This window comes from Melitaea cinxia, chromosome 2 (genome assembly GCF_905220565.1).
Source record: "Melitaea cinxia chromosome 2, ilMelCinx1.1, whole genome shotgun sequence".
Classification (NCBI taxonomy): domain Eukaryota; kingdom Metazoa; phylum Arthropoda; class Insecta; order Lepidoptera; family Nymphalidae; genus Melitaea; species Melitaea cinxia.
In genome coordinates this window covers 5,532,230-5,601,189 of record NC_059395.1, presented here as the reverse complement: position 1 = coordinate 5,601,189, position 68,960 = coordinate 5,532,230, and the positions used below count along the sequence as shown (strand labels likewise).

The 68,960-nt window shown below is 33.5% G+C and overlaps 1 protein-coding gene across 1 annotated transcript; it reads right to left on the bottom strand.

Annotated features, from left to right (window-relative positions):
- Positions 1 to 36,335: 36,335 nt before the first annotated feature.
- LOC123658920 (protein hunchback) lies at positions 36,336 to 56,934 on the bottom strand. The gene is made up of 4 exons (XM_045594213.1): positions 56,680 to 56,934; positions 41,231 to 41,318; positions 38,291 to 38,373; positions 36,336 to 38,087 (listed from the first exon to the last, which is right to left on the bottom strand). Exons 1-4 carry the CDS (start codon positions 56,932 to 56,934, stop codon positions 36,336 to 36,338), a joined length of 2,178 nt encoding a protein of 725 aa, XP_045450169.1.
- Between the last annotated feature and the right edge of the window lie 12,026 nt (positions 56,935 to 68,960).

Below are 68,960 nucleotides of genomic sequence, written 5' to 3'. Positions count from 1 at the left end.
ATCAAATATTACTTAAAAATAAGTCAACAGATCGCTACAAGACAAGGACCAGTTTTCGATTAAAACAAGAATCATCAAAATTGAAACACTCAGTGAAAATTTATGCGGTATACGTCACGCTTCAGTTTGTAATATCCCACTGCAGGGCATAGGTCTCTTTTCCCATGGAGGAGAAGGATCAGAGCTTAATCCAATCACTCCAAGCGGTGTTTAGGCGCCGCCGAAACGGCATACGCACCATTACACCAGAGCTGTTATACAGCTACAGTACGCGTAGGTCGACAAAAATATAGTCACGTAACATTATTACATATAACTGGAAAAGTAGTTATGAGGTCTCAATTTAATTTAGATGGGACCTCATGACATACACCACCTGTCGATTTAAAAAAAATCATCGAAATCGTTTCACCCAGTCGAAACTTCTGCGGTAATATACATTAAAAAAGAATAGAATTGGGAAACTTTTCCATCTTTGGAAGTCGGTTAAAAAGATTGATATTGAGTAAATATTGTATTAAATATTTATAATCCTAGAATATCTGTTAATACTTTTCGATATGAAAGTAAGATGAAAATGTTTAAGTTCGGTCATGTCATGTATTAATAGGATTTTCTGATAAATATAACACAAGAAGCCCTAAGCTAAAGAAACCCTGTACATCTATCTCCCTTACTTTCCGACCACATAGGCATTAAACACAATCATATTTCATAAACAGCCACTAGTTATTAATAAATTCCCTCGAATAAACCCATACATTCATTGATAATATAAAATTCAATGTTTTTTGCCACTTCCTTGTGCCATAAAGGTACTTCCTATTATATAAATTTGATACGATATTTTATAGATTCATTGTAAGCACGCGCCAGGGCTCGCGCTTACATTTTGTTCTTTTTTTTAAGACCGTCCATTCCCCCTAAGAGGCTGTGGGGTGGGGCGAGCGAGGGACCGCAGGGGGACGGCCCCTAAAAAGTTATGTATTTTTTCTCCTCTTTTTTCCCATCGACGTGATGAAACGGCTAGCGATATTGATCCAGCCTGCGTACGTTCGCTCATTTTATCGTTCGTGGATTTTGTCATCTTCATCATTTTAATATCGACTTTAGATTATTATCTAAAAATTTTTGTGGTTGGAAATTTGTTTCATATCAATATCTTTAGCATAAATTTAATGGATATGTTCTTTATTATTTTGATAATAACATAGTGTTGAAAGAAAACTGCCGACGGCTAACGATTATCTTGTTTCAAAAATATTTAAAAATGAGTTAAATTATAATTCAACATTAGTGTATACTACTATTAATACGAACTATTCGCGCATACGGAAATTGAGTAAAAAATGTTTTTATAAACACAAAAATTAGTCGCTGTTATGCATTATGTTTTTTACTTAATTGTCTGATAACATTTATATTATATATTATTATCCTTTGAATAAATACAGTTCTTCGAATTGTTTCTACAAAAAATACCTTTAAAAATAAGTATAAATGTTTAATTGTGTATTTTTTACTTATAACTGATTGTTCTCGTAATTCAAATAAAAATAAAAATAAAAAATTTCAACGTTTTTTTTTATGTTTTCGTACTATGATATAGAAGAATAAATAATGTTTTATATAACATTTTAGTTTTAAGGTCATTCGATATTGTTTGTTTTATCCGTACGCAGGTGTGTGGAGCTCGTCCATCCCTTTATGTAGAGTATGGGACAAGCTGCTTCGTGGATACTATTGAGTGGGCACCCATCACGCACATTGTGTGCGTATACAGGATGACATGCAAACTAAACAGTTATTTACAATATTTTATTCATAAATTATTTAAACATTAGATATATATGAGTATACAAATTGTCTTTTTATTTTATTTATATACACAGTTTAGTGACCTTGGTTGGTATCTTAATGGCCGTGTTTAGGTAACAGCCGACTAATACTATATATATACACATTTAATAAACATAATTATACAAGTACACATATGGCAACATCGAAGCTTGTATACAAAAATAAATAAATAAATATCTTAAAACCACACGCCACCATACCTACACTAGACCACTAGATGGTGCTGAGAGTAACTTGAATCTCAGTGATTTTACTTTCCGCTGGTTGTAATTACCTTTCATTATTTTTGTTATCCTTCAGTAAACTCGAGACGTGGAACTCGTTCTCGTAAATAACACGATATTTCAAATTTTCTATTTTGTAAACTCAGTGACACAAAGATGAAAAACAAAAGAGGAAGAAACAGATGAATTTCGGTTTTCGAAACGCAAATACATGAGTAAGTAGCTGTATAAATTTGAATTTGGAGTTCTTAACCAAAGAGGAAATATTTAAGATCTAACTTGCCAGTACGACAAAACGCCAATTTCATGTGTAAGGACCTAATATGAAAGTACGATATGAAATTATAACGCCCAAACTCTGGGCATGAATCGAAGCCTCAACTGAAGCTATTGGAGCTGAAACTGAAAGCAGCGTTTTTGCTAAGTTAACTAGAGGTCTAGTTAATTTATACCTTCGTTATAATATAGCTTGAAACTTTGTTAAGTAACCACAAATTAATTTATTAATGTTATGTAAACTGAAGTAGGTAGTAGATATAGTTTGACATGGTCGAGAATCCAACCTTAATAAGGAGATATCTTAAATGGTGTAAAATTCATTATTTGTATATTTACTTTTCACGTATGTTTACAAGTACGTACAAGGTTTTTATGTACGCTTTATTAATTAGCTTTGTTTTCGGATTAGTTTAAGATTTTAGTTGATAAAGATGTGTGGACGGACTTACGCTGTACAAAACACAAGACACAGTGTAAGACACAGTTTATATATTACTAGCTGTGCCCGCGGCTTCGCCCGCGTTGAAATTAGTGTGTCACAAAGTTTTGCCGGCAAACTTCCAGTGAAACTCTCATCAAAATCGGCTTAGCCGTTCCGTAGACCTTCCTCTTGCCAATGGTGGAGCCCTCTACAATGGTGAAACCGCATGAAAATCCGTTCAGTAAATTTTGAGCGAATCGATCACATACACTTTTGGGGACTTTGTTTATAATACACTAACTGTTGCCCGCGATTACGTCCTCGTGGTTATGAAGATATGCATTACTATTAAGATATTTAACGCAAATTATTTTTTTATTTCAGTCACTTGAAATGCTTATCAAAGTGAGTAACTTTTTTAAAGGCACAATTTAGTATAATTTAATAGTTATTTTTATAAAACCTCTCTATACACCATATTTTTGGTTTTATTTTCAGGTTGTATATGTTTCATACAAACTATCAACCCCAATTAAACCCCCTAAGCGATGGAATATCGTAAAATCCGTTCTTAGCGGATGTCTGCTAACTATAATCTACATCCCTGCCAAACTTTATCTTTGTCCAACCTGGATGGATAGACCATCCAGCGGTTTTTGAGTTCTCGTGATGAGTCAGTGACCTTTCTCTTTTATATATATAGATTACGATGCATTATTTGGACACCTCCTCACCATCTATAGAGCATATATTTTAAATGTCAAGTCTCTTACTTCAAGAACATAAGACTTTCATACAAACTTCCAACCCCCGTTTTATTCCCTTAGGAGTCGGTTTTCGTAAAATCAGTTCTTAGCGGATGTTTACGCCCTATAAGGAACCTACTTGCCAAATTTCAAGTTTTTAGCTGTTATAGTTTCGGAGATTTCGTAATGAGGGAGTCAACCTACCATTCCCCGTTTTAACCCCAAAAAGGAGTTGACTTCTAAAGATACATTATTTGGACACCTTCTCACTATCTAAAGAGCGTACATTTTAAATTTCAAATCTCTTACTTCAAAAACATAGGACTTTCATACAAACTTCCAACCCCCTTTTTCCCCCTTAGGGGTCGAATTTCGTAAAACCCATTCTTAGCGAATGTTTACGCCCCAAAAGGAGCCTATCTGCCAAATTTCAAGTTTGTAGCTATTATAGTTTCGGAGATTTCGCGATGAGTGAGTCAGCCTACCATCCCCCGTTTTAAACCCCAAAAGGGAGTTAATTTCTAAAGATACATTATTTGGACACCTTTTTACCATCTATAGAGCCTACATTTTAAATTTCAAGTATCTTACTTCAAAAACATAGGACTTTCATACAAACTTCCAACCCCCGTTTTACCCCCTTAGGGGTCGAGTTTCGTAAAATCCGTTCTTAGCGGATACCTACGTCTTATAAGGAACCTACCTGCCAAATTTCAAGTTTGTAGGTGTAATAGTTTCGGAGATTTCGTGATGAGTGAGTGACCTTTCGCTTTTATATATATTATAGATTTTCAAAAGAGTAACTGCGGAGTTTCTTGCCGATTCTTCTCTGCAGAATTTACATTCCGAATCGGTGGTAGTTTTACTTATACAAAAACTAGCTGACTCGGCAAACGTTGTCTCGCCGCTAATCGCTATTTAAAAATAGGGGTTGGGTGTAGAAGGATGAAAATTTAGGGATGTATGTATTTTTTATCATCATAATGAAATAAAAAATAAAAATTAAGGGTGGACTACCCTGAACATTTAGGGAGATGAAAAATAGATGTTTTTCGATTCTCAGACCTACTCAATATGCACACAAAATTTCATGAGAATCGGTCAAGCGGTTTCGAAGGAGTTTAACTACAAACACCGCGACACGAGAATTTTATATATTAGATAATAAATACTTTAAAATATTAATTTGTAAAATGACGATTCGAAAGTGCTCTTAGGGCCTATTTGAATAAAGTTAATTTTGATTTTGAATTTGATTATTATAAGCATTGTTTTGGCATATCAGTTATCTATAATATAAAAATGAGTCGCTGAATGTGTTGCTAAGCGCAAAACTCGAGAACGGTTGGACCGATTTCGCTAATTCTTTTTTTAAAATATTCCTTGAAGGACGAGGATGGTTCTTACGGAGAGAAAAGTTCTAAAAAAAATTTGAGTTTCCTGTAAAAGTCTAAAAACAACAATTTTTTATACTCCCATACAAAAGATTTGTGATAATACTTAAAAGTCAATTTGAACTTTAATACCATACGATAAAGTTTGTGTTAGGCGATTCGAAGTTCGCCGGGTCAGCTAGTTATTTATAATTATTATTCGTACCTACTGTCAGTATACTCGTAAGTTTATTACTGAACTGCCTAACTTAGTCAAGTATAATGTAAATTTCAAAAAGTGAGTTTCAAATGAGTTAGTGTATATTGTACTTCTTTATAAAGTTATAAGATTACTTTTTTTTGTTATCTCTATATAATTTAAGTGTGTTACGTAATTTGATTTTTTCTACGTGTTTATGTAATAATATATAGGGTTAGATATAATGCTTAGTTTAAGACTTGCGACTTAGTTTAAGTTTGATCTATACCGGACTAATATATAAATCTTATACTTATCAGGGAACATAAAAATAAATACACGGACTTCATACAAGCCACAGCTTAATTTGCAGTAAATATTACAATCACCCTATGTGTCCGTTTTATATATAAAAATTTCTACGGTAAACGGGCGATTTAGTGATTTTTTTTCACGATGGCCGGCATTCACGGACTCAATACCATCACTTTGGGGTCACTTTTTGAAGATTATTCCGTATTGTTGAACGGAGTCGAAAAATTGTTACAAAGAACTTAAGCCCTGTTGACTGACCGAGTAGTTTTTGTGCAAAATAACGTCGGGTACATTACACATCTTGATTTTATGTGAAGAATTATTTGAAATACGGTATATCGTTACTTCTGATATGAATCTCGGTAATGAAAATATCTGTGACGGCACGTGAAATGCGATTTTAAGGAGTGATCACTCAATTGAGTCAAAATTATTTGATTTTGCCACGTGTCTAGCAGATGTGTTTTATAACTGTGCAAAAATTGCGAGTTAAAATAGTAATAGAGAATGAACTGCGGAATAAATAAGAAAATAAGACACTTTTTATAATAACTGATGATAAAGATTTAAGGAGTACTTAATCCTATTTTTGCTTTCAATATAAAACAATAACGGATTTTTATATGTCAAGTGTTCAGTTTTACACGTCAGTTCAAATTTACAAGCCAAATGGTTTTTTATATCATTACATAGTATAAAACAAAGTCGCTTCCCGTTGTTTGTATGCTTAGATCTTTAAAACTACGCAACGAATTTCGATGTGATTTTCTTTAGTTAATAGAGTGATTCCAGAATCCAGAGGAAGGTTTATATGTATAATACATGCATAATATAGTAGAGGATCACTGATAGTTTTAGAGGTTTCTAATGTGATGTCATAGATAAAAACATTTTTTTGCGCTTACATTACAAATATTTATCTTATATTTAGTATCAGCATTACACCCGTGTGGACCCGGGGCGGATCACTACTTATACATAAATGGTAATTACAAAGAATGAAAGTAGTTTTAAGATTTTATAATATACTGGGTAATTTTTCGCTGTGTACGGCATTAAGAATATAGCCACCCATATATATAGCCAAGAGGCGACTAAGGGATAACACAGTTCCACTACCACCTTGGAACCTAAAAATCCTACCGATGGCGGGATAACCATTCAACTGCTAGCTTTGAAATACACAGGCTGAAGACGGGCGGGTTTTGCTGGACGGCGTCGGTGCGGTCGCTAATACAACTAAAAATATCACAATACAAATGTAAATATTCTTTATTGTATTCTAAAAGCACAAAAAGCACTAAGCTTAGATAATAGGATAAAACATTAATGAGGTTTATCTATATTAATTTAATATTAAAAGCGAGTGTGCTTTTGACCACACGACTGAAGTAAAACTTCTTTAGCAATAGGCCTGCGCAATAGGCCCGCACTGTGTGTTAGAAATATGAAATGTAACTAACTGGCTAAGATAGAAAGAAAATGTATGCTCGCACCTTTTTTGCTCCGTTCGCCTCGGCTGATAACACTTTTCGTAACGCTCTCGTCACACTTTCACCAGCTTACTCCTCAAGGCAAATAAAGAAGTTTTACTTCAAAAATATATGGAGCGGAGTGATGATAGTCCTCAGTGAAGCGGCGTGATAGATTAAGCTCTGTCCCTTCTCCTACATAGAGAAAGAAGCCTATGCCCAGCAGTGAGATGTTACGAGATGAATCGGTCAATATGGTTTGGATCGGATCTAAGGTCAATGTTCACGGTTAAAAAAGACCAGAATAAGTGTTTCAAAAGTTACTTATAAGTGCTAAGATAACAGACAAATAATATTACTTTCAAATGATTGTACATTTTTATGGTAAGCTTAGAGAAATGCGTTGTATTTGACAGCTGGGTTAACGCCGGTAAAGCGCTTGCGATGCTTCTGGTGTTTTAATCATTCATAGGCTACGGGAACGGCTAACCATCAGACGGTCCAAAGGCTTGTTTGAGATCTTTAGGGCCTGTTTCGCCAGTTTTGGATAGCGCTATTTAACGGATGACGATACCCAAACAGATAGAAAGTTTTTGATGTAAGCTTTTTTATATACGAGATATTTATATTTATTAATTAAAGAAAACAGTCGTATGGCCTATTTTACCTCCCGCTGTTAAAGTCTAATCCTAAGTTTATTCAGAACTGGTGAAACTGGTCCTTAGCGGTATATAAAGAAATGTAATTTTAAACTCCTTGTGAAATTTTAAAATCTATTAATATAGTCTTTGTATAAAGCTCACACATTTCTCGCTTTGTTTTAATTTGTTCAATTTGAGTTGATGTCTATCAATTGTAATTAACAACGAAAGCTATTCTAATTGGTTTTATTTATATTTTGTAGTGTCATTTAGAATTTAATGAATACATACGTGTACTGTGTGGCTACGGTACTAAAGAATTTAGCCACCCCCTCTCTTCCCGTGGGTGTCGTAAGAGGCGACTAAGGGATATCACAGTTTCACTACCACCTTGGAACTTAAAAAGCCGACCGGTGGCGGGATAACCATCCAACTGCTGGCTTTGAAATACACAGACCGAAGACGGGCAGCAGCGTCTTCGGTGCGACAAAGCCAGTACTGCGGTCACCAACCCGCCTGCCTAGCGTGGTGACTATGGGCAAAACACATGAGTTCACGTTATTTTTGGCGAAAACTTGTGGAGGCCTATGTCCAGCAGTGGACTGTATAGGCTGTAATGATGAATACATACGAGTACTTAGATATTGTTTAGAGTTACATGTTATAGAATGTGATATATAGCTGTTGCCCGCGACTTCTCTCGTAAATCTATTCAAAGGGAGTCTTCCGTTATGCGGGATATAAAAGCCTTGTTATTTTGTAGACTATACACTTTCTGTGCTAAATTTGATCCAGAATTTCGAAATTTTAATTTGTAACATTTTCATTAAACATTTGTTTTAAAAAATTAGGAGTTAAAAAGCGAGCGTAGGTACTTGACACATTGAAATATAGATGGCGCTGTACAAAAACCTGTAAATTATTATAATTAAATCAATTTTATCCATGACCCAAATATGGCGCTTATTTTACAAATATTTTTAATCAAAGTAATTATTAATATTCATTTTAACCCACTACAAAATATATATATTACAAATTTGCAAAGATATTTTAATATTTGTTTATACGTCAGCTGTGTGGCTACGGAAATAAAGAATAAGCTACCCCCCCTCTTTTCCCGTGGGTGTCGTATGAGGCGACTAAGGGATAACACAGTTCCACTACCACTTTGGAATTTATAAAGCCGACCGATGGCGGGATAACCACCCAACTGCTGGCTTTGAAATACACAAGCCGAAGACGGGCAACAAGCGTCTTCGGTACGACAAAGCCAGCCCTACGGTCACCAACCCGCCTGCCCAGCGTGGTGACTATGGGCAACACACATGAGTTCACGCCATCTTTTGGCGCGAACTTATGGAGGCCTATGTCCAACAGTGGACTGCGATAGGCTGAAGTGATTATACGGCAGACAAGACAAAGAGCAACATTAACATTTTATTGAATAATGGTAAAAACAGGTCAATCATTAAACAAAAGGGAATAAAACATGTTTTAGTAAATTTAAATTAGTTTTTTAATAGCTAAAGTGAACAATGAGAAACCCTAAATCTGTTTTCTTTATATTTTAATATTCTATTTACCTTACCCGGGACAAGCTGGCTGTAAGTTTTTGTTTGCCTAGCGTCGCCTTGACCAACATTAATCCATCCAACGTTAGTCTATCTTCAAGTATTTTTCATGATAATCGTCCAAACAACATGTCCATATACATACGGTAAAATGTATCGACGATTTTTCGTTTTCGGTTAAATATTATAGCATTCTTAATAAGAATGCTCTTAAATCATTTTTCAGATTTATATTTTTCGGCTTAGTTTTGTCTAAAACTAACCTTTACATTTTAGGTGAATCATTTTTAAATCTTTTTATGTATAGAGATTCTGAATTGTTGAAATGACATAACTTACATAGTTTACTGCAGGGTTTCCCAAACTTATTTTGTCTACTGCCTACTTAGAGAATAAATTATTTTAAAGTTGAGCTTTGGGCAATCTTTTAATGAATATTAGTTGATGTTCACAAGTAATAGTCGAGAGTCCTTATAGATTGAATGACAAATCGCCCCCCAAGCCTCTACACAACGCCACCATTTTTTTCTAGGTGTCTCATTCCCTTTAGTACTGCAGCGCCCACAAGGGGGCGTTATCGCCCACTTTGGGAAACACTGGTTTACTGTATTTAAACCAAAAGACGCGAATCTTATTAGTCTCTATCTACTGAACGAATGACCGTGTTACGTTGGCCCTAATTTTGAACCCTATTGAATTCCGATAGATGGCGTTATTTAATTCGTTTATTTACTATTTGATATGGTATTAATCTTTATCTTAGACTAGTAAGCCTTTTTTGTGCCTATTTAAACAGTGGATCTGAAGCAGTAAACGCCAGTCGTACGTCGAAGCTGACGCACACACTATTTTTTCAGATAATAAACAAGAATAAATGAATCTCAGTTTTGTTTAAATTATTTTGACATCAAACGTAGCATTAATACCTAATTAGAGCTGCGTGCATATATTTTTCACACCGTTAATTTTTATTGACAAGTTCGCGGTCAAGTAAATTATCTACGTAAGTATACCTGCGTGCCTAGTTTGCACCCTATTTTATCCAAAGAATATCTAATAATCATTTTTATGTGTTTAAATAAAAAAGTGCATAAAAAGAACCCTAAGGTTAAAGTTACGCGGAGATAATTCGATATCTCTTTTTATGAGGGGACTTTTTATGTCAAGGTGATGATATGTGCAATAAAAATGCGGCGTTTTTTTTTGGTAGATTTTTATAGAGGATGAAAAAAAGCTTACTCATTTACTATTTATATAATTAACTTTTTATAGCAACAATTGACAATTTTACATATTACTAGTGAAATCTAAATATAAATTAAGCATTTTTATTAAAATTAAAAAGTTTTTCTGTAGTTTTTTTTAAATTACGACTAAGATTGTACAAGTAAGTTTAGTAGTCTTTATTGTAATTGTAATTAATTTTGATTTATGATTATTTAATTAATTTACAATAAAATAAAGATATTCAAAACTGAAATTAGCTTTTTAGTTTCTATCGTTTATTTGTGTCCATGAACGTAATTATTTAATCCAAAACCTAAATTAGAAATTTTTAAAAAAAATTGTTGCTTCAAATAATAAAAAAAAAAGCCAATCAAAATATTGATAGACCGCAAAATACAAAAAATCACGTGTAACACGTGAACCACAAAAAGGGCACATAAAAAAGTCAAGTAGTGTTATTACATTAGGGGGAAAATTTAAAAACGCTGAACAATTAGCGGTTTTTTGACGGACGCGTGCGTGTTTTTACGAAGGGCGTGTAATGTCAAGCGTGCTTCCGGCATTAGAACTGCTTTAAGTTTTCAACTAGGGTCTTTTTTATTAGCGACCTCTTTTTATCGTAGTTTTTTTTCGGATTAGTTAATATTTTATTGAATATTAAATTACGAATGTAATTTATAAAAGCTTAGTTTTTTTTTAATGGTGACGAATAATTATAATATTTTTATCTTTATTTGTATGTGTTGGTGTGAGGATTTATTTAATACAAAATTTCAATAGTAATTTGTCTTTAAGAAATAAGAAACTTAGTTTCCTTTTTAATGAGGAATAATAATAATAATGACTCTTTAGTCTTTTTGGTGTGAAAGGATCATTAGGTTAGACGGTGGGGGTCGATTCCCGCTTGGACTGGATTTTTGTGTTTTTAATGTGCCTGTTTGTTCTTGGCTTCGTCCTTGTAAGTCTCCCACCGTGTTTAAAAAACAAGAGAACGATCAATCTTCTTAGTATTATTTGTCAATCCTCAGTGGAAAAAGCATTAGAGGCCAATTTCTAGCCCTTGTTCTATACGAATAAGACTATTTTGTCCTGCGCCAGGGCTGTTTCAGTTCAGTTTAGTAATTTGTAGAGATATAGGACTGAAAATAGTTGTAGCCAATTTTCATAGAAACCCAAAGTAATAATAATAATACACTTTATCGTACACTAAAAACAGAAATGATACATAGCAAAGAAAGAAAAATATTAACAATATATTCATTAGGTACAAAGGGCGGCCTTATATGCGCTCCAAGTATTATGCATGTGAAATATTTTATTTTATATGATAATTAAAGGTTATAAATCTAGAAACTGTACGAAATGGCAAAAAAAAAATACTTTATTCTATATGAATTCGTAACGCAGTTCGCACGCAGGATTAATAAACTTTTAACTGCAATTTTTTCCTAATTACATCTTAAAATATTTTTTCGTAGGCTTCGAAATTTAAAAATTATGTAAAATATATTTTTTTTTCAATTAGTCATAAAGTTGCGGTAGGATGAACGTTCTTAAGACCGTTACTTTCTACGAGTCACAGTGGTCCTAACTAAACAAAGTTGACTGTCCATTAATCAATTTTAAAGCTTTCTTTCGCAAAACTATTCAACCCTTTTTTATCATGTATATCGTTTGTCTCGGTTACATTTAGAACAATTCTATTGTCTTTTGTTTAAGACTTTTTACGATGCCCGCCGAAGCTTTGTTGCGTCAAAGCACATTTGCATATTGTATGTAACACTGCATTTTTATTGTACTAATAGATTTTTTAAATATCATTCACAGTCATAAAATGCAAATCGATGTTAACTCTTTTGCTTTTGTATTTCACTAAAAAAATTTAACATCCTGCTATTTTACGATTTGTCATGTTTTCTGTAAATGCATTTTTTGTTTAAAAAAATAGTTTTAAATATTCGTCTTCTTGATCTTTATGAGTTTACTTTTGTATGTATAGCTAAGTAAATAGATTTAGGGGCAGATTCGCCGGTTGAGAATGAAGTACATAACTTACGAATAGACTTTAACAGCAGGAGGTAGTGGGTGTTATCCTCAATTAATAAACTATACCTTCTAGATTCATATTTGCGAATATAAATATCTCACAAATATAATGAAATTCGATGGTAAAAAAATATGACAAAAACTTTTATCTGTTGAATACACATCAGTCACATTGCGTTACCGACAACTGGTGAAACAGGCCCTTTATGATAATAATTTTTAATTGTTGTTAATGTTACAATATGTGATTTTAATGTTTTCTGTAAAGATATTTTTTGTTTTATATTAATTTTATGAATACGTATATAAAGTTAAAAGCGAAAGTTATTAAAATCGATACTAATATTATATTAATCACTTCAGACTTAACGGCCATCACTAGCATTACCTCCTGTTTGTTCGAGTGTCGAGATCAAGTACACAGTAACGAGCCTAGTCCACAAACAAGCGTACAGTTCACATGATGGTAAGCGAGTACCCTATCTTATAGACACCACCAACACCATATGCATCGCAAGCATGTTGCCGGCCCTACCCCCAATCCCCCCCAGGAGCTCTGGTAACCTTACTCATCACAGGAACACAGTACCGCAAAAAACACAAAACCGAGTTGAAAAAAGTATTATTTAGCTGTGATCTTTTGTAAGGTCGAGGTACTTCCCCAGTCGGGCTGCTCCAGATTTTGAGCAGGATATGTCCTAAACAAATCAAAAATCGACCGTTCCAGCGGGGATCGAACCTGTATTCCGACTTACAGTGTCGGTGCTTTAGCCAATTAAGCTATGGAACGATGTAACCGCTAGATCGAAATTTTTTGATATCTTGATTTTATATTCGGTCTAAGCGACCGTGGCGCCGTCTATAGTTATATGATATGGCCAATAAAGGCTTAAGTTACTCCGACTTTTTTAACATTTATTATTATATTTCAACCCATATACATAAAACTTTTATAAATCATACACCAAAAGTTTTCTTAGGTATCAAATTATCTATTGGTGAAAACTGTAAGATCGCCTTTGAAATTTTTTTCTTGTTTTTGTTGTTTATAAATAAATAAATATCTAGTTATAATTACGACTCGTCCATCCGCTCTAGATTAGGTAGAACATAGGATACGTTACAATGTATAAGATTCATAGAAATAAGCAAGAGACGCAAACTCAGCGTCTGGTCGGCCCACCCTGACATCCGCTGGGCACAAGACTGTAGTAGTTAAGACAGAGATATTAAAACCTCCAAATCGGTTACATGTCTTTCATTTTTTTATTTAAATTAAGTTAGTTAATAGTAAATTAATATAAATTGTTTCCAAACGCTCCGAAACCAAAAGTGGCGCAGCCGGTGAGGATTCTCTTATAGACTCCGTAGTTTTCGTGTTTTTCGACGTCGAAATTCGTCTACAAAAATTACGCGAATATTCTACGTGAGCAGAGATCCTTCGAACCAAATAAATATTCTTTTGTGTCTCGAGAAGCAAAGAAGACAGAATATGGGAGTAGCGGTCATTTGGTGAGTCAATCTTTTCGCCAATCCTTGTTCCCGTAATCCTCCTATATTTTTCATATAAGTTATTAAGTTATTGTTATTCTTGAGATCAAACCTTGCTCATTATAACGTTGTGAAATTGATATCTCCGTATGAAATTATTCGGTCTTATCTTTCTTAGAATAGGAATATAGAGTAGTAAGGAACATAGATACTTCATTAAATTAAATATTAAAGTTCGAATTGTATTAAAGAAATTAAATAATATTAAATTTTTATAATATTAATGTTAGCATATTTCATTTTATAGAATTAAATTTTGAATTGAATTAAATAAAAATTAATTAATAAATTGTTATAACATTAGGTTTATGATATTTTTTTTAAGAAAATAAAATTGAAATTGAATGAAATAAATTAAATTAATAAAATTTTATTATATTAAAGTGTTATGATATTTTATTTAAGAGAATAAAATTAAAATTGAATTGAATAAATCAAATTAATAAATTGTTATAATATTAAAGTGTTATGATATTTCATTTAAGAAAATAAAATGTAAAATTGAATTAAATAAATTAAATTAATAAACTGTTATAATATTAAAGTATTATGATACATAATTTTATAAAATTAAATTTTGAATTGAATTAAAATTAATTAAATAATATTAAATTGTTATATAATTACATATAATAAGTTTAAATTTATATTAAAAGTTTAAATTTTAATAAATACTTAAATGATTTTACAATACATTATTTTATAAATTTACAAATTATATTTTACAATTTTTGTTTAATTTCTAAATTTGATTTTTATTATCATTTTATTTTATTGTGTGTTTTTATTGTATGAGTGATTTTTTTTTTCTCTTTTGAAAGTGTTTTATATTTAAGACAGTTGCATCCTCTGATCATTTCATTACTCTATAATCATGACAACCACAGCCGTATCACTAATACCAAAAGAAATTTTAGATCTAATTCCGCTATATAGTGGTGATAAAAGACAGTTAAATCTTTATTTACAAAGATGTCAATACGTGATTGAACGTTATAATGGTAACGAGGAACAAAATCTTTACGTTTTTCATGCTTTAACGAGTAGACTAAGAGATGATGCAGCTGCGCTTTTATCTGAACGAGAGGACATTGTAACATGGTCCACTTTAAAAACTCTGTTAATCCAACATTTTGGAGACCCTCGCAGTGAAGAGTGCATTAATATTGAGTTAGAATCTTTAAAAATTAATCCAGGTGAAACCTTTCTCGAATTTTGTAATAGAATACAAGGTGTTCGTTCATTATTAATGTCGAAGGTCAATTCAATCCATGATCCAGATTTAAAACTTGCGAAGTCGGTTATTTATAATAATACAGCTTTAAATGTGTTTTTATATAACCTCCCGGAAAATATGGTGCGTATAGTTAGGCTTAAATCACCCACAACTTTAGAAGCAGCCTTAAGTATTGTTCTCGAGGAAATAAACTTCTTAGAGCAATATAAAATGCGTAATCGTATACATGGTAATAGCCAAATTATGGGTTCAAGGCCATCAATGACACAACAATTTGATCACAAGCCCAGCTTACCTTTTTATCCTAAATTCAATTTCAATAATTCTCAAAAGACACCTCAAATTCAGGGTCAAGGTCAACTACCAAGGCCATCGTTCGGTTATAGACCTCAGTTAGGTTTCCAATCGCAGGAATTGGGGTACAGACCGTCGCAACAATTTGGGTACAGACCTTCGAAACAATTTGGATACAGGTCTCCGCAACAATTTGGATACAGGCCTCCGCAAGAACTTGGATACAGATCTCCGCAACATTTTGGATACAAACCTCCACAGCAATTCGGGTATAAGCCCCCACAACAACTAGGGTACGAACTCCCTCAGCAATTCGGCTACAAGCCACCACAACCTCAACAACAAACCAATGATGTATCTATGAGGACAGCTCAGCCAAAAATGCAACAAGAATTTAATTTAAATAAATTAACCATGACTAACTATGAAAAGAATTTTCCCTGTGATGAACATTATTATTACGACAATGAATGTTCAAATGATATCAATTACAGTTATGATGCTGATGCTCTGTCTAGGATAAAAATTAACGCCTTAAATTCAGATGAAGAAAATCAGTCACAACTAGTTAATGTTGATCAAAGCCTAGATTGCGGTGATTTACCAACAATCACTATATCAAATTTAAGTCAAACAGCAACAGCTAGTTCTGTAGAAATTCCTAATGAAAATGTAAATGAAAATGTAAATGAAAATGGCTATCCTGTGCGATCAGAGTCTAGTAGATCGGAAACGATTCATTCAGACTTGAATCCAGGGCTATCTGGAATACCAATTTTGAATGAGGCCATAGACACCAAACCTAACCAGATTTTAGTTTTTCCATGGCTCAAAAACGATATGCAAGTAACAGATCTATTGCGTGATAAACAGAAGGTCTTACAAGTTTTCTTACCAACAGGCAAACCTAAGTTAATAAAAGAATTTTTAAAACCCATTAAACCTGTTCTGCAGCTGACAAAAACCCAGGATGCCCCGTTTCAGGAAATGGTTAAGGAACATGCAAAACGGATCAGAGTATTGTTAACGGATAAGATGGTAGCAAAAAGGAAAAGGGTTAGGAAAAAGAGAAGTGATGAAGCTAACATTGAGTTTCCTGAAGGAGAAATTGTTTTTGCAAAGGACGTTAACAAGCGTAAAGGCAAAGATAAACCAAGATATGTGAAAGCAAGAGTTATAGGACGTGCCGAGGGAAATATCTTACCCCTAAAAGTTGGAGACAGAAACACCAAAACTCCTATTAACGTTAAACGTCCTCCACAGGTTCTGCTGCACCATGGTAAAGGAAGGGAAAGCAAACATTCAAACCGACCACTGGACTATAGTTAAGCTTGTAAGATTAGAACAAACTAGTAATGATTTAAATCACATTTTCATAAATTACCAACAAATGTGTGGGATAATTGATTTGAATGCATCATACTCTTAAGAACTAACAAGCACTAAGATCCATAGACTTTTTACGCGATATAACAATAGAAAAATACAGACAACTAGTACCATAGAAACGTTCTAAGAGAGGTTTTATAAATCCTTTTGGTTCCGTAATAAAAATAATAATAATTACTAATCTGGATCATAATGATGCGGTTAAATACGATGAACTTATCTCAAATCTAAATACCTAACAACCAAATTATTATTTCAAAGAAACTGACAACAGTCTCTAAAATGTTTGATCGTTTTATTAATATAACTGAAAGATGTATCTGTGAAGCAGAATAATTGAATTTTTGTAACTTATCTTACGGAACTATTTATTGTATTTACAAGCAACTTTCGTACTATATTTGTTAGACTAAGTGAGATGGAAATAGCATTAGTATTAAGTCTCTATATTACATCAACCAATTATAGATAACTCCGATTATAATTATTTTAAGATTATTCATTACCAATATTTCATGAACCACAAAACAAATCTGTAACCATTATTCCCAAATATCCTTACCTTTTGGCGAAAGGAATAAAGTACTTACCGCTTGTAAAACCGTACTGTTCATTGTCGACCAGCGACCAATACCTATGCACCAACGAGCTCTAATAGAATCAAATGTCGCTAAGAAGATCCGAATTAAAAATGCATATGACTCTATCTAGTGCAAGAGTACTCAACATGAAAGGAATAAGTTTAGATGAAGTGAAATATATGGCCTTTTCGTTGAAACATAGTGCAGTGATTAAAAGTGTTTTGAATGATAAGAAAGACAATAACTTCAGTGAAATTTTAGGATATGTTACATTAGTTCTAGTAATTTTAAGTCTTTTGTTTTTTTTATTTTATATAATATGGCTCAAATCGCCAAAATGTTTATCATTTAAGCAAAATCATCGGAATGAATCTCAAATCGATCCTTCCGATAATTTTCCTCTTAGGGATGGAGGAGTTATAATTACGACTCGTCCATCCGCTCTAGATTAGGTAGAACATAGGATACGTTACAATGTATAAGATTCATAGAAATAAGCAAGAGACGCAAACTCAGCGTCTGGTCGGCCCACCCTGACATCCGCTGGGCACAAGACTGTAGTAGTTAAGACAGAGATATTAAAACCTCCAAATCGGTTACATGTCTTTCATTTTTTTATTTAAATTAAGTTAGTTAATAGTAAATTAATATAAATTGTTTCCAAACGCTCCGAAACCAAAAGTATCTACAACACACACGGTTGTCTGTTCCTACGGTAAGCAACTTAATGCTTGTGTTGTAGGTAACAGCCGACTGGTATAGCTACATTTTTTTTCGATAAACATGCATACAAATAATACATAAATAAATAAATAAATATATATATTTTACACCCAGACTCAGGGTGGGAATCGAACCCAAAACCCCCAGAGCAGAAAGCAGGGTCACTACAAACTGCGCCAACGGGCTAGTCAGTAGTTTATTTTAGTTTCTTTTTCTGGTATGCAAATATTATTATTATTAGGTAATCTTTTTATTTAGGGCACTTAAAATGTCACTTTATATTTGCGTCAAAAAATCCCTTTGAAATTAGGTCGCATTGTTATTTAAGAGAATAAAGAAAGAACAAAGAGATGTATACGGAAAGCTAATCACTACATAGTATAAAACAAAGTCGCTTTCTCTGTCCCTGCATATGTATGTACGCTTAAATCTTTAAAACTACGCAACGGATTTTGATGCGGTTCTTTTTAATAGATAGATTGATTCAAGAGGAACGTTTATATGTATTATAACATCCATTAAATAGTGGAGAAATACTGTTATTTTTGAGTTTTCTAATGTTATGTCGTAAATAATTATTTTTTTTTTTTCGCTTAAATTGCAAACGCAGGCTGAACCCTACCAGATTTATCAAAATAATGTACTAAGTATTGTACACATTGAAAAGGTCTACAGAAAACTCCGCGATGGTATATACCTATCTCTTATGGATATCCCACAATAACATTTTTTTGTCATTTACTTTTTACGACAAATAATGGCTAATTTTCGAAGCGATTTTAACCAATACAGTATTAATCCTTATCCAATTAAATACCTTAAATATATTTTTTATTTAATATAGATCTATATGGCCCTTTACAGCAAATGATTTAAATGAATATTTTCGAAGATATTACAGATTTAAAAATCGCGGTACGTAGCGTTTGCGGCGGTTCCGGCCGGCTTTTACTCTAAGTTAACGCGTGCGGGTCACGGGCAGTAATGAATAAATCAAAACTACTGGATCGATTTTAATCATTTTTTCAGTGAATGACATAGGCTATAATTATATTTTATACCCGTGCGAAGCCGGAGCGGGTCGCTAGTTTGCTAATAAAAGTAAAAAGTTTTGCAGGGTTATCAGGTAAAAAAGAGGTTTACATTTAAAAAGAAACCGTGACATTTACTTTTATATTGTTTGTTACACATTCACACATTTATTTATTTTCAAAATAAATATGGTAAAGTGAATGATTTCTGAGTTAATTGTAAATGAAAAAGGAGCGAGAATAGGATTTAATTTTAAACAAATGTGAGTAGTGATCGAGGTTGTTGCTACAGTAAATATCAGTGGCTCTAGCGGTAGCGGGTACGGGTAGCGGGTACCGCACACTTGCAAATTGTTGTGATCTGGGCTTGTGGTGTGTGTTTATTGAAATGAAATAAAAACATTTGTTTCGCCATAAAGTGATTAGACACATTAAATGAAAGTCAAAAACTAATCTACACACAATTCATCATCATGAGGATTTGAGGAGTTTTATTATAATGTATTTCCTTTATTATCTCCAATCCCGAATACACAAGATTTAAATGCAATATTTCATTTACAGAAATAAATAAAATTGGAGTGTCTGTTTGTAACATTAAAATAGCCGCTTTTTACTAAACGCATATGGATGTATACATGATGTAGGCTGAAATGATGATGATGATATTTTTTACAATTTTTGTCTATCTGTCTGTCTGTTTGTTCCGGCTAATCTCTGAAACGGCTAGAGCGATTTTGACGTAGTAGATGACGTAGTAAGGACTTTCTTAGACTACGTTTATTTTAGAAATTTATTTATTTTGTAACTCGGCGAACTGAACTATAACTTTACTTTTCAAATTCCACGCGGACTGTGTAACAATTTTTGTGTATTTCCTTCTTAGTGTTCCAATCTCGAATTGACAGTATTAAAAAATGTCCTATTAACTACGTACAAGACTAATAAAATATACTTTTATCTTAAACATTGAAAAATATTTACTTAAAGGGCTGCGCGTAAGGAGTCACGTCTCAAAAGGGCAAATAAGTGATTGTTTTAGGGGAACTTATTACGACAATACATATATTTGTACATTTCATATTTGTTTTGTTAATGTTTGTAACCCAAATAAATTAAATAAATACCTGATAGTAGCATACGTTACATTTATTTGTCAGTAGATAGCACACTCGTATTTTTGCTACCGAATGAAATTTCTTTTGTTACATATGCATAAAGTGTATAGGGTAAGGTTCGTAAGGACAAGGTACCTACTTCGCTAAAAGGATTACATTTGGATGCATTTTTTTAACAACTCATCATAATCTGACAAAGAAATTGCAATGTAACGACAAAAGATTTATTCGAACGTCAAAAATCTATGGCGATTTTTTTTCTCGATCAGTGGAATAACATTCGAAATGGCATGCATGTGGCTATAAGGGACACAGTATGCAGGTAGGGTATTCGCGTTTTTGCATTTCCTTTCCACGCTTTTTACAATAAAAACTTTCTTTTAAATAAATAATCCCGACATCGCTTGACAGGGATTCATCTTAAAATAATAATTACTCTATGGACAGCTTTTTTTGTAATATTATTTTATTTTAAAACGATACATATTGGAAAGGGATATTTTTTGCAACAAGATTTTATCCTTTATTATAAAATATAACGGTACATTGTACGGCTTAAAGTAATGTAAGATAACATTCTTTATTATTTAAAAGCATTCTTATATATATATTAGTTTTGAAGAGAATAATCGTACATTTTTTAGATTTATACATAGCTCTACATAAACATTCCTTGTTTCTATTTACTGAAGCAACGGATAATATTATTTAGTACAGAGGGTGGTATACAAAATGTTGATGTATGCATCAGAGGAGGGTGGAATGGATGAGAGGAAGGCCATAAATTTGGCCAGCCTCATTTGAATTTCCAATTCTCGTATTTATTTACGATTCAGAATCTTGATTTTGTGGGAACGAAACCAAAGTAATGATACATCTATTATTCTCTATTTATATTCTAACTTTAAGTCAATATTTTTGTATTAATTTACTGTAGGAAGTTATTTACACATTACATTTATATATTATAATTTAAATTACAATAACAATAGGTAGGTGCCGTGAGGTAGTACGGTAAAAAACTTAAGTGTTTAGATGCAGCTTTGTAGGTTGAAAATATGTACATTTTTAATAATGCCTAAGACAGATTTATTTGTTTAATCTAAAAAACAAACGCGGAACACGTGTCTTTGAATAATAGAGTGACATCTGTGATGCGAGATTAAGCAAGTGTCGCATTCGCTTCTAAGAACCGACGAAATTGATTTTTATCCCAATAATATCCTACGTTTCCACGCATTTTTAGGATTAACGCGAGGTTTTTGTTCGCTTTTTTTGTCAAGAATAACATATTTTTGTATATAGAAGTTTTATTACGGTTTTGTTAAATGTAGCTCTATCATCAACACCGAATCTATTTTGAATAATATTTTAAGTTATTTAAAGTTAAACGAAAATAATAAAGAATCGGTCAAATCGTTTCTTTTAATTAATTATTTTTTAGATTGTAATGTATAATTATTATTATTAGTAGGTTAATAAACGTAAGGAAAACGATTATTTATCTTAAACTTTGTGTTTACATATTATATAATATACGTATACTCATTTTTAGCTTGTTTCGATATTTGAAAAATAGATTTGAACAAAAATAGGACAAAGAACAATTTATCGGCATTTGATTTTTATCGGAGTAATTGTAAATGGATAAATAGAGTTACCCACGATTTGGATACTTTCCAGGAGTTTGGTTGTTAACGGTTGACAGTTTTAAAGGTACAGAAATTATTATTTAGTAAACATTTTAAAGTGTTTTACTAAGCAAAGCTACATCCATCCTAGGAGCAAAGTACAGTACTGAAATACATATAGATTAAATAATTATTTAAATTATATTATCTGTTTCTATTGTCTGATTAATTTCTAGAATTTTTTATATATATTTTTATCTTCCTTGATATTTACTAATTTCAAATCTGGCTTCCTTTGAAACCACTTCAATCATAGTATCATTTAACAAGGTCCGTTTTCTCTAGAAAAAATACTGTGCTCTATGAGTGGTCATCAAACAACAGCTGCTTTCGAAAAAAGGAGAAAAAAAATAACGCATGTGAAGTTTCGAAGCGTGCCGCCCTTGTCCCGCCTCTTAGTACGTTTTTACTCAAATTTAACTTTTTACTTTAATGCTTTACATTTCGGGTACGTGGTCATCGAACCATATGCTCAAGCGGTTTACCGCGCAGGTTCTATTAACAATCTTAGAAAAAAATATATAAAACGCTAGAAAATCATTCGTGCAATACTTAAAGTGGTAACCTTGTATTTTTGCTAATAGCTCTTAGTCTGAAAACGTAAAAAGGAAAAAAAGGTAAAACAAAAAATTTATTTTTTAAAACTTAAAACTTACAGTTATAGTTTTAAACTTACAGTATTCGTTATTTATTCAAAAATGGAATCAAAAAAGTATGTGTGTACTTATGTACGCACGTCAGAAGTTATACTTCATTGACTAGCTAACTTCACGTTGCTAGCTTCTTCTTCGTTGACTAGCTAACATCAGGGTGTCAGTTTTTTTGACGGTATCGTAAGAGTTTACTCTCATCATTTTTCCCTAATGCGCCAAAACAAGTGTAACTTCAAAAACAAAAATAGATAATTAAGGAAAAACATTGTAGGTTTTATGAAAATAGTTTAAATTGTTTGTGTCAGTTGATATTTTTAAAAATAATAAAGCATTTTCAAGTTTACTATCACAAATTAAACATCATGTTTATATATTGTTGTCAAAAGAACTGGGTATTAAACTTAAACGTGATTTAAGACACGGACGTTCAAGTAAATGTGACAAAGAAAGTAAAACCATTACAACACTACTAACATAAATATAAGTTTTTCAATTGTTTTCTGTTTTTCTACTAACAATTTTTATGGAACCAAGTTTCCGAAATAGTTTATATTTATCTAATAGCTGTGCCCGCGACTTCGTCTGCGTGGGGTTAAAAAAAAGTTATTGTTCAGTTCGGAAAGTTATAAAATAAATAAATTTCTAAAATAAAAGTAGCCTAAGCTACTCCTTATTTCTCAGTTATCTGCCATTCAAAGTCCCGTGAAAATGGGTCCAGCGTTTAGAGATTAGTTGGAACAAACAGACAGACAGACAAAAATTGTAAAAAATGTTATTTTGGTATATTAGGTACCGTGTACGTGTACATCCATATGCATTTAGTAAAAAGCGATTGTTTTAATATTACAAACAGACACTCCTATTTTATTTATTTGTATTTTTTTATTGATTTGAAACGGTAGAGACTATGAGAAGTAATGTGCTAGGTATGTCTGACCAAAAAGTATCGATATAAAGTAAAAATTCCATTCAATATAAAAAAAAACTTTAAAAAATTTGATTGATTATAGAATCTTTTTAAAACGATGCTTTATTGTGGGTGGGTGTGTGTGAAGAATCACAAATTAACGATCGTTTGTAGTAGCGCTATAGATACCTTTGAAAACAGGCGCCGGCCTGCTATCGACGATTTATGATACAAATCTTAATTTTTGTTTTCTATCGACTGGATAATTTTCATTTTTTACGCATCGTTTTTTCGTCTTTGGAATTACTTTATTAAATTATATTTGAATTTAATATTACATAAAGTAACTAGATGTTTAGTTTTTCATATTTTATTAATGTTATATATTTACTCTATCTTATATATTTGAAATATATTTAAAATTATAAAAATAGTACGTTCCGGTGGCAGGTTGAGGTCCAGGACGCCGATAGCCAAAGCTGAGGAACCTACTCACAATGCTGGCTGTTTACCCATTATTAAATAACATAAAATATATATATTTGACTTAAACTTGCTCACAAATGTAACAGATTTCCTATATAAAATAATTTTCTATTCTCCTATTCCAGTTAATAATTTACACTGTACGTATAATGTATAATAATTTTAAAAGTATTCACAATATGATATATCTTTAAGTGGGTTGCCATTTTTTGACTAAGCATTACAAATGCATTGTGCGTTAAAAACGTTCGGTAAGCAGGTCTCGGTAAAAAATTTTTTGTGATACAAAGACACCTGCATCAGCACGAACTGTGGAAAAAACATCTTTTCATCCATTCATACACCGATTTATAGGTTTACTTTGTGTATGTAGAACAGAATAGTGGAGCCGCTATTATCGGTGAGATGAAAATTTTTATGAAATAAATAAGTGACGCTAAATATTTGAATTAAGGCAGGGTAAATTAGGAAATATCCTGTGTTTCTGTCATGAGTAAGGTGACCGGAGCTCCTGTGGTTTAGGATTGGCAATGCACTTGCTATGATTTTCGTGTTGGAGGCGTCTATAAATAAGCTACGGTAATCGCTTACTGTCAGGTGAGCTTTACGATTGTTTGCCGACCTAGTAGTATAAAAATAAATTAAAGAATAACAATAAATATTCATTACACAAAATAAAGGTCTACGGTACACGATAATATGTTCCTGGTAGGAGTTAATGCCTGTGTCTCAGGTAACAGATGATTGATGTGCAAATCGAAAAAAACCGAGAACGGCTTGATCAATTTTAGACGCATTTGTTTCCTAAGGTTTTAAAGATATAGAAAAAAAAAACACAAATATCCATTCCAACCGGAAATCGAGCCCGCGACAACCGGTGTATAGGCGTCTACACGCACCAGTACGCCAGTAGTTAGGTACTTGACGAAACTACAACTGACTTTGTATTGCAGATTTTTTTTTGTATTATTTATTTTCCCACAGAAAATGACAAGAATAAAAAAATGTAAAAAATAATAATAAAAAATAATATAATCACGCCTCTTTCCCGTAGGGGTAGGCAGAGACCACTTCTTTCCACTTGCTATGATCCTTACATACTTCTTTCGCTTCGTCCACTTTCCTTATTCCCTTCATACATGCTCTTTATTATTATTATTATTTTAATTTTTAAATAAAAAAATGTAGAAAAGTTATAAAAGTAAACAATTAGTTGATAAGTATACCACAACGTACTGATCAAAATAAAAAAAGGAAACCGCAATTGATATCGATTTCCGTTCCCAGATTCGTATTACATTTTTGGAACGAAGTTCCTTATGGCAGGCTTGACATTTGGCTGGGCGTTCGAACTGAAAAAAATGTGATACTAAAACCGTAAGAAAAATATATAACGGAAGTGACTAATATCAGTCACACGACTGTATAATATGACGTTTGTAAAACTAAAATATTACTAGTAAACTTTTTTTTAAATTTCGCTTCAGCCTGTTATACTCCACTACCGGGCATAGCTTAATCCATCACGCTGCTCCAATGCGGGTTGGCGGATATATTCCCTACTATGAGTAACGATCGCTATCAGGTGTACATGATAACAACCGGGACCGACGGCTTAACGTGCTCTCCGACGCACGGTGGGGAGACCCATTAAGACTGCACAAACACCCAGACCACGGCAAACACCTGTATGGTCAATACAAATGTTTGTCATGTGCGGGGATCGAAACCGCAGCCGCCAGCGCAACAGGTACAATCCATAGATGTGACCGCTGCGCTTTTGTATGTGATTTTTTAAATTATTTATGTAATTTTATACTGTCGACAAAAATAAATAAAGACACGTTTTTTTATTTCACTTAATAGTTTGAATTATTATTATTATTATATTTTGTTTGATTTATTTTATTTTACGGTATTTGTTATTTTCTAAAATACTAAATTTCCTAAATACTCTAAATCAAGAACTAAAAAATATATATAAAATTTAATAATTTTTTTTCAAATTGTTTTGCTTCTATACTATCCGAAGGAACTTCGTTCCTACCTGGTGTCCCATGACACCACATAATTTTTCATATATCTTCTTTATTAGCAAAAATTAGCAATTTTTTAATATGTTTTCAAAATATATAATACTCAATACTTTATTCTTCAAGATTTTTAACTATATCTTTTTGAAAATTGTAAATAAAAAAGTTGAATTTTCTCATTAGTTAAAACGGTTAACATTACTTCACGTAAAACAATTTATTTGCGCGAATAACACAATTAATTCTTACATAATATTAAAGTCTGACTATCGAAATATTAAATAAAATTAATAAAGTAGCCTATTTCTACCATTGGTAAAACTGATTTATGATATGCCTTTGTTTAGCCATATTCCACTGTGCGTCGCCAGAGTAGCCAACATTGAATAAAATAATACTAATACTTTTATTTTAGACAAGGTCCATAAAATGGAAAAGCGAAATTGAATGAATAGATAAACATATCTATTTAATTAAATAGCAACATTATGACCTAACCTAACTTTGCTTTTAATTTTTTATGTAAAACAAAAAATATATATTTAATAGTTTTAGAACGAATGTTCACCTCCATTCGTTTTTCGAATTCAAAAATTGAACTACATTCTTTGTAAGAATTTTTTGGTTATCCACGAAACTGCAATATCCGTCGGATTTAGGTCAGGCGAAATTGGTTGTTTAGGACAATCGGCTATGTATTCAAATTTATTTTAGGAAACGTCATTAATTAACTATGTATTTGTCTCAAATATGTAGATCTTTCAAACACTAGAAAAATTAAATACCCTCGCGATTTAAAATGGTCTATGTGTTATTTTAGATTTCCAGCTATCTACGTATCAAGTTTCATTACAATCATATTAGTAGTTTTTGCGTGAAAAAGCAACAAACAGCCTACGATCCTTAACAAACTTTCGTATATATTAATTTTGATAGGATGAAAAAAAAATGAATGGATATTTTCATAAATTTATGTTTTAATAACACGAATTATCAAAAATGGCCTGCAATAAATAAAATTCAAAAATCTCTTTTGATATTTAATTTAAAACTAGTACTATAATAAAATTATAATAGTTTTAAAATTTAAATTAAATTGAATTAAAACATAAAACGTAAATTAAATTAAGACGTAACATTTACTAAATTCAGTATTTTCTAAAATATATTTAATTTTGTTAGATAACAGAAAACAAATATAGTTATGTATTTTTTATTCATGTAGCTCTAAATATATGTATGTACATTTAAGTCCGTTCTTTTGTTAAATTTTAATTACAGGACTAATCGAAACTACTAATAATATAAAATAAATAAAATAATTTTTTGATTTACGGGTCATCCATGAAATACTTGAGGCTTAAGGGGGGAGGGGGGTAAATCACGAAATATCGTAAAGAGATGGAGGGCGGAGGTAATGAGATATCATGTGTATTAATTTTTCCTTGAATAGGAGATTCCTAAAATGAAAAACAATCAAAAAACATCCTATAACAGCGATATCTTTCTGGAAATTAGTATCTTAGTTTAAGTTTTCAAAATTTAGTCAGATTATACCTGTATTTAAAGATAATTTTAATAAAAAATATTTTTAAAAATTTAAAAAAGTCATACAACACTTTAAACAAAAATTAAAGCAAGATTAGATTTTTCCATCCGATTAATTATTTATAACCCCAAAATTTGCATTTTTAAATTGTAATGGATTTCATAAATACGAAAAAGTAGTAGAAAAAAAAAAAACAATGAATTTATTTTAGCATTGAAACGTTTAGCCTTGAGAAAATTATACGAAACGACACTGAGTTCTTTATTTTTTGTATACTAGTTAAACTATGTTTTAGCTTCTAATCACTGTAAAGAGTTACGCAATCGTACTAAGGCAAAATGTCGATATATAGTCAAACATATATTTGTTCTATTAATATAACGTGTCTACATTATTATAAAAATAGAACAATAGAGGTTAAAATATCTTTTTAAGACTAGTGGTTGCCCGGAGGTCGAAATTCGACCAAACACAAAAAAAAAAAAAAAAAAAATTAAAGGAAACCAAAAAACTATGAAAATAAAGAAGCTTTTTAAAATTTTTCATTTGACTACAGACTTTGACAATCAACAAAAGATAATAATATGCGTGTGTGTGTCAAATACATTGTTGTGTGTGTAATGTTTATTTTATTGATTTAATATATTTTTATACCTAATTAAAAAAATATTAGCATTCTGCACTCCTTCTCTATATAAACTATAAGTGTGCGAAATTTCATAATCTTGCACCCACGCAATTATCGTAAAAAGAGGTACAAAGTTTTTGCTTCACGTTTTAATATATAGATGAAATTAAAAAAAAATTAAGAGCTGTTTTAAACAATATCAAATATATATGATTTATACCGCAATTATAATTTATTAGTAAATAAACAGTTCTTAAGTTGTGCTACATAAATATGTATAACATATTCAAAATTTCGAATTGTTTTTTAATTTGAATATCAACTTTAAAATCAGCATTTAAACAACAACAATCATCTTGCAAACAAATTATTTATTTATTTATGGACTTACGTTTATATACTTTATCAAAAAACAAAAAAATAAATTGTAGCTATTATTTGCAGTATTTTGTCTTACACGACTCTACATTTTTGTCGTATGCGTGTGTGATTCGAAATATTTTTAAGCAATGGAGATTTGACAAGACCTAATGAATATTCATACGAAGTTTTTACCCGTAACGGTGACATAAAATTGTATTGTTCGTTAAAAAATAGACACTCCATAACAATCATGTTTTGTAACAAAAGATCGAATTTACATGTATTTTTTTATTGTCTTCGAAGAGTTCCTCTAATACCGTTCATTTGTTTAGTGTACCAAATTATTTTCAAATTCAACTTTAGTATTTTCATAAAAGAAAAAACTATTGTTTCCTAAAATAAGTTTTAATAAAGATTTAAGTGTTATCCGTCGCGATCTCTGTCAAAGAAATACTTAAATTTATTATAACTAATTATAACAAAGAACTGCGGTTCTTTTATCAAGGTCTAATTATAATGATATTATTATTGTACACTACCTAATGTTTTATAGCTAAACTAAGAAACTAAAAAATGAAATTTAATTATTAACTTTTTGTCGTTACTTCACAACGAATACATTTTTTTGTGGTTTAAAATTAAATGAATTTATAAAACAGTAAAGGTTACATATCTGTTGAGTGTTTTTAGTATTTAAGTTTTACGAGTATAAAATAGGTTAAGAATTTTAATGCTGTCAAACAAAAATATAATTTACAAGCGATCAATTAGGTAAATCTTTTTTAAATCATATCTGATATCATAAATCACAGTGTTGGCGGTTGTTGAATTACTAAAACCTAAATGATAATAATCAATGTAAGATATTAATACATTTGTATATAATGTCCAATTACTATATTGTTTTTTTTTTCTTTTATCAAAGTAATCAGTTAATTGTTGTAATCTTTATTTCATTTATCTCTTACTTAAATTATCTAAATTTAATATTCTTAGAAAGCCTATCTCAGCAAACAACTCCAGAAGGAAGGAGTAAGATCTGTTAGCAGAGGTACCTAATGTTTCCCAAGGGAGTTGCTGGATCTCCTACTGGGCGCGTCTCTAGATGGCGGATAGGTGTCGTATGCGAGTGGTGAAATCTTGCGTTTGGACCAAAACGAGCAGAGGGACGGGGCGGGTGGGTTTGCTCATCCGCCCTGTAGCGCAAGAGTGCGGTGTACCGGCCGGGTTGTACTGGCTCCCTCGAGCTTGCTCGGTTGTCCGATGCAACTCGGCAGATCTGTTGCGTGACGGCCGAGCTGTGCTGGCTCCCCGGAGCTTGTTCGGTTGCTCAGTCGGATCCGGTGTTGGAGGTCGGACGGGCTTAGCCTCCAACGCCATTGCACAAGGATGTTGAAGGTGGGATTGGACTGCCTGGCTTGGAGGTGGGACACCCCTGGACCTTGTGTTCCTATTCTGCAGACGGTAGACTGGTCCGGTTGAGCGTCCCTTAAGTGGGGTGGCCGGCTGAGGGTCGGGGACCTACGGCTGGCTTGAGAACCCACACGTCGGGACGGGTGGTCTTGCGGGTGCCACCGCTTTAGGTGCCGGGGCCCGGATGTTTTCATTCAGGCCAACCGCCGGGGCGAGGTGGTGCATGCTAACGCGATCCCACCTCCACCACTCTGGCGGAGGTCTACTCACACGTCGTGGTTTTTAGTCAGTAAGAGTCTTCTTCTTAAAATGGCTTTCAATAGTGCCAAACGGTCACAGATGATTTCGCCAATGTCACGTAGAATGGAGAATACACGAAGGAGATTGATCGGTGCGTTCGAGATTACAGACAGTAAGAGTCTGCACACCACTTCGGTGGCCCGCGCCGAAGGGTGATGAGGATTTTCCACACAAAAAAAAGTAACTTATGCTTAGTACGGAATAAAGTTTGAAAAGTACTTAAAGTACTTTTCAGTCGACTTCAACAAAAGCAGGAGTTTCTCAATTCGACTTTTTTGTTTGTATGTGTTTTACCTCATAACTTTTTACCGGTTGTACCGATTTTGATAATCCTTCCTATAACCGAAAGCTGGTGCTTGTTTTGTGTTCTCATTTAAATTTTATCGACATATAATGCTTTTTAACCTTTATGAATCGATTTTGATAATTCTTTTTTTTTTGGAAAGGAGATATTCCAGGTGTGGTACCACGAAAAGGAAACCAGGATCTGATGATGGAATCCTAGAGAAATCGAGCGAAATTCTCGAAAATCGTAGTGACGACTAGTGCGCTTGTTATTTTTTTTCGTCTACTTACGTCGTATTACTTAATTCAAGTCGGTTTTTTTTCGTTTGCGAGCAAACACATTTATAAATTAAAGAATCATTTTATAGTCCATTATTACAACACTTTAGGCAAAAATATGTGAAATAGACAAATATAGATTTACTACATCGAAAACAAATTAGAATTGGTAATTAGGAACCAATTGTTAATTTAGTTTAAAAAAACTATTCAAGCTGCGTAAATACGAACATTTTTAGACGTGAAGTTGCAAATTATTTTTTACAGACAATAGTCGTGTTATTTTTTATAAATTCTGGTATTCTTTGCGTTTAAATTACTTGCGTCACTTGAAAAATAATTTAAAAAATAAAACACATCCATTATTCGATGGCTGAATATTGTTAAAATGTTTTAAGTAATATGACCGTTGGCGCCCAGTTTGGTGGCCCTGTTTTTTGTTCTGAGGGTTGTTGGTTTGATTACCACCCCGAGTCTAGGAGTAATATATGTATTTATTTATATATGTAGTTTTCATATGTATGTATATCTCTATATATATAAAAGCGAAAGGTCATTCATCACGAAATCTCCGAAACTATAACACGTACAAACTTGAAATTTGGCAGGTAGGCTCCTTATAAGACGTAGGCATCCGCTAAGAACGGATTTTACGAAGCTCGATCCTTAAGGGGGTAAAACGGGGGTTAGAAGTTTGTATGAAAGTCCTATGTTTTTGAAGTAAGAGACTTGAAATTTAAAATGTATGCTCTATAAATGGTGAGAAGGTGTCTCAATAATGTTTCTTTAGAAATCCATTTCTTTTTGGGGTTAAAACGGCGAATGGTAGGTTGACTGACTCATCACGAAATCCCCGAAATTATAACAGTTACAAACTTAAAATTTGGCAAGTAGGTTCCTTATAGGGTGTAAACATCCGCTGAGAACGGATTTTACGAAACTCGACCCCTAAGGGGGTAAAACGGGGGTTAGAAGTTTGTATGAAAGTCCTATGTTTTTGAAGTAAGAGACTTGAAATTTAAAATGTATGCTCTATAAATGGTGAGAAGGTGTCTCAATAATGTTTCTTTAGAAATCCATTTCTTTTTGGGGTTAAAACGGGGGATGGTAGTTTGACTTACTCATCACGAAATCTCCGAGGCTATAACACTTACAAGCTTGAAATTTGGCAGATAGGCTCCTTATTGAACGTACTATGTTTTTGAAGTAAGAGACTTGAAATTTAAAATGTATGCTCTATAGATGATGAGGAGGTGTCCAAATAATGCATCGTAATCTATATATATAAAAGAAAAATATCACTCATCACGAGAACTCAATAACCACTGGATGGTCCATCCATCCACGATGGACAAATATGAAATTTGGCAGGGAGGTAGATTATAGTTAGTAGACGTCTGTTAAGAACGGATTTTGTGATATTCCACCGTTAAGGGAGTTTAATTGGGGTTAATAGTTTGTATGAAACATATACAGCAGCTATAAGTTCGCCTGATAGGTTATTCGCCTGATAGGCATTTATACTGCAGCGTGAAAATAAAACTAAAAATGTGGTCTATAGAGAGGTGTTATAAAAATAACTATTAAATTATACTAAATTGCCACCTTTTAAAATGTTACTCAGTGTGATAAGCATTTCAAGTGACTGAAATAAAAAAATAATTTGCGTTAAACATCTTAATATTAATGCGTATCTTCATAACCACGCTAACGTAGTCGCGGGCGACAGTTAGTGTATTATAAAACAAAGTCCCCAAAAGAATATGTGACCCATTCCTTCAAAATCTACTGAACGGATTTTCACGCCGTTTCACCAATGGAGAGAGGGCTTCAAGAGAAAGGTTTACGGAACGGCTAAGCCGATTTTGATGATAGTTTCACTGTCAGTTTGCCGGGAAAACTTTGTGACACACTGATTACTACGCGGGCGAAGCCGCGGGCACAGCTAGTTGTATATATGTATATTGAAAAAAAAATAGCTGTACCGGTCGGCTGTTACACAGGTATTGGGTTGCTTACTTTAGGAATAGATGGCCGTGTGCGGTGTGTTGTAGATATTAAAAAAAATAAAAATAAATAAATTTATATAAATAAAACGGAACTGATGTTTTAATAATGATTTGTGATTTATTGAATACAGATTACAAAAGGTTACAAATAGAAATTGCTTTAAAAATTTATAGAATATGTTCAAACACTTCTATCTTTAAATAAGTATGATACAAGCATAGATGAAGTAAAAAAAAGTAGATAATGCGCGGCCTTTGTTGTTAGTGAAGCCACAAAACTCGGCTCCTTCAAGTAAACACACGCGCTCACGCACACATATGCATCAAACTACGCTCATTTTCGTTAGTATCTCACGAGACCTCGTACAGTAACTTTGCCTATAAAATGCCGTTCTTTTGTAATTACATGGTGCAAAAACAATACCAAAGTGAACAAAAAGTCTGAAGAAATATCGTTTCACACGTAAATACATACAAAACTTTATATTTTTGTTATTCCAAAATAATATTGAGGTTATTCGGAACTTATAATTTCTATGCCCCGAAATGACGTACCGAAGGAGTGTTACCAGTAATTTTTATTTCCAATAGCCCAAAATGCGGGTAAGTAAATTGTAGGCAATCATAGAAAAATAATTAAGTAGAAAGTGGATATCATTATTGTGTTTTTTTTTATCGTGTGATTTTATATTTTACCTAAATTGAAGTCAATATGAATTTTTAACTCGTTTTTGTCTGTTTAAATTTGTGAATTAACTACTCATATTTTACTACTAAATATCATGATTTTAGGTTTCCAACGAATATTTTAATAGGAGATAGAATAGGTAGCTGCTGTGCGACTGAGCTGAAATGAACTACAACGACAGCCATCCTCATCTTGTGTGGTTTGTTCCAACCATTTTGGTAAAGCTGACATGTACGGTACAAAACGTGGACTTCGCAGAGTACCATCACGTATATACTACTACTTACTACTAGGTATTTTAATGTTGAATTTTTTGTTCTAGGACCTACCGGATGAGTCTTAAATTAGTCGTTAATCAAGATTCAATCTTTGATACACCTAGAAAACATAAACAAAGAAAAGTTAAAAAAACAGGAACTTTATTTAAAAAAAATGTAAAAAAATTAAATCATTACAGCAAAGAGTTAGACGTCTTTAAAACAGGAACTTGCCCTTCAGAGGAATCATCAATTACTTAAAAACGCAATTTTCATTGACACAGATTTATATAATTCATTAAATCAAAACATTGCAGCAATAGATTTATTTAACAATTTGAAGCAAAAAAGGAGTAAATATATTTAAAACTATAAACAGATTTTTATTTTCGCATACCCATTTTACCAATATTAAATTAATTGTTTTTAATCCCATTTAATAAAATTTTCAGGGACTTTTTTTAAAAAGTGTCAACACTTCACTCACTCACACATATTTAAAAAAGTGGCTTTACTTTTTTGTTCTAATCGCGTTATCTATTCTTTTTACTTGATCTATGGATACAAGATGATGCTTTACAGAACTTAACTTTAAAAAGTTATTAAGAATAATTACACAATCAAAACAACTACAACTTAAGATAACAATGCCGTGAGCATTAATAAATAAATATTGTAATCAATCTCATTTTTTTTATAAATAAGTTTTTAGGAACTATACTTAACTAATTTACATTTATAGGTAACTTTACCGTTTCTTGACAAATTTACATCATATATCTATATAATATATTTATATAAAAGTGAAATCATGTTTCCTCATCAATTTTTCCTTGCCGTTACTTAAAGTTGACAAATTTCACTTATATTTTTTAAAGTACTTTTATTACATGTTAAAAAAACTAGCACAAAAAAATATGAAACATTCCATAACGAAAAAAAAACAAAAATTTAATTAAAATGATTTTTAGCTTACTAACTTTTTTACTTACTACATACTAATTACGAAGTTATTTATGAAATACGGTAGTGACTTGTACATTTGTTTTGTACTTATTAAATTACAGTCTTACAATCTTATTGGTCATGATATATAAGTATGTATGTACATTCAAACTTATTATGTACTTAGTTATACATAATATATTTAAGGTCGGTTTCACTGTATGTGGATACAATTTATCTTGCAAATAAATTACGAATCTGCTGTGTAGTCACACCATTTTTGGCGCGAACTTGTGAAGGCCTATGTCCAGCAGTGGACTGCTATAGGCTGAAATGATGATGATGATGAGATAGTTAAAAATTAATATCAGACACTTTTATCAGTAGGATACCGTTATCTGTCAAGTAACGTTATTCACAATCGGTGAAATATGCCCTTAATTGAACAAATACAAAGCTTATGCTCTATCTGCGTATTATAACAAGCTACAACTTTTGCCTTTACAGGCTGCGAATAAAAAACTTGAAATATAAATATGAATTAGATACTGAAAAGAAAAATATATCATAAGTTTTTATCCATTGGATACCGTTATGCATCAGATAACTTTATTTATTTATACTTTATTGTACACCACAAGTACATTTTAAACATTAAAAACATATTTGAAGATAGTTACAGACTGTTAAGCACAATGGGCGGAGTTATGGCTATTTTAGCCATTTCATCCAGACAACCCAAACTTTACCAGCAGCAGTTTTACTTACAATATCACTAGCTGTAGGAACAACAAGCTACCGTTACTCGTACCTATACCTATATAATTTGGTTAAAATTGTATTACTTAACTAACATCGTATCAATCATAAAAAAAAAATAACCATGATGGTAAGCGGTAAAACTTGACTAGCTTAGTTCTATGCAATTGCATATTTGTACATTATATGCATAATTAAATGCAAATGTAAAATTAATAAACACGTTCATTTAAACGTGACTTACCGCGATTATTATTTTGAGATTCCCAATCTTTCAGTGATATTATTCGTCTCGGTAATGGGATGATTGAATTGGATTTGTCGGTTAAGTTGTGTATTTCATGCAAGATATTAATTATTTTATAATAAAATATAGTTTTTTCAAAAGAGTAATTGCGGAGTTTCTTTCTTCTCTTCAGAATTAACATTTCGATCAATTAATTAAAACTACTATAATTTTAATTTAATAAATAAATAAATATCTTATAACATACCGATCCATACGCTCGTCTGTCCTGTTAGGTAAGAGCCGACCGATGATATAGCTAAATACTTTTTTTTGATAAATATACATAGAAATATTACATATATAAATAGAAATATTACATTAAGACTTATTATTATCATAATTTGTACAATGAGGAATGAGGAAAAGTGCTTTTCGAAAAGTAATTTTTGATTTTGATGATTATTGGGAATATTATAATAATAATCGTGGTAAGTCACATTTAATCGAAAGTGTTAATAATGACCGTTAAAGCTTAACTTATGTACATTGAAATACACTTCTTATGAGTGTTGGACGCGACCGAGATGAATAAAGAATGCTACCCGATCAGCGCTTCTCTCCCCACACTTGTTACACATAAATGCGTCCTTGTACCCATGAAAACCCATATGGATTGTGTGCATAGTTAGGTCTCCGAACGTTATATCGCAGTATTGGCAATGGTATGAAGTGCTGGTGGATGAGGTAGGGGATTCAGGTGACGCCTCCGACTCTCCGTCAAACTTATCCACTTCTGTTTTGGAATTTTCATGTTGTAGTTTTAATTCTGCTGGCTGTAACTTAAAGGCTTTACCTTTCCTACGACTCTTCGAAGCTGTTGTCGGAGTGACAGGTTCCGGTCGCTCATTGGGTGGAGGCGAGCATGCTTCATTCGTTTTATTATTTCTTAAGTCCAAAGCGTCGTTCGTTATTGGTGGAGTTGTGCTGAGCGGAGCAATTGGTGAATGAGGAAAGCTGTTAGGCGATTTTAGAGGTGGTGTTGCATTTAAGTTAGTTTCCCCACAGGAGAGGCGGGTTTGTAATATCGACTGTGGTATGGGATTCGGATGATGTTCAATAGTTTTTGGTGTTTCTTCCGTTGCTCTATTTTCATAATTATTATTCGGTGGAAACAAGAACGTATGTGGTAAAAGTGGAGGTAAATATGGGATATTTACAGGGAAATGATTTCCAAAGAGGGCGTGAGAAGTCGGCGGCGCTTGTAGCTTGTTATTATTGGCCATCATTTGTTCATCATATACTTTTGAAACGGATTTCTGTTTCGGTCCTCGGCGAGTACCGTAGACGTCAATTATTGGCAGGGGGTTCGGAGTACCGTCCATGTTTAATACCATAGCTGGATTGTGTTTATATTTGCGTAAGTGCAGTTTTAGCGAGTGACAGTACTTTGTGGCATAATTACAATCGGCACAACGGTACTGGTATACGTTGGAATGTGACTTTAGGTGAGAGTTCAACATCGATTTATTAACGCACGAGTAGGAACACTGAGAACACTGAAAGGGTTTAGATCCCAAATGGTTCCTCATATGATATTCGAGATGGTGCTTGTATTCAGTTACAAAAGGACACTTCCTACACGAGAGCATTTTTTCGGGTTTGATGTGGGCTCTTGAATGTTCCCAGAAACTAAGTTTTGTGACAGCAACGAATTCACACTGCTTACAGCGAAATGTCTTTACTTTACCGTGAGAATTAACAGCGGGCACACGTAGGCCTGGCTCATCATCAAATTCTTCATCTAGACCAGATCCGTCTTCACCACTTCCCCCATCACCGTCGGCTTTTGTTTGGTTTGCATCTAAACCTGAATCATCAAATCGTTCAAAGACTCGCTTTTGATCAGCGTCGGGGGAAGCTGGAGTCCTAGGAGATGATTTTGGCGATGAAACGTCTGCGCGGGCTATAGGCGTCGAAACGTGGGCTGGTGGTACCAGAGCACGTGGTGAACATGAAGTATATGCAGATCGATCAAATTCTTCACCACCTTTGCTCTCAAATCTAGGATGTGTTAGTAAGTTGTAAGGTAGGTTGTTGCGATACGACTTTAAATGTATATCTAGATTAGCTTTGGCTTTAAGAGACATAGTATCATAATAGTTCACAGAACTCAGTAGATCGTTTGCAATGTTTGGCGAATTCTCGTTTGAATCCTTACTTGAACATGAAGGCGAAGCACTGTGGAAACCTTCTGAATAGAAACCGCTGGCTTGTTCTTTGGAAAAGTTTCCCTCTTCGACCGGTTCCGTTTTCTATACAAAGTAATAAATGGTTTCTATTAATACTTTTTGTAAATTATAATTTGCTTTTTAGGTGAAAAATAGCACTCTAATCAGAATCGCTGCTCTTTGATATCAGTTATCGGTATTTTAAAACTATAATATTGTTCAATTTTTGTATTTAACTTTAGCTATATAAATAATAGTTTGTGTTAGGACTATTGGGTGTTACTTACTATTGGTTGCTGGCCCAGGGCTCCCCAGGGCTGCGTGTTTGTCGCGGGCGGCATGTCGGCGGGCACGGGTAGATTTAACATACCTATTATTAAAAGTGTGTTAATTAAAACACATAACTCACATACGAGTAAAAGAAAATTTAAAATATTATTTTTACTATTAAAATATTCGTTACATCATAATTTATGTTTACTTATGCCTACCGAATTAATTTAAGTAATTCGCAGAAAAATTTTGCTAGCGCGGCAAATCGTTAAAAAAACATAATTTGGTCACGTAGTAATATTGCGTTGTTGTAGTCGTTTTAAAATTAAATAATAATTAGCATCGTGTTTTATTCTCAAAGGTTCCGACAGCTATTAAGACTAATTATTGTGTTTTGTTTTTAAAACTTGCTAATTACGGCGTTTGTTTGAGGATTTTTTAATTTCTTTTTGTCGTTAATAGAATACCACTATTTTATTTGTTATAATTATAAAATAATTCCATCATGATGTTTTATAAAATATTTAACTCTTAAAAATGCTCAATAATGTAAGTACCTATTTACTATGTACAATAAAGTAGATGAAGGTAAATAAATAAAATATAATGAATTATTTTTAAACATTCGGATATCATTAATGTTTTTTTTAAATATACAACCATATAAAACAACCGTAAACAGAAGTTACCGTAAAAAAAAAAACAGAAAATTAATATCATAATACATAAACATACAAATCATTAATGTACAAACTAGGTTAGTTAAAGTTGAACCTAATCGCACAAAATATAAATTATTTATGGTAAAAACATATTATAATATGTCTACATCCTATTCATAATTCGTATAAGTATAATATTATAAAACATATAAACAAAAAAGATTTGAAAAATGTAGGTAGCTCAATTTACCTTTCTAATACTATCAGCGAACTTGCTGAACACAACACGATGCTTAACATCAATGTTTTGCACAACTTCACTTGAGTTTCTATCACAGTAGACAACATTAAAAATTATTTATTAATTACTTTTTAAATATCGTGTTTTAAAAATCGTGTGTGAAACTAAGGATACAACGTGCAGCTGGGACGGTCACGACGCGTCTAAGTGCGTTCGTGTATCACGATGAACTGAAAAAAGGTCTGTCAATTTTTATGCCCCGAACATCAATAAAAGTATTCTACTTTTGAACGAGACGAGTTTTCTAGAGCGAAAGGGAAAGAATGACACGTCGATATCTGTGTTCCTCTCTAGCCCCCACAGCCTATTTTTACGTCGAACCAATACGCGACCGGCTTCTGTGGGAGGGAATCAAGTTATTAAGTTATTGTTTATACGATATTAATAATAAAAAATAAGCAACTCCCGTCGCGCCGTCATTGTAATAAAGTGTCGGTTGTTGTTTCTGATATTATGTTGTAATAAAACTGGAACGCAGGCAAATGAGACTGTTATTATTTTTCCTATTGATACCCCTAAATATGATAATGAAATTTTTATGTTTATGCCCTTTTATTTGCAGCTTATAGTCGTTTATTTTTGAACTGAATTTGTTTATTGGTAGATTTAAGTACGGTTATTAATACACTAGTTAAACGTATGAATAATAAAAGTAAAATGTAATTATATAATATTGATTTTCATATAAAGATTTACTTGTAAGTATATAGTTCCAGACACCCTTATATGAATGTGCCGCAGATAAAAAGCTCTCATAAAAAGTGGAAGGCGCGGCGAAGGGGCGTCCAGCTTTTTATCACGGGAAACTAACCAATCGCAAAGAACCGTTTAAAAAAGGAATTTCATACATAACTGTTTTTAGAAATGTCGGTAGTATCACCCAATCAGAACGCAGATTCTAGTAATAGGTTTCACATTTTTCAGTTGTTATTCGTATGACATGAATTTTTAAAAGTCGCTGTTATTTTAACCGACTTTAAAAAAGGAGGAGGCGTGCATTTCGAAATCAAATTAAATTATTTTATATGTGCTACCTCATAGCTTTCTACTGGGTGGATCGATTTTGATGATTCTTTTTTTAATTGAAAGCTGGTGTTTTCATGTGATTATATTTAAATTTCACCGTGATCTGACGAGTAGTTTTTGACTTATCTCTAATAATGCGTTTTTAATTGATTATTTTTCCACTGTCAACGATGTATTAGGTACTTGTCATTCACAATTATTATAATCATAATTATTCTTAATCCTTCTCTTTCCTTCTGTCTCTCTTTCTCTCTCACACACATATAACTTCTATTTCAGGAATCAGGATCTACTGGGCTGATGGTATAGAAATAGTACGTGTATAATAAAGTACAGCATAGTTAGTAAATATTAAAATGCACCTGTGCAGCATTCAAAAGAATATTTTTTATTAAAAAAAATATAAAAGAAATTAAGCTCTTTTGAATCCTTAAATACTATTTTAGTGCCCGTTGTTTGAACACTTACAAAAACGACAATAGCTAAGCCTGTAGATTAGGATTAACCTTTAATTTCTCTATCCCTTCTTCCGATTTCAGTGAAGAAATGTTTCCTTTCAAAATGTAAAAAATAGGTGTTAATTATTTTATATAGCCCAAGAGCCCGATAGCGCCAGAACATCGTCATTTTATAAAATTTGAAAGTTTCTTAGCGCATCCCAAAACAGACGCAACGGCCAAATATGTACTTGAACTTATTGCACAAAATTACGCACGCGCACCTATGTTCAACCAAAATGTTTATCTGTCTGGCGACACACTTGCAGTGCTCCTGGTGTTGCAGGCGCCCAAAGATTACGGTAATCGCTGTCCATGCGGACCGTACGGCTTGTTTGTTACTACTTTTCTAATAAAAAATGACCATGCAAGTTAAGCACTGAAATTGCTACGTAGGTGTTGTGTGTGGTTCATCCTGACAGAGCCGAGAGCCTCTATGGATACAGGCCTAGAGGATGATCTCCTTACCCGGGCTTCCTTCACCGGGCGACGTTGCTTTCAGGGTCACATTATTTAAGGCCAGAGTCTTATGACTTTTAAAGTTCCGTTTCTTCACCTTTGACCGGTAAGGATAGAGTAATAAATGACCTTAATCGCAGGACATGTTTGTTGCGATCTCGGTTTGAAGCTGGCTAAAATCTTTTATTTTTTATAGCAGTATTTGTAATCTTTTGGCCTTTGCGTTTCATTAGCTAATCAATATGACTCCGCAACTTGGCGTAAGAATTCGTGTTGAGTGCATTATTAACCTTACTGTTTTGCATACCACCACAACCACCACCACCACCACTTCAGCCTAGCGCAGTTCACTGCTGGACATATGACTCAAGAATTTCGTGTCAAAAATAGCGTGAACTCATGTGTGTTGCCCTTAGTCACCACGCTGGGCAGGCGGGTTGGTGATCGCAGCGCTGTTTTTGTCGCACCGAAGACGCTGCAGCCTGTCTTCGACCTGTGTATTTCAAAGCCAGCAGTTGAATAGTTATTCCGCCATCGGTCGGCTTTTTTAAGTTCCAAGGTGGTAGTGGAACTGTGGTATCCCTTAGTCGCTTCTAACGACACCTACGGGAAGAGAGGGTGTGGCTATATTCTTTACTGCCGAAGACACACAGTTTTACACACAGTTATGGATTTATTGTGTCTGTTACGACTGGAAAGACAGTCATAACAGAGATGAACAATACAAATTAAACGTCTGTGTTTATAATCTAAATATCTAGTCATTATGTCATGAGCGGACATTGAAATTACTACCGCTAGCGTGACACAAAGTTATTTTTACTACCAAACCGTTGTCCATAAAACTTTAAGCAAGTCTATTTTAAAATACATTTACAGAAAAGAAAAATAATAATAATATACTTTAACAGAAAACACACATATAATATATTATTAAAAGATATTGAAGAAACGGCCTTTTTTATTTAGATCTATGTTAATAATTGTTTTGATATTAATTACAGAACAATTAAATAACGATAAAAAATCTATCAAATATTTAATTAGCACTTTAGGAAAATCGGATCGCAATTAAATAAAAAATGTCGTCAAAGAATTGTGGCGCCAGATATCTAATTTCATTCTTTAGATGTAAAATTTCAAAATACGTTAAAATGACTAAAATTGTGTTTTTAATTATTGAAAAAAAAAAAACAAAAAAATTGATGTTTCACTCTTACCAACCAGTAGGAAAAAAGTCATATGTCGTCGTAGTCGTATAACGATACGCATACGTCGTTGTTCAATATCTTTATATATTCATTTGTTATATATAAGCTTTGTTAATTTAAAATGTTGCAAAGGTCCCATACAATGGAATAAATAAGAAAGGAAGGAATAAAGCCAAAACATTTAAATGTTTATTTTACGCTTAACCCTGTAATATCCCACTACTGGGCATAGGCCTCTTTCCCCATGTAGGAGAAGGATCAGAGCTAAATCCACCACGCTGCTCCAATGCGGGTTGGCGGATATATTCCCTACTATGAGTAACGATCGCTATCAGGTGTACATGATAACAACCGGGACCGACGGCTTAACGTGCTCTCCGAGGCACGGTGGGGAGACACACAAGGACTGCACAAACACCCAGACCACGGCAAACACCCGTATGGCCAATACAAATGTTTGTAATGTTCGGGGATCGAACCCGCAACCGCCAGCGCAACGGGTACAATCCATGGCTGTAACCGTTGCGCTAACGTATGTAATGTGTGTTTAATCATTTCTAATTCAAAGCTTACATCAAAAATTTTATCCGTAAAATATTTTGAAAATCTCTACCAGACTAACGAAGATTAACTCGTTAGCCAGTCAGTTTTAAAAAGTGTGTGTGCAATTCACACATGGCAGAAGTGAAACTTCTGAAAAATCGTAGAAAGGAAGGCCATTGCTTTTTTTTCTATCGATGATAATAATAATAATAAATACTCTTTATTGTACACTACAAAGAAACATTACAAAAAAAGTAATACATACGAAGAAAGATGTACAAAGGCGGTCTTATAGCTAAGAGCGATTTCTTCTAGATAATTACGGTCTCGTAAAAAAGTTCGCGAGTGCTATGAATATATAATATATGCTATACGCGTTTTGAGAAGTAATGAATTCTTTTATATGTATATATTATCTTATTCTCTGCAAAACATTTATATGTTTGTTTCTTTATCGTGAAGTATTTTTTGTTTCAAAGAGTTTCAAATCATAACGAGTCTAAAGAAGTTTCACTTCGAAAATCAAACGTTTAACTGAGGTAATGCGCAGAAGGAAATTTCCTGCTCAAAATATGGAGCAGCCCGACTGGGGTAGTACCTCGACCTTACAGAAGACCACAGCTAAACAATACTGTTTTCAAACAGTGTTGTGTTCCTCTGGTGAGTAAGGTGTTCAGAGCTCCCAGGGAACTGGGGATGGGGTCGGCAACGCGCTTGCGATGCTTCTGGTATTGCAGACGTTTATAAACTACGGTAATCGCTTACTATTAGGTGAGCCATACGCTTTTTTGGCGATCTAGTTTTATAAAAAACAAAATAAACAAAAACGTATGTAAGCAATTCTTGTTGACTAATTGGCGTCTAGTTTCAAACTATAAACGTGACAGTCCTTTTCCGAGAAACTCGCTACACTTGCTAACAAATTTAGCATTCATTTATTTGAATATTATGGAAATTAGCAAACCTTTTAATAAAAAGTAAAGAATGAGGGTCCTAAAAAGGTTTTTTTTGAATTTTTTTATTACGAGGACAAGAGCAAATGGTGTAGCAGTAGACCATTCTCAACAGATACGAGTATATTGTCTACAAATTGAATATTTTTAATGGGGTTCCCTTAGATTATTAAACAAAAGGAACATCTTTTAGTCTTTTTTTATTAATTTGCGAGGATTCCTTCCTTATTTAAAATTCCTAATTAAAAAAAAAGACGGTGTGATCCATGTGATTTCATTTAAATTTAATAGAAATCTGAAAAGGGCTTTTCAAGTTATATCTAGTAATGCGTTTTACTTGACTATTTTTTCGTTGACCTACGTTGTATTATACTGCACAACTTTTGACTGGGTGAACCAATCTGGATGATGCTTATTTTAAACGAAAGCTGATGCTTATTTTGTAGTCACATTTTGATCGCCTACACTTGACTATTTTTTCGTGTACCTATGTTGTATTACTTGTCTATGTAATTGAAGTCGGTTTTTTTTCCATTTGCGATTAAACACAATTATTTGTAACAATCATTGCGCAATACATTTCTCTATCTCACTCTCTTTCTAAATTAATAGTTTTCGATATATTTTTCTCTATGTTTTTCTATCTATTTAAAGTTAAATGAGTAATATGACTATAGTTTTCATCAATTGATGACGTGATGTTAATGTAATCATCATCATCACATCAGCCTTTCGCAGTCCACTGCTGGACATAGGCCTCCACAAGTTCACGCCAAAAATGGCGTGAACTCATGTGTTTTGCCCATCGTCACCACGCTGGGCAGGCGGGATGGTGACGTTAATGTAAATGAGTCTTGTATAAATATTTTAAATTAAGATCTAATAATAGTTAATAGCATCTGATAATATTGTTAATAATATTAGTTTATTTATAATGTTTTTCATACATTATGATTTAAAGAACTTTTATAAATGACTTAACTATGTACTAATTGTGTTTGTTCGTTTGTTGTTTAATAATTTTGTGAGCATGTAGTTGTGTGTTGAGCATGTTGTTACTCTCACATTACCTAATTTGGTATATTTGGTAGTGATTAGTTAATCACCTATCGCAAAAAAGTATTTTATTTTTTATTTTTATAATTAGATAGGCTTGCGTTTGCCCACTATTTCACCTGATGTTAAGTGAGAATGTGGTCTAGGACGGAGCACGCTTACCAAGAGTTAGTAGCCTATTCATTCGCGACACAAGATCCCCACATTGCAGGTGTCCGGAAACACAGAAAAGAAGAAAAATGGAACATATAAAAAACTCAAACAACATCGGTTTGAGTTAACTCAGTTTTATTATAATACGTTAAACAAAAAGAAAAAAGGAACTGCAAACAACTATTTATTTATTATTTATTGTAACAAATACAAAAAGATTGCCGAATTTTCAGTTGTTTTTTTTTTGCTTTGTAGTAAGTCAATCAAAGGAGTAAATTTTTTAAAAACATGTATGAAATTTTTTACGATTTCGTAAAACATCAAATTTTATTTAAGTTTTACGTTTGATTGTTCAGATGTATGTATACACACATAGCAGCTCCTGTCGTTGTTCTCCGCTCTACGTGACATTGGGAGAATCAACCGTGCTCCACTGGCACAACTAAAAGCCATTAAACCAATCAATCAATCAATCACCTCCTGTCGTGTTAGCTAGTTAAAATAATTTCGACACACACACACACATACACACACATACACGCATCAGCTTAACGCAGTCTATTGCTGGACATAGGCCTACACAAGTTTGCGCCATAAATTGCGTGAACTCATGTGTATTGTCCATAGTGACCACGCTGGGCAGGCGGGTTGGTGACCGTAGGGCTGGCTTTATCGCACCAAAGACGCTTCTGCCCGTCTTCGGCCTGTGTATTTCAAAGCCAGTTTCAGTCATTTTGTTGACAATCAAAGTTTAAATAATCAATGCTTCATGTTTGTATAACTCAAGATGATCTTGATCAGGGTGTTTGTGTTTGTATTGTGCATTTTCGGACTACCCACATAAATTTCACATACCACTAAAGGCCTTTAAATATAAGATTTTCGTTTATTTATTTAAGGTTACACTTATTTACGCCTTAAAGCGATTATATAACCTATGTAGGCTATAAAAATCTGTATCCAATTGTACAGAATTGAGCTCATTCTGATTCCATTAAGAGTAATATGAACGAATGTAAGAACCACTTAGACTATCATAGCTAAGATAATCCATCATATTAAGATAGAACAAGTCTAGAGATATTAGCCTAAAAAGGTCAACGTAGCATATGTACAAATATAAAAAAGAATATATTTGATTATTTACTTTATGGCACACTACTTTAATTACATCGACAAGTAATAACTACGTAAGTCGACGAAAAAATTAACAAAGGCACTAGTCGTCACTACGATTTTCGAGGGTTTCCCGCGATTTCTCTGGGATCTCATCATCAGATCCTGGTTTCCTTTTTACGGTACCACACTTAGGATATCTCATTTCCAACAAATTAAGAATTATCAAAATCGGTTCATAAACGACGAAGTTATCCCCAAACATACATAAAAAAATTAAAATATATTTGGTAGAATTGAGTAACCTCCTCCTTCTTTGAAGTCTGTTAAAAAAGAAACAAATCATATTAAAATCTATATAATATGTACACATCTTTAGGCAATTGACTCATCACGAAATCTTAAAACAATAGATGTAATTTTTTTTAAACTTTTTTTTACATAAATCTTCATAAAAGATCTTCTGATATATAAAAATCTCGTGTCACATTGTTTGATACCGAACTGCTCCGTAACAGATTTTTTTTATAGAAGATGGGGCAAACAGTTGACTCACCGCACACACACACACACACACACACACACTCACAGATTGACCGAACTTCATGAAATACTTTGTGTATATTTGGTAGGTCTGAGATTTCATGAGTAATTTTAATAGAGATCATGGGTAATTTTAATAGCTTTAGTTGATAATGATGTTTCCATTCATATAACATAACTTTATGTATAATTATATGTGTATCTTCATTTCCTAGCGATTTCACTAAATTGAATAATTCTTATCTACCCACTTCAGCCTAATACAGCCCACTGTTGGACATAGGCCTCCACAAGTTCACGCCAAAAATGGAGTGAACTCATGTGTTTTGCTCATAGTCACCACGCTGGGCAGGCGGGTTGGTGACCGTAGAGCTGGTTTTGTCGCGCCGAAGACGCTGCTGTCCGTCTTCGGCCTGTGTATTTCAAAACCAGCAGTTGGATGGTTCTTCCTCCATCGGTCGGCTTTTTAAGTTCCAAAGTGGTAGTGGAACTGTGTTATCCCTTAGTCACCTCTTACGACGACCACGGAAAGAGAGGGGTTGGTTATATTCTTAATGCCGTAACCACACAACAATTCTTATCTATTTATTTATTATTTACAGGATATGGTTTGTATTAAAGAAAATTAAAAAATATGGTGGTACGCTAGCTCGCCGAGTCAGCTAATTTAATAATATTTTGTTTTTAATAAATACATACATCAAATGGATCAAATCACATTAGTTAAAAACGTTCGTCACACAGCTTGTTTATTTGTCCTAATAAACATTTGTGTGTGTATGTTTATCGTTTTAAAACACAACATATCAAGAATCGTTTATTTTTAATTAGTGTTATAGGCAAGCTGTTATCATTTCCTTTGTCGGGGGTACATTTGTCACTTTTTATCGTGTCTGCGGTTATTAAAAATCAAATAACGATTTATTTAAGCAATTATATTGATTTAATGACGTTAATGTTTTCGATGTGGCATATAAATAAATTGATTGTAATATTATTTTGTTGTTGTGCTCTCTTCCAATTGGTGTCGTAAGAGGCGACTAAGGTATAACACAGTTCTACTACCACATTGGAACTTATAAAGCCGACCTATGGCGGGATAACCATTCGACTGCTGGCTTTAAAATACACAGGCTGAAGAAGCAGCGTCTTCGGTGCGACAAAGCCAGCCCTGCGATCACCGACCCGCCTGCCCAGCGCACTGTGGAATATGGCTGAACAAAGGCATATCATAAATCAGTTTGACCAATGGCAGAAATAGGCTACTTTATTAATTTTAATTAATAGTTCGATAGTCGGACTTTAATATTATGTAAGAATTAGTATGTTTTTGGCGCAAATAAATTGTTTTAGATGAAGTAATGTTAACCGTTTTACTAATGAGAAAATTCAACTTCTTTGTGTACAATTTTTAAAAAGATACAATTAAAAATCTTGAAGAGTAAAGTATGGCGTATAATATATTTTTGAAAAGATCATAAAAAAAAGAAATTTTTAAAAAAATATTTTAATATATATATTTTTTGATGAATTATGTATGTGTTTACGATAAAACAACACATGGACGAAAAATATAAATATCTGAACTTCGTCGAAGCTTTTAATACTTACCGACGCTTTCCGATGCTTTGAAATTAATGTTTATTTATAGCTTAGATGCTCTTGAAAAACATATAAAAAACTAGCTATACTTATTTGCTCTTAAGGAAGATATATGAAAAAATAGTAACACGAGTCTGGGAACGGAAATCTATATCAATTGCGGTTTTGCAATTTTATTTTGATCAGTTTGTTGTGGTATACGTATCAACTAATTGTATTTTACTATTATAATTTTACTCATAAAACATAACATAACATAACAATACACTTTATTGTACACCAAAACAGAAATAATACATATTATGGACTTAAACAGAGTATCATCAGGCACAAAGGGCGGCCTTATCGCTAAAAAGCGATCTCTTCCAGGCAACCTAGGGGCAGAGGAGATGGTATTGTGTCAGTGTAGGTGTACAAATTGAGACATAAACGTTTGAATATATTTACTTATTTACATACATACATACATAAACACATACATAAATACATACATACGTACATACGTACATACATACATACATACACATATACATAAATATACATAAATACAAATATACATAAACATATACATACACAAACACATACATACAAACATACATACATACATACATATGTATATAATTTTATTCACGTTGAATATCAAGATAATGCTTCCTGACAGCCTTTTTAAAAATAGAAAGCGATTGTACACGTCTAATATGCAAGGGTAAAGAATTCCAAAGTCGAGAAGCTTGAACAGTGAAAGATTTGGTATAAAAGGAAGAGGAGTGAGGGGGAATTTCAAGAAGTAAGGTATTCTCAGAACGAAGACTGCGTTCATGGATATCACTAAGAAATTTAAATCGTTGCTTTAGATAAGCAGGTGCAACAGGGTTAAATAGAATAGAGTAAAGTATGTTAAGAATATGCGTATTTCTGCGAAAGCGAATAGGGAGCCACTTAAGTTTTTTACGGAATTCAGAGATATGATCATATTTACGAAGTCCAAATACGAATCGTATACATAAATTCTGTATTCGCTCAAGTTTATTAATCTGCTCTTCAGTAATGTCAAGATAACATGTGTCTGCGTAGTCCAGAATTGGTAATAGAAGACTATTTGCAAGAGCAATTTTGGTGGGAATTGGAACATTTTATTATTCTTATCATTTTCTGGGGGAAAATAGATATTAAAAAGAATCCCACGTTTTAAAACAGTATAAAAAGCTCTGTAACAATATATTTCTCCAATACAAATTCAGTTGTAGTTTCGTTAAGCACCTAACAACAATTTTGTTATTTAAAATGTCTATGTCTTCTTTTAGTTAAAACAACTGCGGCACTAGCAGCATTTTTAAAAGACAAACAAGTTTCTGAAGATAACACATGTTTTACTATCGGCAATATTCAAAGGACTATCATATCTTCCTTTTATAAATGTTGAAAAGAAGCAGAGCGCGTCCAGGATCGATTTTTAAAAAAATAATGACAATTGGTTGGATTCCGAATATTCCGTGACCATACCGACATCAGAAAACGTGCCAACCGACTCTACACCGGCAGCGTGGTGACTATGAGCAACACACATGAGTTCACGCCATTTTTGACGCGAACTTGGTATGGCCTATGTCCGGGACTGCTGTATGTGTATATGCTGGACTGCGATAGGCTAAAATGATGATGATGATGATGATGATGAATATTTTTGACTAGCTGAACCGGCGATTATTTTTAATTTTCTTCAACTTCCAAATATTAACTAACTTTAACTTACTTATACAACTTCACTTCAGAGTTATTTTGTAAATATTTAAATGAAAACCAGCATGGTTTTGTTAAGGGAAGATTAATAAACACAAATCTGATTCTGTACGTAGAAGAAATTACAAAACACATTGATAGCAATAAACAAGTCGATGATCTGAACACAGACTTTAGCAAAGCCTTTGATAGAGTTCCACGCCAACTTATGTTAAAAAAGTTGTTGGCGTACGGTGTTGTTGGTTCTATGTTGTGTTGGCTAGAATCATACCTTTCGAAGCGAATTTTTTACGTAGTAGTCAATGGCTTTACCTCCACACCACGCGACATAAACTCTGGAGGGCCACAGGGATCTCTTCTCGGTCCAATTCTTTTTAACATCTTTGTGAATGACCTTCCTCACTTCATAATGCATTCTATCCCTTCCTTGTACGCTGATGACCTTAAGTTGTGGAAGGTTGTTGACACAGAAGAAGATGTTTCCCTTCTACAAAGTGACCTAAATGCTCTCGTGTGCTGGTGCGGAAGAAATGGTATGGAGCTCAACATCAAGAAATGTAATTACATAAAATTCACGAGAAAATAGTTTCCCATCTCACCGGTCGACTTTATTAACCGCCAGCGCAACAGCTACAATCCATAGATGTGACCGCTGCGCCAACGCGGCGTCATTGGATTGGATTGTGTAATTAGCGCAAATAAATTAAATATTATACTCCAGATGTAAGTAACATTGTAACAATCGTTGGTGTACCAAATAAATAAATAAATAAATAACGAACCCAAAAAAAAACTTACATTGTAATCGTTTGGCAGATATACGCGTACATATATTTCGGAAATTAATTTCTATACATGCAACTTTTTTAATGACAATTTAATTGGGTCTGACCAGTAATTTTCGAGTCATATCTAATACTGCGAATTACTTGACTATTTTTTCGTCGACCTACGTTGTATTATACCTACCGCATAACTTTTCACTGGGTTTACCGATTTGAAAATTCTTACTGCATTTAAAAAGCTAATTCAGGTTGTCACGTGACGGTCTTACTTAAATTTCATCAATATCTAATAACAACTTTCTGAGTAATTTTTGATAACGCGTATTTACTTGACTATTTTTTCGTGTCCCTACGTTCTAGTACTTGTCGATGTAATTGAAGTCAGAAGAAATGTATACGAGTATATACGTATTACATCTATCGACTGTGTGAATCTTAAACATTAAACAAGAAACAAAAAAAATTGGATTTGTTATAAATCTTGTTCTAAAGATAGCCTTATTATTTTTGTTGGTTACAATCTACAAACTTAACACTAGGATATAGAAGGGTCCTTACCGCGAGTAATATGATTGTGATAACACAGGCACACAAAACGAAGGTAACAACTTTGATAAGGACAACTTATTATAACTGACAACTTATTATATATTTCTTGGAAGACCTTAACAATTAGAAGATTTCTTTTTTTAAATATTGACTCGCATATGTTATCATTTTTAGTAGATATTTTGTAGCAAATAAAATAGAATTATATTACAAAATTAGGGATTGTATACATTATTTAACTATTATTTAAATACCTATTATTTATACATATTTATATTAAAGGGTTATTTTCTACTTCTTCTAATTAATATATTAATGTGTATTAAAATACGGTTGAAAAAAAAGAGATTTATGGCCTATATTACCGGTTTCTGCGCAATCTATTGACACGATGTATTAACATTACACGCTGTCAGCTTTAAAATAAGAAGGCTTTAACTTATGATAAATCTCGAAATTTAAAATAAGTTGTTTTCGCTGAATCAATTGCGTATTTTTTCCTTTATATAACTGATATATAGATTAAGATACGTTTTATAAACGCTAGTAATCACCAATCACGTTGGATATGTCCATTTTCCGGTCAGCGCACCGACATAGAAATATTCTTAGGGCTGTGAGAGTGCCCTTATCGCGAGTAAAAAGTAATGCGCTCAGCCTTTATGGCAGTTGCGAGACACGGTCTTTATTACGGAGGGCAGGCAGGAGGGCTAGCGGCACACTGAGGACCGGCCATTACATTTAATATGAAGTAATGTTTAATATATTACTACTTTTTTGGAGTTATCTAAGTAAGATTGCCGGTTTAGGCTGGATGAGGATTGCGGAAAACCGGTATGTCTGGCACGAACTTGGGGAGGCCTATGTCCAGCAGTGGACTACAATAGGCTGACTGACTGATTGACTTCTTAAGAAATCTTTCTTGAGAAGAATCATGTCGATGTAATTAAAGTCGGTTTTTTTTTTCGGTCGGTTTTGTCTGAGTTTTTTATTAACTTAGTTGTTGTATTTATTGAAATCGAACCGATTAAACTGAACCAATGTTTTAACAAAGCACAGTGATATATTATTAAGTAATAAATTAATAATGCCGCGTTGGCGCAACGGTTACAGCCATGGATTGTACCTGTTGCGCTGGCGGTTGCGGGTTCAATCCCCGCACATGACAAACATTTGTATTGGCCATACAGGTGTTTGCAGTGGTCTGGGTGTTTGTGCAGTCCTTGTGGGTCTTCCTACCGTGCCTCAGACAGCACGTTAAGCCGTCGGTCCCGGTTGTTATCGTGTACACCTGATAGCGATCGTTACTCATAGTAGGGAATATATCCGCCAACCCGCATTGGAGCAGCGTGGTGGATTAAGCTCTGATCCTTCTCCTTTATGGGGAAAGAGGTCTATGCCCAATAGTGGGATATTACAGGCTGAAGCGAAAAAATTTTTAATAATGTATCATATTAATAAATAAAGAACCCGGTGTGTTCCTGGGAAGGCGGTATTATTTCCCCTCGCATAAAAAATGATTGTACCTTCAAATCTATCCCGGGCTAGGGCGGCTCCCTCGCCGCCCCCCTAATGTGCCCCCACTGCGTATATGAATGAGTCGATCTTATGTGAGGATAAAATACCTTGAGTGCCTCGCCGGACTATAGCTTTTTCTAGTTTTTATATTATAGACCAAAATACGGTGCAGATTATATACAGATATTTACTATAAAACTTTCCTTTAAGATATAGGCTATCTTTTGGACATTCTTCTGCTTATTTGGTTCATAACGATCGTGATCTTATATGTAGGCTATTCACTTACATTTTCAATCTAGTATTTTTTGTTTTCTTATTCATTTTTAAGCTAAGTTTTTTTATGTATTTAAATAAACATAGGCTAGTCAAAGTAAAAAAAAAAGGTTATTAACTAATTGAAACACGGACGAAGGCGACTTCGCGGGAACGAGCTAGTCTACCTTATATCACTCACGTGTATTATATTATGTTATAATATCTAACAGTCCTTACCCGTACAGGTTGTTATTGTTAGTCACTACCCGTGCCTTAAAATAAGAATATTATAAATAACCTGTGCCCATGACTTCGTCCGCGTGGAATTTAACAAAAAAGTCGTTAGTCAGTTTGTAGAGTCATAAAATAAATAAATTTCTAAGATAAAAGTAGCCTAAGTTACTCCTTATCACATCAGCTATCTCTGCCCGTGAAAGTTGCGTCAAAATCGGTCCAGCCGTTTCAGAGTTTAGCCGGAACAAACAGACTGACAGACAGACGGACAAAAATTGTAAAAAATGTTATTTTGTTATATGTACCGTGTATACACCCATATGAATTTAGTAAAAAGCGATTATTTTAATATTACAAACAGGCACTCAAATTTTATTTATTTGTATAGATTACAATAATAAATAAACTCTTCAAATTTAATGGTCTCCAGTAAGACTTTCTCCTGTGTCATCGGTGAAACACACACAACATCAAACGCCAAGACAACGATAAACAACTATATATCCTAATCTAATGTCTGCTGTGAGCGGGGACCGAACCTGCAACCGCCAGCGTAACGGTCAGTGCTGTGACCAACGCGTCGTTAAATTGTTAAAAAGGAAATTCATAGACACGTGTGCGCTACAAACAAGTATATGTAGGTATTCGTCAATGATTAAAAGGACTTGTAAAAACATACATTTCAGACTTTTTTGTAAAGCGTGACGTCATCATCGGCAACGCTTTAGTCATGCTCCCGATGTTTCGGTGTCTATGTCTATGTAAACGTGTAATAGTATTCGGAAGACCAGGCAATTTTTTTGCTACTATTGTTACACAAGAACAATGCTTAATTGATTCACTTTTTAGCGTCACAATGCTGGGCAAAGGACTCAAACGTACAGAGAAAGAAGCCTTTGGCAAGCAGTGAAACAAATGCTTTTCGCAAATAAGTTTACGATAAACTGAAGAAACTTTGCTTTTCATGCGATTTTCAGACAGATTAATTTATTACAAAAATATGTATGTAAATATGTCTATATAAATAAATAAATAAAAAAATTATTTAATTTAATTAATACAAAATATTATACATGTTTACAATTCACAACTTAAGAACTAAATATTTACAGATAGTTTTGGTATAAATCATGTCTGCGTGGAATTGTGCCAAGAATGCTGGCAGCATTTCCCCGTTGAATCGCTATGCCGATTCTCTGGGCAAAAAATGCACCAGCCCTCTTGTCACCAGTGGAGGCAATAAGGCGAGGTGTTATCTCATTTAAAAATTTTTTAGCACTGCTACTCCAAGGTCCAAGTGTTTCGACTGCAAACGGCACAAAGATGTAATTTGGAATTAGTGACGAATATTTGTGCCGTTTAGTCGTTTCAGCTTTTTCCGCTGCGGCTCCCACTTTTAAGGCTGTTTCCCTGACATGAGACGGAGCAAGTGTGTCAACGCAGGTTGCGTCCCACAAAAGCGCCCGTCCCCTTTCACAGGGAACCAACGTCAATCCATCAGGTCTCTTGCCATCATTGCGACTAATTCCAGTTGGCTCGATAAGAGCAGGAACGTCGATAGTGGCAAGAGCCCTTTTTATGGTATCGTTTAGGGAACCGTGGCGGGAAAACCTACCTGAACTCTTGTTACAGGAAAGGCCGTGTAGTCCGAAAGAATCGACCTCTTTTCCGCACGGACATCTGTGTTCAAAGCACAGTGGAGCTCCCAACCGGAGACCGAGAGCAATTCTAAAACTTTCATTGTCTAAAAGTGTCCCAAGATTTTTTGACGGCATTGCGTGTAACCAGTGACCTGACTCTTTATTTGACACAGCTAGAAGCCTGGCACGGTTTTTGTCACTTGTAAGATTTTGCGTCAAACTTATATGAGTATTGTGAACTATTGGTATATCCCAAAGTTTTTGTTTTGTAACGTCCTTCGGGATATCGCCATTAGGACACATTAACTTCCAGTTTTCTATTGCATCTGTAGCATCTGTAATTTGGACTGAATTAGATTTTAAGATGTCAGAACATAAACCCTTGATACTATGCACAGAAGCAAGAAACGCAGGAAGAGCGACACTAGAAATTTTTCTCACGCCGATGCCACCATCTCTAATTGGTAAAGTAGCTTGAGTCCATGAATTTTCATCAAAAGATAAATTTAGAATTTTTTCTAATGAATTTTTTAAAGTGGCATCAAGTTTTTCGGTCATTCTAGGAAATTTCCAAATTGGGCTTGCGCGTAAAATATACATTAATTTTGGGACAAATAGACAATATTTTAATATAGTGTAGGCAATATGAGATTTTAGAGTGCCCAATTTGTCAGTGTTTTCAACAAATATTTTAATTTTATTATCCAAAATTGGCTGTATGCCTTCATCAAAAAGCGGTGCACCTAGAAGACAAAGTGTACTTCTTTGAAGTATTTTTAAATTAGGAGCAATTTTATTAAATGATTCCGTTGCCAAATTAATTTTGGAAAGTGATAGAATATCTGTGAAGAAAATTTCACATTTTGAAAAATTTAATTTGAGACCAATTTTATCAAACTCGTTTTTAATTTTAATTAAGTCTTCAACGACATCGTCCACTTTACCTCCTATGGTTCCATCATCTAGGTACCATATGTTCAATTTTGATTTTAAATTTGAGATACATTTGTGGATACCTAGACTAAAAAGAGCCGGACCTAGTGGGTCTCCTTGCTGAACGCCGACATTAGAAAAAATTGTATTTTCGCCAAAAAGTAGTTTAGATGGTGAACTGTAACATTGCCAAACATAAGGATAAATTTCAGGAAGATGTAATGAAACTTCGTTAAGCAAGGTTGCTCTGTCTAAAGAATTAAAAGCATTCTTTACATCAACTTTCAGCAGAACTTCAGCCTCATTACTTTTTAAAAAAGTACGAGCCGCGTGAACTGCTGCTTCACAGCCTCCTTTGCTTCCAAAGCCCAATTGTATTGGTTGAAATTTTGTTTTTAGGCTGGAGACTATGTGTCTACATGCCAATTTAGACGCCAGACGGCGAAATGTGGTCCCAATAGCAATCGGACGGATACTACCGTCTTTTTTGTTAAAGGCACATAGTCTTGCACCGTAAATATGAGACAAAAAAGATGAAGATACCTTGCCAGATAACATGAAATTACAAAGATTGGTTATGTCATTCAAGAGAGCCCTGCCAGCGTCACCGGCTGAGACACTCACAAGATCTTTAAGATGTTGTGGTGTGATGCCGTCTATGCCGCTAGCAGAGCCACTTGTGAACGACATAATTGCAGCATAGGTGTCTTCATCTTTAACCTGTAAAACATTATTGAAAATAGGTGGACTTGGGAGCAAGGACGCCGGATTCGGTAAGGGATGCTTTTCACGTAAGGCTTCTAGCGTTTTATTATCAAAAGGTGCGAGGGTATCACTAGAGAAAAGAATGCGAGCTGCATTCTTAAGATCTCCATCCATTGCTTTATTTTCAATAATTTTACTAGAATCAGAATATAATAAAAAAATAAATAAACAAACGTTTAGTTTTGAATTGGTCAGGGTTTAAAGTAAACTGATTGAAATATGACGAAATAAAGTCACCTGATATATTTTACAGATTAACCTGTTCCCAATCTTTGAGATATAACTAAATGTATGGGCGGTAATTTTTTACAGTTCCACAAAAAAAAAAACCGTAAAACTTATCTAGCTTTAAAGATAAATAGCCATACTCATTCGAACTTCTAAAAAAGTTACATAACAATGACATCATCGGAAATATAAAAGGCGCCTTAAAAATTTCATACACGCGAATTTATCGCTAAATAAAAAAATCAGCGAAAATAAATTTAATTGCCGGTCACCAATGCGAGGACGGGAATCGCTTAATACGATTCCCTCGGTGTTGATAGGAATGTTACCTACTATCTGTATATCTAGTAATAGTATTTAGCTGTTGTTTTGCCACGTGTACTTATAATGATTCTTTTTACGAATCGTTCTAAACCGTGCGTATAGCGCTTTGCACCCGATCTGTATTTACATACAAATAAAATATAATAAATATGCTATGATTAATTCAACGAATTAACCTTTTACTGTTAATTCGGTTGTTATTTGAATAGTTCTGTATTTTTTATATGATTGCGTTATATTTTAATTTTCTAAGGTCATGTAATATATGTTGCTATATCAACATATATTACATGGCCTTAATCAATGTCAATATATATGTAGAAAAATATTTGTCATGAATATCGACGTCTAACTTTTATAAAATTACTAACTGACTCGGCAAGTGTTGTCTTGCCGCTAAACGCTATTTAAAAATAGGGGTTGGTGGTAGAAGGGTGAAAACTTAGGGTTCTACGTATTTTTCAACCCCAAATCATAATAAAATAAAAAATAAATAATTTATCTAAAAATTAAAAAAATATGTTTAGGGGTGGACTACCATTATCATTTTGGGGATGAAAAATAGACGTTGTTCGATTCTCAGACCTACCCAATATGCACACAAAATTTCATGAGAATCGGTCAAGCCGTTTCGGAGGAGTTTAACTACAAACACCGCGACACGAGAATTTTATATAATAGATGTAAATATTTCTAGATTCACAAACGATTTGTAATTCCTCGCTCAATCTCCATCATCATGTCTTCGCAAGTCTACATGGCATGGCATTATTGGAAAAATCATCTGTGTTCACTTGGTAGGTAGTGCATGCCAATTCTGAATAAATAATTAAAACTACTTTATGCTATATATGAGCTCTGGTCACTTACTCACCACAGGAACACAACCCTGCTTGAAAGCAGTTTTATTTAGCTGTGATCTTCTGTAAGGTCGAGGACTGCCCCAATCGGGTTGCTCCAAATTTGAGCCTACCTCTCTGGAAGTGGAGAAAAACTTGTAATATAAATCGATATAAGGCAAGCAAAGCCACATTAATAAACTATAACCTTACAGAGCGCTATGAGGGGTTATAAGGTCGTTTTAAGTGTTAAATAAACATGAATAATTTGAAAATGTTTTGTCGAATGTAGAAAAGGTTTTTATTAAATTTTGCTCTATAAATATGTAACTGTGTAGTTACACAAGTATATAAATTATTATGTATAAAAATTCCATTGTTTATGTAAATACTTACCTATGTATACGTCACACCATATTTTATTTACTTTAATAGAAATATAGAAGTATGTGTAATGATATATGTATATTTTTTTAATCGAGGACCAGCGTTTTTCGTCATAGTAGTTTAGACGATTACTTTTAAATTATAAATGTGTACTTTTTTTAGTTTGGACGGTTTTTTTTTGTTTGCGCGCTTAATTATATATCTATATTAATATTAAAATTGCTGTGTGGTTACGGCATTAAAGAATAAAGTTACCCCCTCTCTTCCCGTGGGTGTCGTAAGAGGCGACTAAGGGATAACATAGTTCCACTACCACCTTGGAACTTAAAAAGCCGACCGATGGCGGGATAACCATGCAACTACTGGCTTTCACATACACAGGCCGAAGACGTCTTCGGTGCGACAAAGCCAGATCTGCGGTCACCAACCCGCCTGCCCAGCGTCGTGACTATGAGCAAAACACACGAGCTCACGCCATTTTTGGCTTGAACTTGTGGAGACCTATGTCCAGTAGTGGACTGAGATAGGCTGATGTGATTAATATTTCAAAAAGAAAGAATTGATTTTTGTTTGCTTGTGATGGATAAAAGTACTGGTTCTATTTTAGTATTCCATCCACTATAAGAAAACAACGTTATCGTCACTGATTGACATAGGCTATATATGTTTTATATCGTAAATAATCCATGCGGGTGAAGCCGCAGGCAGAAAGCTAGTCTTTACTATACTCGAATGCGTGTCAGACTATAAATAAAACATCAAACAATACACAGCTGTACCAATACAATACTATTTCGACTAATACTATTCTACGTAAAAAAAACATTACCAAAAAATATTCACCTTTAAAATACAATTAAAATAACGTCATATTCCACTTGGATAAATATATTCACTATTGCTTTAGCTATAATAAAGTCTTTATTTAGTACTAAATAAACAATGGAAAATTTTATTGCTGATCTATAAAATAACAGGGTCTAATGATTAATTGTTAATAACTTTTACTGAGGTAGGGCACAGCAGGAATTTCCTGCTCAAAATATGGAGCAGCCCGACTGGGGTAGTACCTCGACGTTACAGAAGATCACAGCTAAATAATACTGCTTTCAAGCAGTATTGTGTTCCTGTTGGTGAGTAAGGTGACCAGAGCTCCTGGGGGGATTGGGGATTTGGTCGGCAACGCGCTTGCGATGCTTCTGGTGTTGCAGGCGTCTATAAGCTACGGTAATCGCTTACCATCAGGTGAGCCGTACGCTTGTTTCCTGACCTAGTGTTATAAAAAAATGCCTTATTACTGTTAGGCAAGTTGACATGACATATTTTTAAGATAGTTCTTATTTCGCATCACTTCAGCCTGTCACTTGTTGGTCATAAGCCACTCATAGTTTGCTAAGTTTGCGTCAAAGGTCCCGATTGTCCGTAATCCTCATCCAGTCTGTGTCAGCAATTTCGCAATCATCGGTCCAGATAAGGGCCTTTACTGCTTTTGCCGAGACGCGGCCTCCAGTTCAATTCACGGTCATTTCGATTTGCTGCTTTTATGGGCTATGTCGATTACTTTCGTTCTCTTGCTGATAGTCGCATTTATAATAGTATGAGAAATGAGACTTCTGCATTTAAGCATTTAATATCATTTAAGCATAGTACCTAATGCTTAAGAGGTACTTCAAGCATAGTCCGTTCGAAAGAACGTTACAATAAGAAACACTATTGAATTGTCATTCCTTATACCATATAATTTTAAGCAAAATCTTAGGATGTCAACTTGTTTATTCTATGTTATTAATAATATAATGTAAAGAATACGCTTCAGCCTATAATATCCTGCTGCTGGGTAGAGGCCTCTTTCCCTGGGTGGTTTCCCTATGTAGGAGAAGGATCAGAGCTTAATCCACCACGGTGGTTCAATGCGGGTTGGCGGATATATAAGTGGAATTGTGCTATCCCTTAGTCGCCTCTTATGACACGCACGGGAAGAGAGGGGGTGGCTATATTCTTACTGCCGTAACCACGCAGCATAAATATCTTTATGGCCAATACAAATGTTTGTCATGTATGGGGATCGAACCCGTAACCGCCAGCGCAACAGCCAAAAACCAGTGCTGTGACCGTTGCGCCAATGGGGCGTCAATAAAAAGAATAAATATTTGTTAATTATAAATACAACACAAAACTATTGAAGCATTTTATTAATTCAAATAAAAACATGTACCATGTAATGTTATTTTACATTCGGCTAATTTAATACATATGTAATTGAAGTACACATCGCACCCTTAATAAAACAAAGATGTAACTCAAAAATCGCAATTTGTGGGAATTGGCGTTTGAAGTTTAGCACTTTTTCCGCATTGTGTTTGATTAAAAATTACCAATTATTTGTAATGCTTTTAATGACTTTTACTATTGATATCAGTAGTTTAAAGTACAGAGATTAATAGAATAATAGAAAAACAACTGTGTTAAAATCTATAATAGCTGTAAAATGGAGATGAAAAAAAAGTTCCGACTTAAATCTCCTTATGCCAAAAATTACTTAATATTTTAGGTAGTATTTCAAAAAAAATCTCTTTAGTATTAAAACATAACAAAAAGTTTTGAAAATAAATCACAATATTTCGTTTTATTATTATTTAATTGCAATTATGACGTTGTATGTACTAATGCATCATTTTTTTATAAAACGAAAACTGAAATTTATCACCTTTTTTTTAAATTAAACAAATTTTTATGAATCATCTGATATTTATATATCTCTTTATGGCTACAAATATTGTTTTTTAAACAAAACAAAAGCTATATACTATTATAAGAATTAGGTACAATTAGTCTCCAGTAAATATCTCCTAAAATCACAAATAATTACTAACCACAAATAGTCTATATATAAAATTCTCGTGTCTCGGTGTTTGTAGTTAAACTCCTCCGAAACGGCTAGACCGATTCACACGAAATTTTGTGTGCATATCGGGTAGGTCTGAGAATCGAACAACATCTATTTTTCATACCCCTAAGTTAAAGGGGGGGGGGATTAAGGGGGTTAATAACATATATGGCAAAACAACGTTTGCGGGGTCAGCTAGTAAATAGTATAAAAATCAGCAGTCTCTTCTTTCTTATATTGTCTATCATCTTGTTTTTTCTCATTGTTTGAATTATCATATGATACACATAGATCACACTGACCTTTTTTTGGTTGGTGAAACCCTAAGTTAAATACCGTCGGAATCAACATTTTCTGCACATTTGAATTTACATTTTTCGGTACATGTATCTTTTATAAAACGAGCTGGATTTGTTTACGAGCTTTTGACACTGACGTATATGATTGGCCTATGTTTCTGAGCCGTTTTGCTCTAATTTGATGCAATTTTTCAACGTTTAGTTACCTTTTGCGGCCCCTACACATATTTGTACAACTGAGCTTCTTAAAGCCGCAGAGCGACCTGCCCTAAAAGACTTGACAAGACTCTTTAACACTGACATCCATCGAGGTACTACGCCGGAGTTGTGGTCCAGGAGTGTGGTGGTGCTGTTCTTTAGGAGAGGCGTTAAGTCTCTGCTGAAGAATTACAGACCGATCTCACTTCTGAGTCACGTATATAAGCTGTTTTCGAGGGTAGTTTCGAATCGTCTCGCCATAAGACTCGACGAATTCCAACCACCAGAGCATGGGTTTCGAAATGGCTACAACACCGTAGACCACATCCATACTGTTCGGCAGATTATTCAAAAGACAGAGACATATAATCAGCCGCTGTGTATGGAATTTGTGGACTGCGAGAAAGCCTTCAACTCTGTCGAGACCTGGGCTATCCTGGACTCTCTGCAGAGATGTCATATCGACTGGCGATATATCGTGGTACTGAGATGTATGTACGACGCAATGACGATGACCGTTCATGTCCAGGACCAGAGAACAAGACCTATTTCCCTGCGGTGTGACGTAAGACAGCAAGATGTAATATCACCGAAACTGTTTACCACTGTGCTGGAGGATATCTTTAAGACCTTGGATTGGGGGGAACAAGGCATCAACGTCAACGGTGAATACATCTCTCACCTTCGTTTCGCCGACGGTATCGTCATCTTCGCGGACACGTTAGATGAGTTAGGCCAAATGCTAGCCGGTCTAAACGAGTCCTCCCGACGTGTCGTTCTCTGTATTCATACAGAGAACGACACGTCGGTCGTCATTAGAAACGAAACTACCGCGAGAGAACGAAAGTAACCGACATAGCCCACAGAATTAGCAAGTTGAAGTGGCAGTGGGCTGGTCATCTGTGTCGCAGGACCGGTGGCTGTTGGAGCAGACGCGTCCTGGAGTAGAGACCGCGTCTTGGCAAACAGTGTGTGACGTTTTCTGGCCCGTTGGGCCGACGACCTACGTAAGATTGCCGATGTAAGCTGGATGAAGATTGCGGAAAACCGGGATGTCTAGCGCGAACTTGGGGAGGCCTATGTCCAGCAGTGCATTGCAATAGGCTGAACTGACTGACAAATATTTGGTTTATTATTGCAGTCAGAGTCAGAAGAACTTTGATTTTCAAACAAAATTTCTTCTGTTGATAGGCTTATTAAACAACGTATTAAAATCTACAGGGGATCGTCGTCACTCAGGTCGACGTCACTTAGATCTGTGTATGCTGGAGAAATATTGTAACTGGCCACACTATTTTAATTTAGTCGCTCTCTCAGCTGAATTTGCTGCCTCTCACTATTTTGTGGTGAATTGGTGTAAGACGTCTTTTTTTTACAATCCGTTGTAACGTTTTGTGGGCAGGGTTTTGGGTAGGCATTGAACTATTGGAGCTTGAAAAACTGGATGAAGATGAGCTAGAAGAGCTTGACGATGATGAGCTAGATGAATCGGAACTAGATGAAGATGATCTTGAAGACGAACTAGAGGACTGTAAATGGCTAGTATTATTTAGGTGTCATTTTTCTCGTCAACTCATAAGTGACAGTAAAATATTGAGTCGGTGTCATCATTTTCGTCAGCTCTTCAGTTACCTTTTTGGGCTCTGGAGATATATGTATTTTGTTGATTTTCCTCTTCAACCTGCATAACTTCTTTAGTCTAAAATAACAATAATTGATAATACTGTAGTATATTTTAAGGATGAATAATAATCATAATTATTTAACGTCAAAGTAGCAGGATTGTTGAATGACAATGATCTATTCAGTCGTTTTGCCGTAAAAGAGTAACAAACATCCATCCATACGCCATCCTCATAAACTTTCACATTTATTACAGTAATAAGATGAAAAAAAAAATTATAACTTATTACACTATTATGTTTATCTTATAACTTTTACGCTCGATACGCTGTAACTCTTCATTGTGGTGTTCAGTTTCTGATTGTGGTATTAAACTTAAAAAAAAATGTGAGCTCTAAGACGACACAATTTTCAAAACCTATACAAATAAGCACAACAGTTACAAGTTATTCTTAACTTTTACACGAAAAGGGAATTAATGTTGAAAGTTTTTACTTATCTTTCGTCATTCTAAATAATAAAAAGAAGTAAACAAAAGTAACTTTTATAAACAGCCTTATTTATTACAATAAAGTGATACTTAATCAATTACTCCAACAACTAAGGCATATATTCCAATACAAAACTGAAGTGTTAGGCGTTAACTTTGTAAAATTTGTCAATTTTTAAAACAAAAACGAAGTAAATCCAAATGTCATCACATCGTCATCAAATGCGTTTTCTGAGAGAATGAAGTATAACAAAAATTATCTTTTTATTTTTAAATAATAAAATATTCCATATTTACCTTTTAATCCAATATCGAATTACTTGATGTTATTCAAAACGACAGAACTTCAATCTACGCTCACTGCCGGTGCATCTCTGAATCACGCCACTTTACAAGAACTGACTTGTCAGCTCCAGTTGATAGAAAAGAGAGCAACAATCGCGTATCTCTCTGTATCTTATAGTTAAAACGCCGGAGTCGAAGTCTACCTATTCTTTACGCGACGAAGACACGTTTGGTTGTAAAATCTCCAAATCCACAAATTTTGAGTTACATCTTTGTTTTATTAAAGGTGCGACATGTAATATATCTACATACAATAATGAAACAACATGTAAGTTAAAACTAAAATTTTTAATTGATTTCGTTACAATCAAAACGGTTGTTTCAAAATGTCATAAGTTTAATTATTTTTTTTTTAATCAAAAGAATCTGTGTCATTGACAAACAACTAAGTTTAAGTCTTTTTAGTTAAATCTTTTTTGGATTAAATGTAGTCATTGGTAAGAGTATTATTAAAATTTTCAGTGATAATATTTGTCAATATTTTTGGAATTACTTTGTTTCTATAATGATACCATCTTATGGTTTTATGTCGTCTACAATCTTTCATAATATTAAGTTTAAAAAAAAGAGTGTCCTTGAGACCACACGACTGAAGTAAAACTTTCTATTTTATATTTCCGTTCGCTTCGCCCGATCACACTTTTCGTAATACTCTCGTTACGCATTCACCAGCTAACTCCCCAAGTCAACTAAAGAAGTTTTACTTCAATGAAATATGTCAATGTACTTTAGTATATTTAAGACTGCTAGTAACGCAGTTGGTATTGATCCTGCTTTGCATTTGAATTGTGGATTTCACCTCGAGTGTGGTTGTAATATTTGTTTCTATATGTATTATGTATATTATCTGATTTAATAAAAATATATAATAAACAGCCAGTTGTTAGTTAAAATCCAAGAATTAAATTGCCTGATATATACATTTTTTAATAACGCGTATTTACTTATTATTATTTACTTGACTATTTAGCGTTAACTTACGCTGTATTACTTGTCGATGTAATTGAAGTCGGTATTTTTTTTTCGTTTGCGAATAAACACAACTAAATATCGCGGCAATTGTTCTTAGCATACGTTTTTTTTTGCATTAACTTTAGTGGGATGACTGGTTGCTTGGACGCTTTTTGTTCTCTTTTCATAAAAATGATTACCAAAGTACCTAATTTGTAAAAAAAATATACAAAAATAGATAGTTTACATTGTGTATAGCGCAGCGGGAGCTGTCACATTGCAAAATTTCGCAGTTTCACTTTATTTTATGCTTCCGCGTACCTACAGTGTGTCCTTTATTTTTTTTTTGTTTCTATTATTTTAATATTTATGTATATAAACTTTTAAACAAAATTATTTTATTAATAAATATTAATAAATTTTAATATGTAGGAAGTAGGAATTTTTATTGAAAGCAGTTTTATCCCTTTTCTCGACAGTCTTTACTAGATTTTTATTGATTGATTTTAACGTATGAGCGTTTGAAACACTTGAAAAAATATTTTCTTAAATTTACATAATTATCATCATGTATCAGTAAAGTGACCTATGAAAGTAAGCATTTTAATGTTTTTTGCCTGAAGGACGATGGTCAAATCAGCTGCCAACCGCTATAAATCAATGCTGTCTTATTCAGTAGCCAGAATTTGTGTCACTTACGCTAGCGGCGCACCATTGAATCGTTTTTTCACGTTGGTAGCACCCCGAGTCAATTCTTTTCATATTTTTTTTTGGTTAAGTTTTTTATTGTGAATTCATAGAAGAATCATAAGAATGCATAGAATTCAAAGCAGAGGTGGTCGTCGACCTTCGTTTTTTAAACGTTTTGTTCGTCTTACTAAATTGTAATAGCGAAAGTTAAATCAGGTTGGATATTTTAATTGTATTATTTCAGTGTAGCTGAATGGATTTGTGTGTATTTTGGAATGTAGATAGCCGGAGACCTAGAATAAAGCATTTAAAACTATTGTTTATCTCGAAATTCGTCATTAAAAGGAAGTAATGCGACTGAACCTATTATAAAACTAATTTAGTTAGTCATTCGTATAAACTATATTATACAAATTTTTAAAATAACGATAGCGGTTGAACAGGCGTTTCGAATGTTTAAAAAAAAAATATAGTAACGTCAAAAACAAAAAAGTATCTTTGCTACTTGGGCACGCAAAAAGTAGGCACAAGTCGGCACGAGGCGCAGCTGCCTTGCTTCCTCTTCCGAGAAAAAACGCTAACCAAAATATTGGATATCAAGTGCTGTCACCAAACAAAACCTTGCATTTTGCACTTTTTTTTTTTTACAAAATGCGGGTGAAATACTTTTTAGAAAAGCAGAAAGTTATATCCAGATGAGAAAATATGTATAAATGGTTATTAGTTTTTTTTATACCACTAGGTCGGCAAACAAGTATACGACTCCCCTGATGGTAAGCGATTACCGTAGCTCATAGACGTCTGCAACACCAGAAGCAACGCAAGCGCGTTGCTGACCTTACCCCGATCCCCCGAGCTCTGGTCACCTTACTTACCATAGGAACACAATACTACTTGAAAGCAGTTTTGTTTAGCTTCTGTATGGTCCAGATACTTCCCCGGCTTTTTTATTTCCAAGGTGGTAGTGGAACTGTGTTATCCCGTAGTTGTCTCTTACGACACCCACAGGAAGAGAGGAGGTGGCTATATTCTTAATGAATAACTAATAATTTTAATGAAATAAATTAATAAAAATTAATAACGAATAAATGCAATGAAAATAAAATTGCCATAAAATTGATTTCAATTAATTTTAATTTATTTTTTCTTGTACGTCGAAATGTATCTCCTGTTATCGTATACAAAATACCATTCTACATTGGTTTCTGTATTATCGGCATATGGGCGGAACGCAAAACCTGCGAATAAGGAGCTTATACTGTATTTACTCGTGTTTACTTAGTTTAAAAAATTTAAAAATTAAAATCAATAAAATCAAGTTAGTTATTCAACTTACTAATTTATATAAACAGGCAAATCTCGTACATATAAATACATAACTATACATACATACCTACATATAGGTATTGTGAAAGTGAAATAAAAGCCTTTGAAAAGGTAACGTTATTTTGAAGTAACTTTACTTTCCATTTTAACGTTTGTATAGATATTTCGCAACGGAAGTATTTTAATGACTTTTTGCTTTATTTGTACCCTTTGTTTTTTTTTATTATTTTTACGATTCGGTTGTCAATCAGAGTATCCCACAATACTACGAATTATTTGCAAGAAGGGCTATAGACAATACTAAAAGTAAAAAATGCGTGTCTTTGTTCATTAATTATAACGTTGTGCATTGTGTCAACTTCCTATGTTGTAAAATAAAATAAAAATAAAAAATACATTTGTAATTTTTTTTTTAAGTTTTAATGGTTTTATAACTGTTGTTCTTAGTGTGTCATTTTTACTAAAAACTAAGATGTATGCGTACGTGGCTCTAAAATTCCTAAGATTCCTATTTTTTTATATAACAAGGTCGGCAAACAAGTGTACGGCTTACCTCATGGTAAGCAATTAGTGTAGGTTATAGACGTCTGCAATACCAGAAGCATCGCGAGCTCGTCCGATATCAGGTTATCGTACGCTTGCATACCGACCTAGTTGCATTGAAAAGGCGATTAATTACATATTAAATATATTTTGTTTTTACATATTTTTTAAATCTTATGACCAATTAATACAGTGTTCATTCATAATAATAATAATAATAATAGCCTTTATTTTAACAATCTTATACAATTTTTTTAACATACTATTTTATATTATACATTTTTTTTTGTTCTTTAGTTAATTACTAGTTGACAGATTGTCTTGCTTTCTAGCAAAGACCTCCCTTAGAGCTTTCCATAGTGTGCGGTTATGTGCTTTTTGTCTCCAAACAGATCCTGCAATACTTTTAAAATCGTCTTCCCACCTGCGACATTGCCTTCCTTTCCTTCTTTTAAACTGTCTTGGACACAACTCTGTTATATCTCTCGGCCATTTTTCTTTTTTATTACGAATTATATGACCTGCCCATCTCCATTTTAATTTCTTGATAAATTCAATAATATCAGTCATAATTATAGCCAGCCATAATTTTGATGTTGAGGATGCTTCTTTCCATGTTGTGCTGGCAAACTTCTAGTTGGCGAATGTTATAACTAGTCAAACTCCATTTTTGGTATCCATACGTCATGACAGGTAAAAATACACGTGGCGAATATATTCTTTTTAGCTTTTATCGGCACGTGACAATTTTTCATAATTTCTTTGAAAGACCAGTATCTTTTCCATGCTAAGTTAATTCTGTTGTTTATTTCTTTCTTTGTTTATTTTTATTTATTTCTTTATTTATTTAATATTCGGAAAACCAACAGCACAAATAACAACACATAGCAAATTGAACTAAACAACATTTGGCTAATGAAAGGTCTTCACGTATAAGAACTAGTACATAAATAAACATATCATGCGGACAGAGTAGTTGCATGTCAAGATATTATTACATAACCTTTTTT

Bases quoted from the DNA above. Each gene is read 5' to 3' on its own strand.
- LOC123658920 (XM_045594213.1), bottom strand. From the start codon at position 56,934: ATGGATGGAGATCTTAAGAATGCAGCTCGCATTCTTTTCTCTAGTGAT. The intron at 38,374-41,230 runs GTAAGGAGATCA...TTTTAATAATAG, and splicing joins GCCCGGTGAAGGAAGCCCGG to GTATGTTAAATCTACCCGTG. The intron at 38,088-38,290 runs GTAAGTAACACC...TACTTTGTATAG, and splicing joins CCCTGGGCCAGCAACCAATA to AAAACGGAACCGGTCGAAGA.